This window comes from Engystomops pustulosus, chromosome 1 (genome assembly GCF_040894005.1).
Source record: "Engystomops pustulosus chromosome 1, aEngPut4.maternal, whole genome shotgun sequence".
In the NCBI taxonomy this organism is placed as follows: Eukaryota; Metazoa; Chordata; class Amphibia; order Anura; family Leptodactylidae; genus Engystomops; species Engystomops pustulosus.
In genome coordinates, this window is record NC_092411.1 from 121795233 (window position 1) to 121856180 (window position 60948).

Consider the following 60948-nt stretch of genomic DNA (forward strand, 5'->3'; position numbering starts at 1 on the left):
AAATCCTGCAGGCGGTGGTCCCTCCCAAATAATGGGGTAATCTGGTAAGTCTCCAGGTGGGGGCCGTCATGGAACGTGGTGGAAATATGGAATTAGACTTACCGGTAATTCGGTTTCCACTAGTGACCATGACGGCCCCCCATTATTTCCCTCCCTTTCTTCCTTCTTGGAGATGGTTCTATGTGAAATTCCTTGCACTTGCATCCTTCCGGGTGGTACTTTGGTAGACACTGGTGTTGGGTGCTAGGGAGGAGCTTTTAATCTCTTGCGCTTCCTGTCCCTACAGGATATAGGAGCATCCTCCAGGTGGGGGCCGTCATGGTCACTAGTGGAAACCGAATTACCGGTAAGTCTAATTCCATATTTTTGTGAGGTGTGTGTTTGTTTTTTTTTTTTTTTTCCCATGGCAAATTGTCTAGTTTTTTTTTTTTTGTATTCAGATTTTCTGCATGTTGCCCCCCCCTTCCCTTTAGACTGAGGGATTTCTGCACAAAAAGGCACTTTTATGCAGTTTTGAATCAGATTTTTCTTCTCCCATAGACTTCAATGTAAGAGAAAAAAATACATGCACAAGAAAAGTAACCTGATGCTCTGTGTAGTAAATAAATCAGCAATTTCAGTGCAGAAAAAACATGCATAGTCTACTATTACTTTTTTCCAAATCACATTCTCTTTGATGCTAGTGTATTGTGATGTAGATTTTCTGCTCCAAAAATGTGCAACTTGTGTAAATTTTTTTTTTTTTTTTTTTTAGCCATTATGCTATAACACACCTACAGACACAACCACCTTTGCCTCACTAACTACATACCCCCCCCCTGTAGTGTATATACAGCAGCTGAGATTTTGTATGATAAGGTTGTGAGCAGCTGATGTGCATCAGAAGGTTCTGCAGCATGGCAGAGCGGCCATAGACTCGGGGGAGATATATCGGAAGTGTCTTGAGCAAAATGTTCTGAAGCTGAAGATATCAGGGAAAGCTAGAAAGAATAGTTTATACCCTATCTGATGGGGCTGGTAATTTAGTGGTGTAACAGCTGGTGACTGAATAATTTTAAATTGTACTATAGAGGCATACTGTGTGTACGGTTTAGCATCTTCTGAAAGTCAAACTAAAGGGAACCTGTCACCAAGGACCTAATTTTCACTAAAGACAGGTTGCAGAAGCCCATTGCAAATATGCTTCTGATTTCTGAGCATTTGGATTACAATATAATTGTGTGTTATAACTTGCCTTGCACCCTGACAGAATACTCTGTGTAGTCCTAGGGGTTGGGCTATGGTTTGGCTGCATTTAAAAAAAAATGTGACTTGTCTGTGCTCTTGGCCCTCACCTTTGTGCTCCTGTACAGCTCCTCCCTTCTGCTCCTTCACAGATCACACAGCCTGGTGAGCTGAGTGTGAGAGAGGAGCTATAAAAGAGCACAAAGGTGGGGACCGAGAGCAGAGGTGTCTGCAGCACAGACAAGTCACGTGTTGTTTTTTTAACCCCTTAAGGACGCAGCCATTTTACAGCTTAAGGCTCAGCCCGATTTTTTTGGATTCTGACTTGCTTCGCTTTATATGGTTATAACTTTTGAACACTGTTACTTATCAAAACGATTCTGAGATTGTTTTTTCCCCACATGTTGTACTTCATTTTAGTGGTAAATTTTGGCAGATAAGTTTTGCGTTTATTTACAAAAAAAAGAAAATATGATAAATTTTTTGAAAAATTTGCCATTTTCGAAATTCTAAATCATTGCGTTTCCAGGCAGATAGATGTACCACCTAAATAAGTTGCTGAATAAGATTTCCCATTTGTCTACTTTACATTTTCATAATTTCTGAAATGTCTGGATAATTTATTTTGATGTCACGCGGCTTACAAATAGAATAGCGCTTTTCCGGATTTTCAGAATTGACTATTTTGGGGATAAATACAGTTTTGAATGAAATTTTACACATTTAGCATCAAAACCTCCTATATAATCTACCCATTTTCAAATCTGCACCCCTCAAGCTATCAGAAACAGCTTTTACGAAGATTGTTAACCCCTTGAGATCTTCATAGTAATTGAATCAAAATGGAGGTGAAATTTAGAATGGTCATACTGTTCCCTTATACGTTCATTTAGCACTAAAATTTACACATTTCCAAAATATAAAAAGAGAAAACCCACCATACAATTTGTTCTGCAATTTCTCCTGAGTACAAAGACCCCCCACATGTGGCTGTGACTTGTTTTATGGGCGCACAGCGAGACGCAGAAGGGAAGGAGAGCCCTGCAGCTGCCAGGATTTTAGTTTCCTCATTGGCCCCTTTTGAAGGCTATAAAATTTTCGCTTTTTCGTTATTGGGGCCATGTGACGGCATTTTTTTTGCGGGATGAGATGCTTTTTCCATTGTTACCATTTTGGGGTTGGTATCACCTATTGTTGAAAATTTAGGAACTTTTTTTGAGGGCAGGAGTAGAAAAGCATCAATTCTGTACTGGATTTTTGACTTTTTTTTTTTTGGTGTTCACCGTATAGACTAATAATCCTGTTATCTTTATTCTATGGGTTGATACGATTACGGGGATACCAGACATGAATATATTTTCTTACGTTTTACTAAATTTGTCAAACAAAACCCTAATGTGGGGAAAAATCTATAATTTTTGTATTGCCATCTTCCAAGTGGCATAACTTTGTTACGTTTTTGGCTACGGAGCTGGTTGATGGCTTGTTTTTTGCGGAACATGTTGTACTTTGCCCCAGTATCATGTCTAAGTACATATGGTTTTTTGGTCGCATTTTATAGCATTTTTTGTGGGATTGAAAAGGTAAAAATCATAATTTTTGGAGGGTTTATAACAGTTTTTTTTTACGGCGTTTATCGTGGGGGTTCAATAATGATTTACTTTTATTCTACGGGTTGTTACGAACGCGGTGATACTATATATGTGGGGTTTGTGTTATGATTTAGACTTTTTTTTTGAGTTATATGTCTCTTTATATGTTTTGGGGGTTTGGGGCATTTTTAGTGATTTATGACTTTATTTTTTTATTGAATAACTTTTTTTTTTACTTTTTTACTTTTATACCATGGGACATGAAGAAGCAATCATCTGATTGCTTCTTCATGATAATATTCTGCAATACTCATGTATTGCAGAGTATTATCAGTGTCAGCCTATACACTTGCATAGGCTGGCACTGTGCCAGTAAGATGACGTCACAGACGCCATCTTACTGGCAATTCTTGCAGGTAACTCTGGGGTCCAGATCGGACCCCAGAGTTACTATAGCAACGATCGGCGCCCCCCGAAAACGGTTCGGGGGGGCCGATCGTGGGGGAAAGACACCCCAGATGCTTGTTAGATGCCGCGGTCGCGCTGACCGCGGCATCTAAAGGGTTAAGCACCCGCGATCGGAGACAACTCCGATCGCGGGTGTTACACTGGGGTGCCGGCTATTAGTTACAGCCGGCACCCCGTGTTTCCCGATGCCGGTTCGGCTCTGATCCAGAGCCGAGCCGGCATAAGCGCCGTGGCGGATATATCCGCCACTGAGCGCTAAGTCACTGCGCTCCGTGGCGGATATATCCGCCGCGGAGCGTGAAGGGGTTAAATGCATCCAAAACAAAGCCCAACCCCTGGGACTACACATAGTATTCTATCTGGGTGCAAGGTAAGTTATAACACACTTATATTGTAATGAAAATGCTTGGAGAAAGCAGAAAGGCATATGTGCAATGCAGGTGTAATAGGCTTTTGCATCCTGTCTTCAGTGAAAATGAGGTCCCTGGTGACCAGTTCCCTTTTAAATGCAGACCATACTTATCATGGAATGAAATGGTGACTAAAGAGTTATGGTATAGAGGATACTAATCTAATTTCCCCTTCTTTTGATGACAGGTACCTGGCGCGCCTCCTTCGTATGAGAAGGTTGCTGGAGATACTCAGCCACCACCTTACACTCCATGAGAACCCAAACTTTCTCATCACTTTGAGTGGACACAGATTAAACTGTATTGATAAAATGTGTACACAAAAAATCTTGCTAAATTTTGCGTCACTTGACTATAAAAGGAGACCATAAGCTTGGCTCTGGGTGTATTGGTTTAATCATCAACTATGGAACAGTTTGTAAAATGACTTTATATTCTGAAATTTGCACACAGATACACTTTCAAATAAATATATAAATGAAAAGCATGGCGCATACAATTATTGCTGGAAATTGTTGCAAACTTTTATCAAACTTCTTTGTGTCCTTTTTAGTCTAATTGTGGCAAATTTTGTGACTTTTACATCTGTTTTGCATTGTTGCGCCTGATTCATCTTAAAAATCCAGATGTGAACGTCTGGAAAAAGTCAAAAATTTTAGTGAAATTTGCACAAATAAACTCCAGTCCACAGCAGGCGTATTTATAATAAAGTAGATGCTCGGCCCACCTTCCAGATTGCAAGGCCCAAAGGAGATCCACTTTTTCACCTATTGTGAACTGTTAGAAGCAATAAAATGGTCTGCGCTGCCACCCTTTTGTGAAACTGATAATCCTTTATTTCTTAATCAGTGAAAACCATAAAATCAGCATGAGTTGGAAGCAGTTCAAACAGATCTTAGCTGGATCTTTAGTCATAGACCTAAGCTTGTGGCTGACATCATGGTGCCTGCGAAGGACCGCGCGGGGACACTGAGCTGATTCAAGGGCCCCGATGGATAGAAGAGGCCCACCTGGGGGAGGGGGGGGGGATGGTGCGTCAGAAGGTGAATACACTTTTTTTTTCTTTTTTTTTTCTCCTTGAGTATAAGCCCTATGAGTTAGGGTTTATCAGCACATTTTTGTGCTGATAAACTCTGCTTATAATCGAGTATATACCGTAACCCTCCCCTCACATGGCTTGTGTTCACTTTTGTCCATGTGGATTTGGACATTTGAAACAAAGTCTCAAAAAGAGGCCAAAAGTTGCACCTGCCAGGACAGGAAAATCTAAATATGTATCACAAGAAAAAAGACAGGATCATACATAGGGTGCAGAAAAGACATTCCTAATGTCTCAATTATACACCAAAGAAAAGAAACTGATGCATGTCCCCCACTAAGTTCAATCCCTAGCATAGTGATCAGTCACAAAATGGAGCTTAAGTAGTTTGATTTTATGATTCACTTAATTTTATAGCCTCTCAAGTATGTGGAGTTATCACCAAGATGGCTGCCACTGGAAACTACAAGTCTCAAGATCCTTTAGTTCTCAGTAACTCCTCCTACCTCTTGTGCTCTGACCCCAGTGATAATCTAACCGGTTTTCTTCCTCTGTTACCATAGTAATGAGCTGTAACTTCCATCACCACAACACTGACCATACTGGATGCACTGCAACCAACCGACTACAGCCAAACGTAGTGATGATCACATGACCTGCCCAGGCATATGCAGAACATGCGATGTGGACATGTGACCAGCGACCATCTTCTGCCCCGTGTCTTCTCCGCGCCGAGGATATTAACGGATTGATTAAATGGCTTAAGGCTCAGCCCTATTTATTTATTTTTTTTCCCCACATGTTGTACTTCATATTAGTGGTAAATTTTGGCAGATAAGTTTTGAGTTTATTTACAACAAAAATAAAAAATGGTGAATTTTTTGAAAAATTTGCCATTTTCGAAATCATTGCGTTTTCAGGCAGATTTACCACCTAAATTGCTGAATAACATTTCCCATATGTCTTCTTTACATTTTCATAATTTTTGAAATGTCTGGATAATTTATTTTGATGGCACACGGCTTACAAATCGAATATCGCTTTTCCGGATTTTCAGAATTGACTATTTTGGGGATAAATACATTTTACATATTTGGCATCAAAACCCATCAATCAGCCCATTTTCAAATCTGCACCCCTCAAGCTATCAGAAACCGTTTTTACGAAGATTGTTAACCCCTTGAGATCTTCATAGTGATTGAATTAAATTGGAGGTGAAATTTAGACTGGTCAAATTGTGCCCTTATACGTTCATTTAGAACTAAAATTTACACATTTCCAAAATTTAAAAAGAGAAAACCCACCATACAATTTGTTCTATAATTCCTCCCAAGTACAGAAACCCCCCATATGTGGCCATTACTTATGTTATGGAGGCGCAGAGGGGAAGGAGCGCCCTGCAGCTGCCAGGATTTTCATTATCTCCTTTTGTAGGCTATAAAATTTTCGTTTTTTTCGTTATTGGGGCCATGAGATGCTTTTTCCAGTGTTACCATTTTGCGGTTGTTGTTGTATTTTTATTGTTGTATTTTTTGTGTTCACCGTATAGCCTAATAATCATGTTATCTTTATTCTATGGGTCGATAAGATTACGGGGATACCAGACATGAATATTTTTTCTTACGTTTTACTAAATTTGTCAAATAAAACCCTAATGTGGGGTTTTGTATTGCCGTCTTCCAAGAGGCATAACATTGATACTTTTTTGGCTACAGAGCTGGTTGATGGCTTGTTTTTTGCGGGACGTGTTTTTCACTTTTTATAGCATTTTTTGTGGGATTAAATGGGTAAAAATCATAATTTTTGGAGGGTTTATAACAGGTTTTTTTTACGGCGTTTATCGTACGGGTTCAATAATTATTTACTGTTATTCTACGAGTTGTTACGGACGCGGTGATACTATATATGTGGGGTTTGTGTTATGATTTAGACTTTTTTTTTTTTTTTAGTTATACGTCTCTTTATGTTTTGGGATTTTTGGGCATATTGCTTTATTTTTTTATTGAATAACTTTTTTTTTACTTTTTCACTTTTTTTTTACCATGGGACATGAACAAGCAATCATCTGATTGATTGTTCATGATAATATTCTGCAATACAGAAGTATTGCAGGGTATTAGCAGTGTCAGCCTATGCACTTGCATAGGCTGGCACTCTGCTAATAAGATGACGTCACAGACCCCAGAGTTGCTATAGCAAAGATCGGCGCCCCCTAAAAACGGTTCGGGGGGAGATCGTGGGGGGGGGGAGACCCCCCCCAAAGCCAAGTTAAATGCCGCGGTCGTGCATTTAACGGGTTGAGCACCCGTGTAACACTGGGGTGCCGACTATCAGTCACAGCCGGCACCCCGTGTTTCCTGATGCCGGTGCGGCTCAGATCTTGAGGCACTGAGCTCAGCGTCCGATATATCGGATGCTGAGCGTTAAGCGGTTAAAGGACTCAATTGTATATGAATTATGCCGTTTCCTCGAATATCCCTTTAAGTTCCAGGCTGCAATGAAGTCTGTAATTAAGCTAATCCTTTGTTTCTACAGCACAAAATGTAGAAAATTCAATTGTCACAGGGACAAAAGTAAGTTTGTCTTGAGCTACGAGTATAAAATATACCAGTTCCGAATTACGTATAAATTCAACTTCAGTACAGCCTCTACTTCTCTTTACAAATCATAACAACCAAAAACATCCAACTAACCCTGATCAAAAGTTTATATACCCCAGTTTTTAATAGAGTTAATTGCCCCCTCTAATATCAATGACAGATTAACGTCTTTTGTGGTAGTTGTGGATGGTGCGCTTTATTTTCTCAGACGGTAAAGCTGCCATTCTTCTTGGTAAAAAGCCTCCAGTTCCTGTAAATTCCTGGGTTGTCTTGTATTAAATGCGTGCTTGAGATTTCCGCAGAGTGGCTCAATGATATTGGGGTCAGGAGACTGAAAGGGGCACTCCAGAACCTTAACTTCTTTCTGCTGTAGCCAATGACAGGTCGATTTGGCCTTGTGTTTTGGATCGTTGTCATGTTGGAATGTCCAAGTACAAATCTGACTCCAGTATTTGCTGATGAGGTGCCGAAACGGAAGCGGGTTTCTTGGTGGTAGGAGACACAGGTGATATCTGTACTAACCGAACTGTGGTCAATCTTACTAACGTTTCTCTGGACACTGATGTATTGTCGTTGTTGTCGAAAGGTTTGAATTATGCCATGTCTAGACAGTTTGATTTCACAACTTTTGAAATAGATTTGTTTAAAGCATCACGCAAATTTAATCTACATAGGTTCTTTTATGATAGAGCGGGACCCGATAGAGAACGAAGATCGGGTGAGGTCCCAAGCATCATTGGTCCTCTAGGTTTCAGCCCCCTAGATAGAACAGATGGAGTTGAGCTGACAGACATTTAATTATTACACGACTTACGCCTGCCACAAGACATAGAGACGCCTGACATTGGTCCCTCTTCCATCCAGATTGAGGACTTTAGGGGAGTTCAATCCACTTTCTGCCCACCCTTGCTGGCCGGTCATCCTATTGAAGTTTTTGTCTCGCGCGTCACTGAGGATGTGACTGAGGAACTTCCTCAGGGCACACGATGACTTAATTATAAAACCGTCCGACAAGGGTGGGAATGTGGTGATCATGACGCGTGACTACTACGCACTGGAGGCCGGACGACAACTTGGGGATAGGGACACCTACCTACTTTTGGATCATAATCCCACCAAGAAATATTTATCGCGTTTGCAGACTTTACTAAGACGCAGTGTAGAAAATGGGATTTTATCTAAAAAAACAGCCGAACGCCTTTACCCAAAAAACCCCACGTACCCGGTATGGTATTTTCTTCGGAAGATACACAAGACCCTCCATGATCCACCAGGCCGCCCGATTGTGGCTGGCATCGGGTGAGTTACTGAGCCCATATCCCAATATGTGGATTGGCTGTTACGCCCCCTCCTACCCGATATCCCGTCTTATTTGAAAGACATAACTTCATTCTTAACTGCGATAAAAGATGTGACATGGCAGGACACTTTTAGCCTTACCTCCATAGATGTGGAGAGCCTGTATACCCGCATCCCCCAGGACCTTGGAGTGGACGATGTCCACCGGGTCCTGGAGGGTGCGGATAATGATGCAGGCTATATCTCATTTGTCTGTGAAGCTCTGGAATTTATCCTCTCCCATAACGCCTTTATGTTTGGGCGATAGGTGGTTTATACAGAGAGTGGGCACGGCGATGGCCACTCCCGTCGCCTGTACATTGGCCAACATCTTTTTGGCAGTTTTTGAATCTCGTTTTGTCCACTCTCTTCACAACCCCTTCGCCAAACATATCCGTTTATTTTTGCGTTATGTGGATGATGTTTTTATTATATGGGATGGCTCCGAAGAGGAATTTTCTCAGTTTGTCCATTACTTAAATACTTCCAATGATATGAATATGAAATTTACAGCTAATTTTGGGGGTAAGTCCCTGGATTTCCTAGATGTACAGGGTACAGAAAACCCACAGCGACAAATTCGCTTTTACATTATAAAAGCTTCCACCCAGCACACGTAAAATCCAGTGTCCCGTACAGCCAGTTTCTCCGTCTAAGGAGGCTAAACAGCGAGATCTCAAATTTCTACAGTTAGGCAGATGAACTGGCTACACTGTTTATCGAACATGGGTACCCAAAAGATATCATACAGGGTGCTTTGGAGAGAGCCGCAAGGGTTTCCCAGACGCAACCTTCTCTCGAGCGTCAAATCTAAGAAACAGAGCAATGATAGAAGATTTGCCTTTTCATTTGACTTTAGCTCCAACGAAAATGTTATTCGTTGGGCCATTAATAGACATTGGAACATATTACGTCAGGAATCAAAATTAGCGGAGCTTGTGTCCTGTAGACCCCTGGTTACATTCAGACGCTGTCCCACTCTAAAAACTGAGCTTGTCCGGAGTAGGTACTCTGTTCCACAATTGGCTCAGCACAGGGATTCCGAAAGGAAATTTTAAGTGTGGGCACTTTATTAGGTACAACTGCTCGTTAACACTTAATTTCTAATCAGCCAATCACATGGCGGCAACTCAGTGCATTTAGGCATGTAGACATGGTCAAGACAATCTCCTGCAGTTCAAACCGAGCATCAGTATGGGGAAGAAAGGTGATTTGAGTGCCTTTGAACATGGCATGGTTGTTGGTGCCAGAAGGGCTGGTCTGAGTATTTCAGAAACTGCTGATCTCTAGGGTTTACAGAGAATGGTCCGAAAAAGAAAAAACCTCCAGTGAGCAGCAGTTCTGTGGGCGGAAATGCCTTGTTGATGCCAGAGGTCAGAGGAGAATGGGTAGACTGGTTCGAGCTGATAGAAAGGCAACAGTGACTCAAATCGCCACCCGTTACAACCAAGATAGGCAGAAGAGCATCTCTGAACGCACAGTACATCAAACTTTGAGGGAGATGGGCTACAGCAGCAGAAGACCACACCGGGTGCCACTCCTTTCAGCTAAGAACAGGAAATTGAGGCTACAATTTGCACAAGCTCATCAAAATTGGACAGTAGAAGATTGGAAAAACGTTGCCTGGTCTGATGAGTCTCGATTTCTGCTGCGACATTCGGATGGTAGGGTCAGAATTTGGCGTCAACAACATGAAAGCATGGATCCATCTTGCCTTGTATCAACGGTTCAGGCTGGTGGTGGTGGTGTCATGGTGTGGGGAATATTTTCTTGGCACTCTTTGGGCCCCTTGGTACCAATTGAGCATCGTTGCAACGCCACAGCCTACCTGAGTATTGTTGCTGACCATGTCCATCCCTTTATGACCACAATGTACCCAACATCTGATGGCTACTTTCAGCAGGATAATGCGCCATGTCATAAAGCTGGAATCATCTCAGACTGGTTTCTTTAACATGACAATGAGTTCACTGTACTCAAATGGCCTCCACAGTGACCAGATCTCAATCCAATAGAGCATCTTTGGGATGTGGTGGAACGGGAGATCCGCATCATGGATGTGCAGCCGACAAATCTGCGGCAACTGTGTGATGCCATTATGTCAATATGGACCAAAATCTCTGAGGAATGGTTCCAGCACCTTGTTGAATCTATGCCACGAAGAATTGAGGCAGTTCTGAAGGCAAAAGGGGGTCCAACCCATTACTAGCATGGTGTACCTAATAAAGTGGCCGGTGAGCGTATTTGTTGGTGATCAAAAGTAAATTTCAAATTGTAGGCATTTGTGTTGAGAAACTGTATAAAATCGACAACTGCTTCCTCACCACCTGACCAGATGAGGAGGCAGTCGTCGATGTACCTTCCGTACCAGGAGATGCATGTGGTGAAGGGGTTGTTCTCAGAGAAGAGAAAATCCTCTTCCCACATGGCCATGTAAAGATTGGCCAACGTGGGTGAGAAACAAGCACCCATAGGGCAACCCATCTTCTGTAAAATATAAAGTGGTTATTGAAGATGAAAAAAATTGTTACTTAATAGGAAACGCAATACATCAGTGATATAACATTGTAAAGCAATAGAAAAGGTACTAAATTTGTGTAAGTGTGATGCGACGGCCCTGCAGGCCCCATCATGAGGGATGGAGGTGTACAGGGCCGCCACATCACAAGTTAACCAGCTGTTTTGTTTTAACCAGGGAACATCTTTTAATGCATCAAGGACCGTTTTACTGTCCCGGATATAACCTGGCAGTCTTATCACAAAAGGTTGCAGTAGATGATCAAGCCATGATCCCATCTTCTCAAAAGGCGATCCTATTCCGGACACAATGGGTCGAAATTTTGGTGGGAAGGTTCCTTTGTGCGTCTTCGGTAGAAGATAAAAATTAGGGCAAACAGGGTTAGTGGGTACAAGAAAGTCAGCAGTCGGTTGATCGAAAATGCCCAAAGAAACTCCTTCATTTACCAGTTTCTTGAGTTCATTGGTGATGTGGTCAGTAGGATCCCCTTTCAATTTCATATACGTTGATTGGTCGTTCAGCATCTTCATGGCTTCAGCGAGGTAAAGATCCTTGTCTAGGATTACCACTGATCCCCCTTATCTGAAGGATGTACTTCAATGAATGGATTTCATTTTAGAGCTATCATAGCTTGTTTTTCTAGAGAAGTGAGGTTGGAGGGGGATTGGGAGCCGTGGTTATGTTTCTCCGATAAGGCTTTAAGATCTCTTTCTATCAGTTGTTGGTATTTCTGTCCATTTCTGACGTTCTAGATTCCATGGGATAGAAGGGAGGGTTTCTTTTGTGGACATATGCAGTTGTATTATGTATTTTTGGAGTAGATTCAGAATCTGTATGAGATATGCTTTGTAAATTGATTAGTTGACATATATTCTGTTGTACTTTGAAGTCCATTTTGAGATTAAAAATGTTATTACCCAATTCATTGAAAAAATTGTCTTGATGATCAATGTCAGCGGTATTACAATCCGTATTCTCTTTGTTTTTTAGAAAGTGTCTTTTTACGGTCAAAAGTCTTACAAATTTATTCACATCACAAAGGGGTTTGAATAAATCGAAATTTTTAATGGGCGCGTATCCCAATCCTTTGGCTAGGACCTTAATTTGATGGTTGGTTAGGATGCAAGCTGAGAGATTTATGACATCACAATTTGTGTCTTCAGAAGCTTTAGTTACTTTCTGTTTGTTTGTCTGGTCGTGTATGATGTGGTTTCGTTTACGATGTTTTTTCCCCGCCCTCCTTGTTTTTTTGTGGTGTTTTTTAGGATGGTCGGGGGCTGGTCGTTTTTTGAAGTAGATGGAGTAGATTGAGTGATGTCTTCTGAGACGGTATTAGTAGAATCTGTGTTGTTGTCTGATTCATAGTCTGACGATGAAAAGGTTACATGGCTTGTGGTATTGTGTCTGCGTCTCCGGGTTCCAGATGCGGACCTATAATTTCTTTTGTTGCCTCTGGTTTGACTGTAAACAGTATTAGTGGAGTAATCATAGGCATCACGACTAAATTTAGATTTTTTTGTGTTCATAATTTCTGTTTCCAGTTTATCCAGGTTATCTTGTATTTTAGCAGTGATTTCCTGAAATGTATCCAGGGGTACCGTTTCCATGAGTATAGTTTTAGTTTTTTCAATGTTAATCTCTGCCTCCTTTAAGAGATTTTTTTCTTGATTTACTACGAGTGCCATTAGTTTAAGCGAGCATTCAGACAGTATGTCATTCCAAGCATTCATGAAAGTTGGTCCATAGTCTGCTGTGGGAAATTTTTTAATACGGAGTCCTCTAGGGATCATAGACTTTTCAAGATAATTCTGTAAAGTGGTGGAATCCCACCATAGTTTTAGTCCTTTCATTAGTCCCGAACATTGTTCAGAGTGTGTTGTCCATTGCCTTCTAGACAGAAGATTTGTGAAACTTTATGCATTCTGGTAGGATTATATAAAAAAAATCATCCGCCTCTTCTGTGTTCGATTGGTTTATCGGTGGATTCTCCATTTTGCAAAAATATATGTGTGTATGATCAGGTTTAACTGTAAAAATATGCTGATATATATGCCCAGCTAGAGGAAGCGCAACTTAAAATAGAGGACCTAGAGAATAGAGCCAGAAGAGGCATTTTCACATACAGGGAGTCCCTGAATCTTATACAGACGCGAACAAGGTGGTTCAAGATCTGTTCCAGCGGCTTATTCCGGACATGCCTGAATCCTCCTATGATATTCATAGTATCATAGTATATAAGGCTGGAAAAAGACGCAAGTCCATCAAGTCCAACCTTTAAAAATTAAATAAATGTTTTATCCCCATAACCCGTGATATTTTTCCTCTCCAGAAGGCATCCAGGCCTTTCTTGAACATGTACATAGAGTCCGCCATAACAACCTCCTGCGGCAGAGAGTTCCATAGTCTCACTGCTCTTACAGTAAAGAACCTTTGTCTATGTTGATGGTAAAATCGCCTCTCCTCTAGGCGTAGAGGATGTCCCCTTGTCCTGGTCACAGGCCTAGGTATAAAAAGATCTTTGGAGAGATCCTTGTACTGTCCGTTCAGGTATTTGTACATTGTAATGAGGTCTCCCCTCAGTCGTCTTTTTTCTAAACTGAATAATCCCAAATTTTGTAATCTGTCATTGTATTCTAATCCCCCCATTCCCCTAATAATCCTGGTTGCTCTCCTCTGCACCCGTTCCAGCTCTACTATATCCTTTTTATACACTGGTGCCCAAAATTGTACACAATATTCCATGTGTGGTCTGACCAACGATTTGTATAAGGGCAAAACTATGTCTTTATCATGAGAATCTATTCCTCTCTTGATACATCCCATAATTTTATTTGCTTTAGCAGCAGCTGCCTGGCTCTGGTCGCTAAAATTAAGTTTACCATCCACCAATGCCCCCAAGTCCTTTTCAGTTCCAGTTTTACCAAGTAATTGACCGTTTAGAACATAATTATACTTTTTGTTTCCATGGCCCAAGTGCATAACTTTACATTTATCTACATTAAATCTCATTAACCATTTCTCTGCCCACTCCTCAAGCTTCCACAAATCCCTCTGTAATGCTAAACTATCGACCTCAGTATTTATTACTTTACACAGCTTAGTATCATCTGCAAATATTGAAACTTGACTGTGTAAACCCACTACAAGGTCATTAATAAAAATATTAAAAAGAAGTGGCCCCAGTACAGACCCCTGTGACACTCCACTAGTAACCTCAACCCAATCTGAGAATGTGCCATTAATGACGACCCTCGCTATTTGATCCTTTTTTGTATATTGGTACCCCGTTTGCTATGCGCCAGTCCTGTGGAACATAACCCGTCCTCAGTGAATCTTCAAATATTAAAAAAAAAAAAAAATTGACAGAGCGCACTGGGCTCTAACTGCTCTAAGAACAGATGGTCTCCTAAGGGACATTGTAGAGAAACTCCACTATTTCACAATAAAGGAAAAGGCGATGCAACCCTCCGGTGATCTAGAATCCCTAGAAATTCATGGCTTGGACATACAAGTCTTCTCAGACCTTGCCTAGCGGACTATCCAGAGGCGCAGGTCACTCAGACCATTACTGCAAGTGTTACAACAGCAAAACCTTAAATATCGCTGGGCATTCCCTTTCGCCCAATTTTTCAACACCAAAACCGAACCTATGGCTTTGCCACCTTTCCAGAACAGGAATCCCTACTATTGAAACTAGGCCTAATCTTGCATGACCATCAGAAGTCGTTGTCCTCCTCGATCTCAACTGCTGCTGACCCGGATCCTCCAGTCCAACCCTTATGTTACACTAGCACTAGGAAGAAGAAATGACTTTGTTTGATGGCTGGAGGTTTAAGTGCTAGGTATTCAGCTTAAACCAATGGCTACATCCATAGCTCCCTATTTCTAAGTATATTGAGAAGTGTTGCATGCGTTATATAAAAATAGATTTAGGACCATCTCAGATAGGGTAGATGGTATTAAATATTTTAGTTACAGAATTTTATGTTCTATATGGAGTACCTGTTCGGCCCAGGTGTGAGAGACCTGCCGCCGGGCCCTCAGGGGGTTGCATGCCCTCTCCTAAGATGTCAGTAGGTATTCAGGGCTTTGAGCTGGTTCTGGGCCATGATTTCCCTGACCGCAATGACTTCTGGAGTTGTGTCCAGAATGTAATTACTAGCCCACTTGGGCAGAGCATATGAGTGATATTGCGGTATAGTTGTTTTTCCCCCACCCTTCTACCCTCCATTTCTGACCCTACCCCCCACTAGAGGCTTCCTGAGGGATAATATGCTGTCATACCTGCTGTCACTCCCGGCAAAAGAGACAAATGGCCTTCAAATCTTTTAATGCGCTGAAGGCAGACGTCCTGTTTTTGCAGGAGTTACATTTCTCTAGATCATCATGTCCTAAATATATGTCAGCTAGTTCTTGTGTTCCTAGCTCTGACCAAGGAGAAGAAGATAGCGGATTCAGAGAGTCGCTTTATACTGGTTGCAGGTACCATTCATGAACAGGCGGTCTCCTTCCTTAACTACTCGTGTAGATGGTGGCAAGATTTAAAAAAAGAAAAGACGCCTTACTAAGAGATAAAGAAAAAGCTTATGTAGAACTAATACAAAGGCATAAAGGCAATCCCAATATCGATCTGACTAGGGAATTAGAAGTAGTGAGAACTGATCTAAACCTCTGCCTCACCGCTTCAGCGTAAAAGAGCATACAATGGTCCCAATATAGTTTCTTCTCTCAGGGGGTCAAACCAGGGACACTATTAGTCTGAAATCTTAATTCAGTACCACAAACATATACAGTACCTAGGCTGCGCCTCTCGTCGGGGGCAATATCTCAACATCCAAAAGAAGTAACGTCAGAATTTTCTAGATTTTATTCCAAACTGTATTGTAATAATAGACAATTTGATGTTTCCAAATCTGAAGCTATCAGAAGCCAAGATGCAACAGATTGATAGCGGATCACGCTACAAAAAGTAGAAGAGGCTATTAAAGCCCTCAAACCTTCTAAAGCCCTGGGCCCAGATCGGGTCACAGGTTTAGATTTTAAAAAGCACAATCCTGGGAACCCATTTGGTTAGATAATATAACCAGCTATTTGAGGGACGCCTTCCTTTACCTGAATCCGTACAGGCAATGATCTTGTTTATACTCAAGCCCGATAGACACCACTCTTTATGTCCGAATTTCAGGCCCATATCCCTGATCAATGTAGACGTTAAGATACTCACAAAAATTATGGCCTCTAGAATTAATTCATTCATAGCGCAGTATATACTTCCTGATCAGGTGGGCTTTATACCAGGTCGCCAAGCTGGGGACCAAACTCACAGATTGGCGAAAGTCTGGGTGGGGGAAAGGGCTCATTAAAAATATCATGTGCCTCTCGCTTGACCTACATAAAGCTTTTGACTCAATAAATTGGGACTATTTGTTGTATGCACTAGGTAGGTGTTGATTTGGTAATAAGTTCCTGGACCTACTTAAAGTCCTATACTCCTCCCCATTCGCCAGGGTTAATGTGGCAGGTTATCTATCTACGCCCTTTCCAATATTGAGAGGTACATGCCAGGACTGCCCTCTTTCTCCTATACTTTTTATATTGGCTATTAAACCCTTGGCCCACCTGATCAGGATAAATGAGAATATTAAGGGGTTGGAGGTGGGAGAGAGGTCACACAAGTGCGCTTTTCGTAGATGACATTTTAATAATGTTATCCTCCCCACTTGTCTCACTCCCTAACCTTTTCCAGACTCTGGATGAGGTTTCAGCTCTATCTGGCTTGAAGGTGAAAAATGATAAATCTCTTGCCTTAAATTTCCATACCTCCCCCAAAGGCTATACTATTTCAATTAAATTTTAATTTTCAATGGAGAGATGACAAAATTCCATACCAGGGCGTTTCTGATCTTTTCAATTAATACCTTATTCACTGCTAACTATAAAACATTTTTTCACAAGCTGAGAGGGTCATGATTAAGTGGGCTAACTTAAAGGGGTATTCCAGGAATCAGCATAATTTGTATACAAATGAGTCAGTACAATATAAGCTATTGTGTAATTAGTTGTTATTTAAAATTTTGTTCCCCTTAGCAGAAAATGCTGATGACATACACTGTAATGAAGAATGAAAATGCTACTGGCCCTTTAATCAGTCCGTTAATTTCCTCCGCGCGGTCCGTTGCAGAGCATACACAGGACAGAAGATGGCCGCTGGTCACATGTCCACATCACATGTCCTGCACCTGTCTGGACAGGTCATGTGATCACCACTATGTTTGTCTGTAGTCGGTTGGTTGCAGTGCATCCAGTATGGCCAGTGTTGTGGTGATGGCAGTTACACATCATTACTATGGTAACAGAGCAAGAAAGTCTGTTATATCATCACTGGGAGCAGAGCATTAGAGGGAGGAGGAGTTACTGAGAACTAAAGGATCATGGGACTTGTATTTTCCAGTGGCGGCCATCTTAGTGATAACTCCACCTACTTTAGAGAGGCCATAAATTTTGTAAATCATAAAATCAAACTATTTAAGCTCCGTTTTGTGACTAATGACATTGAGTATTGTTGTACTCATTTATTTATAGCATTATGGATTTTTGTGTCAGAAGTTCATATTTCCGGAATACCCCTTTAAGTCTGTCATGGATGGGCGGTATTTCGGCTGTAAAGATGACCCTGCTGCCGATGCTGTTGTACAGTTTTCACATGGTCTCAATTGATGTACCTATTACTAGCTTAAGATCCATGCAAAAAGATGTAAATAAATTCATATGGACCCATGAGAAGCAGGGTCTTGGCGAACACGTTATATACGTCAAAGCTACAGGAAGATCTAGGGTTGGTGAACATTGTTAAATATTACTATGCATCTAGACTGGTACCGCTAGTGGTCTCGCATAAAAAGGAGGTCTTACCTCACTGGATGCAGATTGAACAGTTTGCATGCCCGCAGATACCAATAGATGTCCTACCCTGGCTGAGACCCAGGAAAAGACTGATCATGTGCCCACTCCTCTCTTCCATGCTCTCAACTTGGGACAGGGTCAAACATAGCTATGGGCTACAATCCATTTATACCCCGGTAGCTAGAATACTAAATAACCCTACATTTATTTCAGGCCTTCAGCCCCGCTAATTTAAATGGTGGACAGACTAAGAGCTATATTGTATAGGGGACTTTTATGATAGATTAGGTCTTAGATCAGGAGAATATTGTAAATATAAATATGATATACTGGACGTAGAAATGTTTGGAATTCACCAGATACATAATTTCAACATACATTACAATAAATACATCATTTGAAGGCCTATACCTGCATAAGGCAGGTCTCCCTCCCACTTTAACATTATCAGATTCTCAATGATCATGGTGGAAATCTGGGATACATGCTTGCATGGGAAAGAGACTTAAGTAAGTCCTTTTCCTTGCGAGAATGGCAGGACATGGCAGAAAATACTGACATTTTTTTTAATTAAAATGGTAAAAGCAAACTATAAAGTGTTACTTCGTTGGTATTTAGTCCCTACCCGTATTGCACAAGCAGTCCCCACTTACTCTTCTATGTGCTTCAGAGGCTGTGGAAATAGAGGTACCCACTTATATATTTGGTGGGAATGCCCTAAGAACCAGAGATATTGGAGGTGAATATATAATATGTTGTACCCTATAACTACGATTAATCGAACATTATCCCATAGTCAAGCCCTTCTGAATGAGAACATTCCCAACATTTCAGCTCCTGCCAGGAGATTTGTCATTCTTCTCAGCGGCTAAAATAGCTATTGCGACTTCATGGAAGAAAGCCATTGTCCCCATAGATCTAATTAAGCTCAAACTAATGTAGATAATGGTAAATGACAAAGAATATTGTCTAGTACAAGATAAGATGGCGTTATTCAAGGATACACGGCAGATGGGGATTTACGTACCAGTTTACGTACCCTTTAGGGCTCCCTTACGTTTCCCTGTGTCCCTTTCCCTTCTGTCGTATATATATATATATATATATATATATATATATATATATATATAATAGATTAAGGTAAAGCTATAACGTATCCAGTAGGTCTTTATGAAGTTGCTGTCCTGCTAGACCAGTTGATTGTTGTTCTTTAAACAGCTTTTATATGTTCCCCATATCCCTTCTTTCTTTTCTGTACCCTACCTGAAAATTTTTCAAAAAATGTTATAAAAACATTGTGAAACAAAACCATTTGTGTCAACTTCTGTGCATGTCAGATCAAACTTTGTGAACTTTTGATCAGGGTCATTTGGATGGTTTTGGCTGTCATTATGAGAAAACACATTATGTAGTTTGACAATAAATGGCTTCACCCAACCACTAAAACTATACACATTCGTAATTATTACCATTACAAAATGCAAACCTGTCCTGCAAAAGCAATCCCTCATATAGCCATGCCAACAAAAGAAAAAGTTAAAGGGCTTGTACACTTTATTTCATGATATTTGTAACATGTTGGTGGCAGGATATTAGGTACCATATATACGCGGGTATAAGTCAAGTTTTTCAGCACAAAAATTGTCCTCCGGCTCCTCTTCGGGTCCCTACGCGATGCCGGCGGCCCGCACAATGATGTCGGCAAGTGTATGCAGAGTTATCACCAAGATGCCTGTCACTTTAAGTCCCATGATCATTTAGTTTCCAGTAACTTCTCTAACCTCTTATGCTATGCTCCCAGTGAACAGACTTTCTTGCTCTGTTACCATAGTAATGATGTGTAACTGCCATCCCTGCACATCACCACAACACTGGCCATACTGGTTGCAGTGCAACCAACCGACTACAGCCAAACGTAGTGGTGATCACATGACCTGTCCAGGCAGATGAAGGACATGTGATGTGGACATGTGACCATCTTGTGTCTGCTCCACACAGAGGAAATCAACGGACTGATTAAAGGGCCAGTAGCATTTTAATTCTTCATTACAGTCCACAGGATTTTTCTGCTTTGGGGAGCAAAATTTTAAATAACAACTAATTACATATTAGCTTATATTTTAAGGACCCATTCGTATATGAATTATGCTGATTCCTGAAACGTAAAGTCCCCTGGTTCAGAAGTTTCTTTTACTTCAACCAGTCATGCCTGGAGATGAAAGGTCATGTGATCTCTAACTTGGTCATGGACAGTTAGAGATCACTGGACCCACCGTCTCTGAGCTATTTTATGGACAGCAATGGCAACTGAAGAGGTAAAAAAAATTCTAAACCAAAGGGCTTAACTTTAAATATCAAGAAAGCGGTGAAGAACTATTAATAGTCGTATATTGGTAACTTACCTAACATCCTGTCCCCATACTTTACAAATACCATGAAGTAAAGTAAATGTTAAGATGGCAGAGATGGAAAAAAATGCTTTGTCCAAAAGGGGAAAAACAGGCTTATGAGAAAGAAAGACAGAAGAAATCATTGCTTGACTTTTATTATCCACATGCAGAATAGTCTGCATTAATGCTAAACAGTACACTTCTGAAAAATACTAAAATACTTAAAAAACTATACATCATGTAAACAAAACATAAATAAGACAATGTTCTTTATACAGAATATTTAGTAAAGAATGTTAAGGGTAAAGAATATGTACAATTTTACATTTTAGCCTAAAACCTTTTGAATACATAAATATCAATGTCCCCCCCCCCCCCAAAAGAAAACTTTTTTTAAGCAAATGTAGAAAGACAAATACTGCTCTAGATAAACTGCTAAATTTTAACTAGAAGTGCAAATAGCTAGACTATCAATAGCAAATTATACTGGCTGATCAAAGTGATTTCACACTCTTCTTGACTGATGAGAACCTAAACGAAGGAAAAACAATAAACAGTAATATGACTTAATTACGTAAGCCATACTCAATAAAGAACATGTGGAACATCGAACAAAGTGTTGTCACTTCAAATAACAAATAAGTCCCTGGTATTTCATCATATATTCTCATTTAGGATGCTACAGTGTGCCGCTTTTCTGGTGCTGAAGACTGAAAAATGAGAAGGGCAGGATCTGCAATGCTGTTTTCAGAAACAACTGCAGCAGGTACTGGATTGATAGAGGAGTTGCCCATACTTAAAAAAGCTTGTTCCTTGACTGCCATAGTTTTAGTAAATTGCATGACTTTACTTGGCTGTGGATTGGTGCCCTGTGGCATGCAAGGAACCATTTGAGGTTGTGGTACAGTGGTTAATGTAGGACACAGAGACCCAACATTAGATACATACTGAGTTGTATTCTGCAAAGAAGGTAACATTTTAGAAGTGGCAACAGAATACATATTCTTGAAGGATTGTCCTGAACTCTGTATTGGTGCCATGTTCTGTTTTACGTTAGGCTGTTGTATTGTGGTGTTATTCAGAAAAGGATTACTGTTTGTATGCATTCTACTGCGATCTAATGAAAGTCCTTGTTTAGTATTTGTTGAAAGCAGCAAAACATGACTTCCTGCCCCAAGTCCTTGAGGAGGGACAATTAATCGTGTTCCATTAATAGTGATCTGAGTTCCAGGTGCCAAAGGTGTGCTAGTATTGATAACCAGTTTCTGATGGGTAAAGGAGTCACTTAACTGGGGCTTTAACTGGGTAACTGTAGTGGGTGAAAATGGTGGTAGAGCTTGGTAAGAAGAGTCCACAGAACTGGACTTACATACACTAGGTGTTAAAGGAGAGTTGATCATCACCTGTGTATTGGTGGTATTTGTTGAGAGCATTTTAGGAAACTTTTCAGAGACATAAAGAGTTTTTTCCAATGGATCCCTGGTTCCTGGCTGATATGCAGGTGCCACAGTATTCTGTAAGTGTAAACTTTCTCCAATACAAGTGGTTGTTGTTGGAATTTTCAAAGAGGATAATGAATCCTTTGGATGTCCAGTAGTCTGTGTAGTTGACAGTAAAACCGATGATGAAAGATGTCCAGTTTTTACAGTTGATAAAGCTACAGTATTCCCTCCATTTGAAGGGCACAAACTGTTTGAAAAAGGTGGCAATGTATTCAAAGGGTCATTTCCACTAGACTGAGTTGAGACTGGCTTTGCTGCTGCCACCACAGTACATGCAGTAGATGCCTTTGTTATAGGCACCGTACGTATAAGGTTTGAACTTGTAATCTGTCCATTTTGTCCTTTCATGTTGAAATTCTCAACACTGGTGACTGCAAAGGTTTTTTGCGCATTTTCATCTTTTTTGCCTAATGTATTTTGTAAAATATTAATAGGTAGAACATTTTTTAGACCACTGGTGGAATTGACAATTGTCTGCCCGATTGTTAAACCAATTTTTACATCCTTTACTTGCGACACAACAGGTCCAGTACTTGTTTTAACTGGTGAAGTCATAGTGGAAGGTATTAAGATAATCTGAGGCGTCTCCGTGGGCTTGACATAAGTTTTGCCGATTATAGTGGGGGTAGCCAGTTTTGGGGTTTGTAGTGCAACATTAGCGCTGGATGAACTAGTTGGAACTTGAGTGTTGAGAAATACTAATTTTTGTGGTGCTGCTGAAGATGTTGGTGTTGTTAACACACTCATTTTTTGCACATTTGAAGATGGGACAACAGAAGGGGGTGTAAGAAGTACCACTTTATGGAGTGAGGATCCACTTAGTAAATCACTATTTGAAGGGGTGGTAGTGTCAGGCGGAACAGAAATACAAGTTTCTGTTTGTTTTAGGTTTATATTTTTGTGTACAGTACTAGTACCTTGTCCATTACTATTGTAAGAAGCAATATTTGTTATACCCTGGGAAACTGTAGGCCAATGACCTGAATAAACAGTGGTGTCAACATTAGAAGAGTGCAAGGACTTCTCTATAGTTTTACACATCCCTGAACTAGGATACTGGACTTCTTTATTGTGTATTTGCGTCTGATGGTTTTTGCCACTAGGAACTGACAAAGCCTGCAGGCCAGGAGATGGAATTAATGGAGAAAAATTGGGAGAAGCAGAGGTTTTAGTTCTTGAGATTAAGTATGACTGAAGCTGTGGGGTAAAAGTAAATATAGAGTTTGATACAGGTGTAACTTGTTCTTGGCTTGGTTGTACTTTCACAAGTCCCGTATTTCCACCCCTAGTCCTCACAAGAATCGACTGGGAGTCTCTAATGCATACAGTTTTTAATTCCTGTTTTGCGTCAGATAAATCTGATTGTGCAGCACCGGATACATTAACTACATGGCTTGCGGCAACAGTTTTGCCAGTACTTGATGTGACACCTCCCATTGCACAGAAAGAAGGTGTTGATATCACAGATGGCACAACTGACGTTGGCAAATTATCTGGCAGGATGTGAGTACTGCTTTTACTTGTTTCACACTGTGGCACCACGGTACGACAGGCATTTATTGTAACTGGTGATGGGAAAACACCAAGAGTTGAAGACGTTGTGGAATGTACTGTACTCTTGTTAGGCAAGACAAGTTGTGCTGTTCTTTCTGAATTATATGAAACCTTGGGCATATGCTGTTTTCCAGGTACTTCTATCTGTGTGAGGTGATTATCATCTCTTAATAGTTTTTCATCTTTCTGTTGGATGAGTACGTTTTTAGGCAGAAGCAAAACCTGTTGCATTAGTTTGTCTCCTGTGTTGGCATCCAATACAGGTTGTACCTGAATCTTTACAGAGGAATTGTGTATCACAGGGACACAGTGTCCATCTGGTAACTTGTAAATCATCTGTACTGGAGCTTGTAAGGAAGTCTTAAAAGGTATTGCAGGCTGCACAGGAACTACATCTTCAACATTTTGAGAAACTGATTCGCTAACTGACTGTACCAGTTGGCTTGTTAAGGTCACTTTGTTCCCAAGATTTTTTGCTAGTAAAGCCTGTATTGGCTTGGTCCCTTTCAGAGCATCAAGTGGTGAAGTACGCATGATGTCGGCCCCTATTTCTATTATACCTGGATCAATTCGTTTGTGGTCTTCTAAGGATTTTTCATGACGATTGCATGCCAAGGAAGTGCTACAGACTTCATGAGTGCTTACTTTCATTTTCTTTTGTGGAAAAGGGTCATTTTCTTCATTATCTGTAGAACTGGATGGTCTGTTAAAGCGCTTACAGCTTCTTCCAGGCAATTCTTTCAAAAATAAATCTTGCCTAGGTATCTTGCTTTTTTCACACATACCAACCTCTTCTAACAGCTTTCCTGAAAAAGAAATTATATATAGAAGAAAATCAAATATATGCTAGTCTAACCCATGCAGTTTTCAAGAAAAGAGATAACAATTTAGCACTAGAGCCGATTATTTGATGAGAGCTGCAGAAGCCTTGCCCCTTTAGACTTAGCAGCAATCATGGATGTTAGTGGTGGGTGTCTGCCATATAATACAGCAGTCATCCGCCCTGTATGGGGAGGTTTAACCTGTAATATTAGGGCCTGTTTTGTAATACAAGTGCATGGGTGGCCCTTACTGGTAAACTTTATGCACAAGTGCAGATTAATTACAAAAAGTTGTAAGGTAAAGTAAAAGTAACTGGGCAACTCAGGCTTAGTAATTTGAGAAGATTTACCATATGAGAAAATATCGGCTCTCACATACAGAAGACTGTAAGTTGCTTTTAATGTAAATGGAGGCAATGCAAGATGTAAAAAAATTAGTCACATGGTAGAAATATACATAGGAAAAATCCAGTTTGTACAGTTACCTTGGAGCCGGAGGTAGAAATCAGGGCCTTAGAGTATACTCACACAGAATATTTGAAGCAACCAACTTCAACTATGCCTCCCAAAAAACTGTTTTGAATAAGGCTTTTGCAATGGTTACAAATTGTTTTATACAGTGCATTATTAGGCCAACTAATAATCTCACAAGCTACTTGTTTTCAGTAAAAAAAAGAAATTAAAGAAAAAAGCATGTATATAAATCAGCACACAATGGAAGACTTCTTGCTAGAGTCTTCCACATGGACTTTTGTAAGAACATGCTCCAAAAATCCTTGTGAAAAATACTGTGTGAACATACCCTTAGGTTTCCACCGCAGTTCTATTCTGGTAAATTTAAAAGCAAATGTTTAACACCAAAACATTAAAACACTCTGAATTCATACCAGAAGAATCTTTCCCTTCTTGAAGAGTAACAAATGTTTTACAAAAAGTATTTGTAGATTTGTTATCCTCACATTCTTCACGATAACAAGTTTCCCTGGTAACATTTTCTGAATTTGTCAGTTTTAGAAAGTCTTCATAATCCCGTCTGAGGCGTGCTCTGTGTAAAGACGGAAGGAACAGTTATTAATTCTTTTTCCAATTATTTTATTGTACATATAGCCATTATGTCACACTGTCCAGCCACACATATACACATTACAATGATGATAAATAGTAAAGCTCATTAACCCTTTCAAGGAGATGCCTGAATGACCACAGCAAAATTTCACATTTTGGTGTGACATGCTGTAAGCTTATTATTGAGTTTTGGTTTTTTACTTAAAGCCTAACTCCGAAGTTACCTGGCCAAAAATAGTTTTAGCACAACTGGAGACAGCATTTGACAACAATTTCAATGATATTTTGCACTCTGAATCCATCCAGGTATATCTATCAGCCCTACTACTAAAATTATCTTCAGCTTCTCCTGAAGTAGGCGGCACTTTCTGGTTGTGACATCAGAGGAGGGCACTGAGGCCAGGGGATATTCCCTCACTTCCCACAAGTGAGCTCTCTTCAGGGCACAAGCAGCCCAGACAATCAGGACACAAAATCCCAGGCTGAATCATCTCTATAGTGTTACTACTGTACAACACAGAGGTGAACCTAACCCTGACAGATAAAATCAATGTCAATTTTACATCCTCACAGTTACAGTGAGCTATACAGTTTACATATAAATCTATGCATCTATTACAACCTTATTATTACAATACACTCTAACTGCTAATATGGATTTGTCAGCCAGGCTGTTCAGCAGATGCTATCACTCTCCTCTCATCCCAGGACAGTGGGGGATGAGGAGTACAGAGAACAGAGGAGACATACAGCACACATTTACTTTTAACTGATGTGCTGATCCTCCCCTCAATGACCTGTTTTTAGCCTTGTTCTGTGCACTAGATTATTAAACCAATCTGTAGGGGGAAGCCTAGACAGAGCAGACATGACGGAGCGGCTTCCTATAATCACTGAGCAGAGAGAAAGGAGAACACTGCATAGTCCCACCAACTAACCTCTATGGACTGTTCCGGCCAATTAAGCAATAATTACCATTATAAATAGCCAATTATTGCAATTTTAAACTTCTATGGAGTATTTATGTTACTGAAAATATCATACTCCTCCTCGGCTAAATATACTACTCAAAAACTCAGCCTTCCATTAGTTGGGGATTTATGGCAGAGTGTGCCGACAGAAGCCTCACCTCAGTGAGAGACTTATGAAAACCTGCATACAGTTAGCAAAAAAACACATGAAGAACTCCCAGACTATGAGAAATAAGATTCTCTGGTCTGATGAGAAGAAGACTGAACTTTTTGGTGTTAATTTTTAGTGCTATATGTGGAGAAAACCAGGCACTGCTCATCACCTGCCGAATAACAGTGAAACATGGTGGTGGCAGCATCATGCTATGGGTGCAAGGACAGAATCAGTGGTTGCAACTGGAGGAGAGATGAATGTGGCCAAGTACAGAGATATTCTAGATGAAAACCTCTTCCAGAGTGCTCTTGACCTCAAACAGGGCCGAAAGTTCACCTTTTAACAAAACACTTACCCTAAGCACACAACTAAAATATCAAACTTTCAAACAACTCTGTGACCATTTTCAAATGGTCCAGACAGAGACCTGACCTAAACCCAATTGTCTCTGAAGAGACTTGAAAATGGCTGTCAACCAACATTCACCATCAAACCTGAGGGAACTGGAGAGGATCTGCAAAGTAGAAAGGCAGAGAATCCCCAAATCCAGGTGTCATAAACTTGTTGCATGATTCCCTAGAAGACTCATGCCTGTATTAGCTCAAAAGACGCTTCTGCTCAAAATTGAGCAAAGGGTCTGTATACTTATGACCATGTGATATTTCAGTTCTTCTTGTTTAATGAATTAGTAAAAATATCCACACTTCTGGTTTTTTTTGTATCAAGATGGGGTTCAGAGTGTACATTGATGAGCAAAAAAACCCTTTTTTGATATTACCAATTGGCTGCAATGAAACAAAGAGGGAAAAATACACACTGTGTGTGTGTGATATATATATTATACAAATACATAGACACAAACACCTGGACATCCCCCTTAATTTGGTATCCAAAGAAAGCTACTATATTTTTACTTGTTTAGGGTTTTTATGAGAGGAAACAGCAAAAATATGAAATAATGTACACATTCTAAAGTTCTCCTTTTATCATTTAAATTACTTTTAAACTTAAAACTTTATAGAACAGTTATAACCCCATCACTCTTAAAGGTCATTTACCACCAGAATCAAGAATTTAATGCCAAGCACACTGACATACTGGGGCGTGCCCCTTCTGACAGGATCTGCTCTTCTTTTAGCTTCTTATGGCCTTGTTTTTAAGAAAAAAAGGCTTTAAAATTAAGCAAACAAGACTGAGAAGTTCCATTAATTTGCATAATTGTAAAAACCCTTTTTTGTAAAAACCAAAAGCATAAGAAGGTAAACCAGATCCTGCCAGAGGGGGCACACACCAGCATGCTAGTGTGATTGGTTCATAATCCTTGATCCTGGTGGTAGATGTTCTTTAAAGGGAACCCATCATCACATTTTTCAGAAATACAGGTAGTGACAGGTTCCCATAGAGCCCTAGTAACTACCGTATATACCGGCGTATAAGACGACTTTTGAAGACAGAAAAATCTTCTGTCTTCTCTGGGGTCGTCTTATACGCTGGTAATCGTCTTATACGGCAGCTGTCGGGTCCCGGTGCATGGAGAGGGCTCACGGGCTGGTAAGTCTTGCAGCAAAGGCTTACCGGTAACCGGTGCTAGCACCGATCGCGGGTGTTTGCACAGCGATGGCTGCCGGCAGCCTCAAAAAGACATCGGGGCGCATACTAACCCTCCGTTGGCCTCGATGTCCGCGCGGCTCGTCTTCCGCACCGTCTTCTTTCTTCTGCTGGGCGCCGCCATGCTTTTCCCCGGGGCGCCTGCCGGGGAAGATCAATGGCGGCGCCCGGCAGAAGAAAGAAGACGGCGCGGACATCGGGGGAGCAGCGCAGCACATCGGGGCCACCGGAGGGTGAGTATATAAGTTTTTTTTTTTTTTAAATGCTGGGCTGTGCTGTATACTACTGGGGGCAGTGCTGTATACTACTGGGGGCAGTGCTGTATACTACTGGGGGCAGTGCTGTATACTACTGGGGGCAGTGCTGTATACTACTGGGGGCAGTGCTGTATACTACTGGGGGCTGTGCTGTATACTACTGGGGGCAGTGCTGTATACTACTGGGGGCAGTGCTGTATACTACTGGGGGCAGTGCTGTATACTACTGGGGGCTGTGCTGTAATGGTAATGTTGTTGTTGTATGCCTTATGTTTATGAGCGACAGTTTTCCTGCTATATACCTGCATGTCATAAGAATTTACATTAAAAAAGGACCATGTTAAATTCAAATCTGTTTTTTTTTTTAATTTTTACCGGTGTTTTGTATGCGTTGGAAAAGGGGTAGTCTTATACGGCGAATATATCTTAAACTCTATATTTTAAACAGGAAAGTAGGGGGGTCGTCTTATACACCAGGTCGTCTTATACGCCGGAATATACGGTAACTGACACCTTTCTTTTAGCTAAAAATTGTTCCCCTATCAGTAGAGTTACTAAGGGAAAAGCTGTTACAAATTAATATAGGCTAATAGGCGTGCTAAAGGGATTCCTTAACCCCTTAAGGACGGAGGGTTTTTCGGCTAATTTCTCGCTCTCCAACTTCAAAAATCCATAACTTTTTCATTTTTACGTGTACAGACCTGTGTGAGGGCTTATTTTGTGCGTAACAAATTTTACTTTCCCGTAATGTTATTTATTTTAACATGCCGTGTACTGCGAAGCTGAAAAAAAATTCCAAATGTGGAAAAATTGAAAAAAAAACGCACGTGCGTCACGTTCTTGTGGGCTCAGTTTTTACGACTTTCACTCTTCGCTCCAAATAACATGCCTACTTTATTCTTTGGTTCGGTGCGATCGCGGTGATACCAAATTTATACAGGTTTTATTGTGTTTTAATACATTTTCAAAAATTAAACGAATGTGTACAAAAAAGAAAAAAAAATTTTTGCCATCTTCTGACGCTAATAACTTTTTCATACTTTGGCGCACGGAAATGTGTGAGGGGTCATTTTTTGCGAAATGAGGCGACGTTTTCATTGCTACCATTCTGAGGTCTGTGCGACATTTTGATCATTTTTTATTTCATTTTTTATGTTATGTAAAAAGGTGTAAAAGTCGCATTTCGGACATTTGGGCGCCATTTCCCACCTCGGAGGTCACCGCCGGCCGTAACCGTTTTTATATTTTGATAGATCGGGCATTTTGGGACGCGGCGATACCTAATATGTCTGTGATTTTTACTGTTTGTTATGTTTTATATCCGTTCTAGGGAAAGGGGGGTGATTTGAACTTTTAATATTTTATTAATTTTTTTTATTTTTTAAACTTTTTTTTTTCACTATTTTTTTAGACCATCTAGGGTACATTAACCCTAGATGATCAGATCGCTCCTACCATATACTGCAATACTACAGTATTGCAATATATGGCGTTTTTGCAGGTCTTACATTACAATGAGCCACTGGCTCATTGTAACGAACCTGCATAAACCATGTAGCCTCGTGTCAAGAGAAGACCCGAGGCTACCATGGTAACCGATCGCCGCCCCCCGATGACGTTCGGGGGCGTGGCGATCGAAAAAAAGATGGCGGCGCCCGCGCGCCGCCGTCTTTTAAACGCCGCCCGCGACTTTGCGGGCGGCGTTTAGAGGGTTAATAGCCGCGATCGGTGCAAGCACCGACCGCGGTTATTAGCGGTGGGGGTTTTGTGCAAAATGCAAAAACCCCCACCTCTGTATGAAGAGGACTCAGCCCGTGAGCCCTCTTCATACATCCCTTATACCTCTGCGCCGTAGAGCTACGGCGCAGAGCGTTAAGGGGTTAAATGCTTATTTCACATATGTATTATTGTACAGTATGCAGCATATCTTATTTATGAGCTAATCCTTTTATAGCCCTGCGTGGCGACCTAAGAGTATAAGGGATGTATGCTGAATATGCCATAAATAATGTATAGCCCTGGCTGGGATGGGGGGACTGTTTTTTCAATTTTATTGTTGAAAATTGAAAACAAATAAAGAAATATTTGATTTAAAAAAAAAAATTAAAAAACTGTTCCCCTGAGATTCTCATATAAACAACTTTATAGTTTTACCTGGTCTCTAATACAATCAATACACTATATTGGGGCACTTTCGTCGGGTTTCCCAAATATTTCCGTTCTGCGCCAAATTGCCACAAGTTTTTGGCGCACGCGATCGGATTGTGGTGCATCGGCTCCGGCTTTCACGCGACAGAAATCAGGGCGCTTGGCCTGACAACCCGACGGATTCGGAATAACACAGAATTTAAAAGATGATTTGGGTCACAAGATCAAGCACTCACATGCACCGGGAAGGAGAAGGTGAACTCCGGCGGACCTTGGCGCAGCAGCGACACCTGCTGGATATCGGGCGCACGACCTTAGTGAATCCCGGCAGACCCGAATCCTCGTCGGACAACGCGCTGCGGGATCGCGACTGGACCGGGTAAGTAAATGTGCCCCATTGTATCACATGAAATCACAGCAGCATGCATGGAGAGGAGTAGAAGTCCACGGAGGCTGCTGTGATTGTTTTATGTGGTCAGATATGTACATGGGGTACAGTTTGCTAATGTTATGTAGCTTAAGGAACTTTTATGATGTCACCCTGGTCTCATGACATTAGGCCACGCCCCTCGACTTGCCCCAAATTTGCATAGATACCAGGCAAGATTATAACTTTGATTTTATGATGATATGAAGGAAACTATTTTTGGCTAAAAGCAGGGTGTCAGAGAGTTACTAGGGCTCTATAGGAATCTGCCACTACCTGTATTTGTGAAAAATGTGGTGACAGGTTCCCTTTAAAGAGAGGCCTGCAGATTTGCACCGTTTCACAGTTAATTAGGACATTGATCTATAGGAGGATGGAGAGTGTTAAAAGGGACCTGTCACCACTTTGGGGTGCTTAAACAACATCATGTCCACATAAAGTTGGTGAGTAGGACAGAGCTGAATATCCCTTTAAGGTATCTAATTGACTGGATACCTATTATGAAGAATGTTGCTTTGCTTGATGGATCAAGTAAAGACATTATTTTCTCTCACATTCCTACGGTTAGGAAACCAGAATAAATTTTTTAAAGGAAGCCTACCACTTGAAGTGGTAGGTGTAAGAAGGAAATACCGAGCACCGACCGCGTACCTCCGTGCGCCGAAGCAGCTTCGGCTATAAAGTTTAAAAAGTGTTTTAAACCGCGATCCAGCAGTTTAAAGCACTAACAAAATTAAGCTCCGGCACCAGCTCACCCTGAGCTGGTGCTCGGTATTTCCATCTTACACCTACCACTTCAAGTGGTAGGTTTCCTTTAAACTTTTAAACAAAAATAACATTAGGTATAATTCATTGATGCAAGTTTTTACCGGTTTTTCTGAAAAGCTTTTTGTAGCTTTGGTTCCCATGGCAACAGTTCCTTTAGCAGACGAGTTAAGGTGCTGTGTAGCTCTTTCACACTTTGTCTTCTGAAGTGCCACTTTCCCTAAAACATCATACCATCATTACACAATTTTATGTTTCCATCTTAGTTATCTCTCAAATGATTATATCAATAAATCATTAAAGGGCTTGTCCAATTTCAGCAAATAATTGATATTGTTTGTGTGTTTTAGGATATCGGGCGCACGATCTTAGTAAATCGTGCCGGACTTCATCCTCGTCAGAACACCGCACCTCAGTGATCGCGTCAAAACGCTCCATTCTGTTTTGAAATGCGATACAACAACTTGTGAGCAGAGGAGATTTGCCTAATTACATTGCTTCTAAAATTTTACAAAATGTGATTGAGTTTTGTAAGTGCAAATGTAAGCAGCAATGTAATTAGGCAAATGTCCTCTTGGTTTTAAAACACAATGTAAACGTCACGTGTCAGGAATAGTTACAGAGAGTATATTGGAAATTATTATTAATTATATCATTTTCCTTACAAAAACCATATCAATTATTTGCTTAAAGTGGTCAACCCATGTAAGGCAACACACCAACAATTTAAGGCCCCAAGCTGTCAATAGTAAATAGGACTTCTTGGATCGGCTCATTATTTAAAGTATCCTAAAAGTCACTGAGAAATCAATGGCACACAGGAAGATAATGGACAAATATATACGGTATTTTTTTAACGTTCTAAACATTTATCTTTATCCACAGGAAAGGGGATAAATGTCTTATCATGGCGGCTTCTTATAATCAGCGGTTCAGGACTTCTGCCAAGCTATCACTATACAGCAGAATGGGGGCCATAGCAATGTCACAAAGTCACTACACATCTCTCCATCCACTGTACAGTGATGGTCTGGCAGCAGACATGAGCAGCTGATTGTTGTGGGGGCCAGGTATATACTTTGTACCGATTAGATATTAATGGGTTTCCAAAGGGCTCGATTATAAAAACCCATGAAAACAATCTTTCATGAGAGTTAATCTGAAGGTAAAACCTGTCTTTTTTCCTCAGTGTGTGGCTGATGGCTCCGTTTTAGGTATCAATACTCTAGGTTTGGCTGCATTATACAAAAGTAAACCATATTAAACCAATATTCAGTAGACTAAAAGTACAAGCAAATAGACTATCAGTGTTCAGATCAAGCCAAAAATTTGGGGGAGGGGATTTAAATCTCCATTTACCATTAATGGGGTATTACTGGACATTGACATATACATTAATTTTTTCAATTGGATTTTATTAAAACAAAATGTATCTGAAGATTAATTTGCCATAAATGTAGTCATATGCTCCCTCAGAAATAAAGCTGTCCTTGGATATGACCACCACCGCTCAAGTGATTGAAAAAGAAACTTATTGCTTTTGCATATTAAATGACTGGGAGTGTTCCATGGAACGCTGCACCCAGGTGGTCTGGCACCTCAATGGCACATGAATGACCACCGTTGCTAGAGTGCAGATGACTGTATCCGAGGATAGCATTCTTGTTTCTAAGGGACTACAAGGCTACATTTATGTGAAATTATCTTTTTACAGGTACAATTATTTTAATAACATCCAATTGAAGATAAATAATGTCTGAAGAAAAATTTTATCAGGAAGTTGTAACTAAGGAATCCTAAATTATATTAAAAGACAACCTTACCGATTTCTTTTTATAGTTTTCCATACATTTTAGCTCTCCATCTATCTTCTTAATCAGTTCCCTGAGTTCATCAAGATTGGTGCACACAAGCTGAAAAAAGAAAAAAAATTAATTAAAAAAATAAAAAAGATTTTCCCATAATATTAGAACCTCATTGGAACTGCATAGATTTTTATAGTGATTTCCAAAAAAGAAGGAGTATACTTCTCAGATTACCAGTATGGACCTTGTGTTTGCTGCTCTAACATCTAGTGACTAGTAGCAAAACTACAAAATCTCAAATGATATAGAAACAATAATAGTTGTAACATGTAAAAACAACAGCATTGGAATATAAAATGTGTTATTTCCTGTTGGGGGCAATGACTTCTATTCTTCTAGCCAGATTGAGCTCAATAGTGAATACCATACTATGTTGACCTTATTATGTTTAAATAAGAACTCTGCTGCCAATGCCTCTATTTTAATGGAAATCAATGGAACTACTATTTTTCTTTATCAGACATTCCTTCAAAAAAAGAAAAAATATAGTAAATCAGCTCACCCTTCTGTGGCCATACATCAGGTGCCGGTGCACGGATATGCTGAGCCGGAACAGTGCATCTTGGACAAAAAGGAACGTTTATCCAGCAACCAGGCTTGATTGTCTTGCAATAAAACTTCTATTTATTTCATCATAATAGTAAAAAAGTTAAAAAAGGTACCATGTTACAGACATCTGACGCGTTTCGAACTCCCAAGAGTTCCCTTAATTATATCCTGTCTTTTCCCTTTCTCCTCCTCTTCACCTTCTGGTTCTATGACGTGACTAATTACTTGCTCGCCACTTACTTCCGCTACAAATGCCTTTATAATGAATGTACTCATTTGTTAGAACCTCGTCTATGACTAAGAACTCTTGGGAGTTCGAAACGCGTCAGATGTCTGTAACATGGTACCTTTTTTAACTTTTTTACTATTATGATGAAATAAATAGAAGTTTTATTGCAAGACAATCAAGCCTGGTTGCTGGATAAACGTTCCTTTTTGTCCAAGATGCACTGATTCCTTCAAAAACATTTTAGATTTAATACAAAAACATTTAAAAACAACCCCCATTTCCTCTTCTGTCTTCAGCTCCGTCTTCGCCTCCCCAGGTGGTCCCGTTGCCTACACCATGACGTGAGCCAATTGCTGACATCATGAGTGTGCCAATGGCGCCGCACACACTATGATGTCAGCTAGCGGCTGATGTCATGGTGTGTGCAACGCAGCCACAGGGACCTGAAGATGGCACCGGAGCTGGAGACAGAAGAGGACATGCAGGGGGCTTTTTTATGTCGCAAGTAATGTATGTTATAAGTGTTTAGTAAAAGTATAATAAAATAATTGAAACAAAAGTCTTTCATTCCAGGTCCTAGTGATATTCCATTTCTGTTCATTGCACCAGTACAACCAGTTGCTGGCCATTTGTTGCCCTGTACACAAACGCCACAAGAATGGCTAGCCTTGAATGTGCTGTTTGTGATCGGTTTGCTGTTGATGAGCTGAAGCAGTGACCTGAACATATCAAAAATAAATGTTATCTAGGGCCCCCAATAGCATCAACCAGGATTCCAGTGCTGCAATGGAAAAACTGGACATTTCCACCCAAGGACAGGTTCAAAAATGCATTTTAATAAAGATTACAATAATATAGCCCTCACTCCCTATTCCAGTAACTTATAAAACTTTACCTAGCTTCCTGCAAGCAAGCTTCAGTGAGTATCGGCTACAATAGACCAAATCCCTGTGTCATTGAATCATCCTACCTCACCCTAACTCATCCTCCCCGCCCCCTCCATGCCTAAATGACCAGCGGTCAGCTCAGGTACAAATGGGGGAAGAATTTACTTTTTAAATTTAGAATATTTGCAGCCTAAAAGGAAAATTCTTAAGCCAGAGCACATCTTTAAAATGTATAAAGAGCCTATGATTTTGCAAAAAAACAAAGCAAAAAAGCATTTTAAAAATTTTCATCAAGACAATTGGTTACCTGGAATTCAGGAGAAGCCGGTAAAACTGCAGACTTTTTGCTCTTTTTGATCACCATTTTCTTAGATACAGATTTATTTCCTTCCAAAAGTCAAAAATAGCTTTATAAGAAATCATGGAGACACAACAAAGGCATACAAAAAGTCATTTATTTTTTGCTGCCTCTTCTCATTTTAAAAACACTCAAATTGAATTTTTACATCCACCTTTCTGCTCTGATTTGTCATAAGTTCCATGATACTTCATCATGCTAGAATTGAAGATTGACTCTCAACATGCTAAAGTTGGATATTTAATACTATTGGCAATTGCAACCCTGTGGAGAAAAAGATGCTCTTGGCCCTAAAAGTGCATCAGGAATGTATGCAGAATTCTATATTGGTACCTATATTATAAAGTACTTACCAGACTTGTGCTTTTTGTGCTTGGCTTGCTTTCTGTTTAGATACAATTTACTATGGATTTCAGACTTGAATGTGTGCTTTTGTAGATTTTCACATTTACCCTGTAAGTTCTCATTTAGTAGATCCTTTATTTTTTTCTTTTTCTTCTTCTTTGGTCGCATTTTATTGATCCTCAATTTTTTATTGTTTAGTAGAGGATGGTCCAAGATGATGTCCATTACTCTATGGCACATTATATCAGAACTATCATTCTGACTGCCATTTATATGGACTTGATAAGATTTAAGTGCATTTTCTTTCAAAGGGCTAGAGTCAGATTTAGGTAATGTTGCTTCAGCATACCTATCCACATTTTCAAGGATTCTAATCTCCCCTGGACTCAGAGGATCTCCATATCCTACAAGCTCTCCAGGACTTATAGGTTTTTCAACATTTTCTTTGCAAGAAACAGTCATATTACAATCATTACAACTATGGTCATCTTGCTCAATGTTTATCTTCATATCATTGTCAGAAACGCATTTGCAGTTATCAATTTGACAATTTACTGAATCTTCCTCTTTAATATCACAGAATGTCTCTGGATTAGTAAAATCAGACGAAGATGCCATGTTCACTTTTCTAAAAACTCCGTTCCGTCTTTTAGAATATTTGCATTTGGACCTCCTAATTTTTACTCGGGGATTCCTTTTAATTTTAATTGATGGTAAAGGAAATTCCGGAGCTTTAAGAGGTCTTTGCTTGTACACACGCACGTCTGCACCACAAAACTGTGGAAAGTGAATGTATGCATTTTCCTGGGAATCATATCCTAGAATTACTTCTCTACATTCATGAATTGGTTGTCCAAGCACAGCATCCTGTACTTCACTTTGTGTTTCATAGACAAAGTCACAAAGACCTTTCAACAACCAAACTTTTTGGTTAAAAGTTAACTCATGAAATGTTTTTTGTTCAAGGGGGTTGACTTCACCTAAAACTTTAAAAAACTGAGAGCAGAGGCCAAGCTTCTCAGCACATCGGTCAGGGTTCTCAGCTTGACTTATAACAGTGTACCACTGCTGAACTTTCTGTCTAAGTGCTGCTTCCCAGGATCTGTATGGGAGGTTAGGACGCCTATGCAATGTTGGTCTGCGGTGCGGAGGGCTCAATAATGAAGTCATTATCTTTGCCAAAAATACATTACACTGAGGCATCAATAAACACCGCTCCAGTTCGTAAAACACAATTTCAGGCAAGTTCAAAATTTGCTGAGCTAAGCAGAGAAAATGGCCTATGGCTGGTATTTCCCACATTGTCTCCATTGATGAGGGTGCTGCAAGAGCTAGGAGACCCCGATCCCACTCCTCCATTTCCTTCTGGTTGGCTTCCTCTGCTTCTTTCTTCTCTTGCTCCTTAATTCTAATGACAAAAATAACAAAACTATGTAAAAATTTTTGTTTTCAACTAAAAACATGCAAAAATCAAATTATGCTACCTATACTAAAAGGGAACAACAGTACATTAAAATACTAGGTTTCCTGAGGCAAAATATCAGGTGAAATATCCTGAGCGCCCCAGGGCAACTTGCATAACTTTTATAACTCTATATTTCTGCAACTGTGGGATATATTGTTATAACAAGAGAAGTCCATGGGTAACAATGTTCCTCAGGAACTTCTTACTAGGAGACATCTACCATCACTAAACATCACAAATGGTAGATGTCCTTTAAAGGAAACCTACCACTTAAAAGTGGTAGTTCTAACCCACAGATACATGGCACCAGCTCAGGGTGAGCTGGTGCCGAGCATATTTTCATTAATGCAAGAAACTCCCGATTGCCGTTTTATACCTTATATTAAAAGCTGTTTCGGCGCGCCAGATGACCGCACGGCACACCATGCGCACGACCGTGCGTGCTGTTGATTCTGAAGTGCCGGAGAGCCGGTGACGTCAAGCTCTCGGGCACACTCACACCTGCGCAACTTGGCACAGGGAAACCCCTTAGCGCACTGCACCCGGTATATTGGACCCACTGGTTGTAGTGGGCTCTGATCACAGGTGTTTTAACCTGCCTTTGGGGGGGGGTTTCCCCCCCACGATGCCCCCCACCGCGCCGATCGTTGCTATGGCAGCCCTGGGGTCCGGTCAGGACTCCAGAGATGCCTGTAGGCACCGCCTGAAAGATGGTGTCTGTGACATAATCTTAAAGGCACAGTGTCAGCCTATGCATGTGCATCAGTATTGCAGAGTATTATCATGAGCACGCAATCAGATGATTGCTTGTTCATGTCCTATGGTGAATAAAGTGAAAAAGGTAAAAAAAAATGTTATTCAATAAAAAAAATCAAGTAATAAATCAATAAAAATGCCCATAAGCCCCCTAGCGTACAAAGAGACATATAACCCAAAAAAAGTCTAAATCATAACAAAACCCCACATATATAGTATCACCACGTCCGTAATAACCCGTAGAATAAAAGTAAATAATTATTGAACCCGCAAGATGAACGCTGTTAAAAAAGAAACCCGCCAAAAATTATGATTATAACCTATACAATCCCACGAAAAAATGCAATAAAAAGTGATAAGAAAACATATGTACTCCAGAATGATGTTGTTGCAAAGTACAACATGCCCCACAAAAAACAAGGCATCAACCAGCTCAATAGCCAAAAAATTAAAATGCTATGCCACTTGGAAGACGGCAATGCAAAAATGATAGATTTTTCCAACATTAGGGTTTTATTTGACAAATTTAGTAAAACGTAAAAAAAAATATTAATGTATGGTATCCCCGTAATCGTATTGAACCATAGAATAAAGATAACATGATTATTAGGCTATATGGTGAACACAAAAAAGTAAGAAATCCAGTACAGAATTGATGCTTTTCTACTCCTGCCCTCAAAAAACAAAGTTCCTAATAGGGAATAACAACCCCAAAATGGTAACACTGGAAAAAGCATCTGATCCTGCAAAAAAGTCACATGGCCCAATAACGAAAAAGCAAAAATTTTATAGCCTACAAAAGGGACCAATTGGAAAACTAAAATCCTGGCAGCTGCGGGGCGCTCCTTCCCTTCTGCGCCTCGCTGTGCGCCCATAAAACAAGCAACAGCCACATGTGTGTGTGTGTGTGGGGGGGGGGGGGGTTTAAATCTAGGCGGTAAATCTATGTGCCTGGAAACGCAATGATTTTGAATTTCGAAAATGGCAAATTTTTCAAAAAATTCAGCATTTTTTTTTTTTGTAAATATAGGCAAAACTTTTAAAATTTACCACTAAAATGAACTACAACGTGAGGAAATCGCTTTGATAACTAACAGTGTTCAAAAGTTATAACCATATAAAGTGACGCAAGTCAGAATACAAAAAATAGGGCTGAGCCTCAAGCTATAAAATGGCTGCGTCCTTAAGGGGTTAATATCACTTATATTGAAAAAAAATTTGTTTTAACGTCAACATAATATGAGAGCCATTTCATGGCTAGTTTTTTAATTTTTGTTAGAAGAGAAGTAGCTTCCACTGGCATCATTTAGGTTTGAGGTTACTTTATAAAAAAGAATACCACCTTAAATATTTTATTAAAAGTTTAAATTAAAACATAATTTAGCAACATTAATCTATTTGATCAATAAAGGGTTTGTCCATCAAAAAAGTTCTCAAATTTTAATCCTCTAGTGATGTTTATACAATAAAGATTATTTCAACCCCCTTACTTTACAGTTTTATTGCTATTTTAGCTCCTATAACTCAGTGATGGTCATTGTAAAATTCCAGAGTGTGGACGGGGACTCTAAGCAGACACTTCATGATTCCTCTGTGCTATGAGATGCTGTGTGCTGACAATGTGCTTAGATTATCAGGGTTGCTAGGTAAAAGGTTTATCTACACTTTCATTTAGCTTCTGAACATTCTACTACTATCTGACACCTAGAAAAACAGAAATGAGAATAATCAGAGATGAGAGATGATGGGATCCATGAGATGGTTATAAAACACAATGACACTCTCAGCTCTGCTAACTCACCTATAACACACAATGTCAGCCCTGCTATATGGCTCCCTCCCGGATAAAGACCTTACCTGTCTCTAGTGTCTGCGCACTGCTGCAGGCCGGAAGGAAGTGCCTGTGTCTAAGCTGGTCTTGTAATGCATAAGGAGGGGTAGGAGGCAGAGATCATTGCAGAGCATTACAGTTTGGCCCCTCAGGCTCTCATTAGCATACTTTTATGTTTTTTTTAATCAACAATAAACTTTACTGAAGGGTATTTGGAGATACAATGCAAATGGTAGATACATCCCATAAACGGTGGTCTCGCAAGACCCCGCATAAAAGGGAAAGATACAAAGAACAGCATACGGTTATATAGTATGCATAATTGGTCTGCAACCATGGCCGGATCATCTCCACGGCAAAGAGGGAAAAGGAAAAAAAAAAGGAAGAACATGTAGAAATGACCAGCATGTTTATAATCATACATGTGCAGAGTTAACGGAAAACAATTAGTTTGAGTAAAATTTAGCACATGTAGCTACAAACAATATGCAACATAAACAGCACAAAGCACCTAACCACGTACCTGCACCCTATTCCCATCCCAGGGGTGAGAAAAACCCATTCATATCAGAAAGAGTGCGACTAGGAGGGGATGTGGGGAACCGCAGTAGAGGGAGAGTCAAGCCATTTGTCTCAGACGGCATGAAACCTATCCTTCTTCCTGTGAATAAATAGCCACTTTTTAAGTGGGTGGGTGTTATTCACTGCCTTGTTCTAGCCGTAGAGAGAGGGGGGATGATCCAGAATGTAGCTACTGTCATCTGAGAAAGTTTGTTCTGAAGTAAATTGGAACAGTTCAGGATGCACCAGAAGGAGACAAAGCTTAGGGTCATCAGGGACAGCCACTCCCATTTTATCAAACAAAAATTTGCAAACCTACTCCCAGATACCTCTAACCAAGGGGCAGGACCATATTAAGTGATAGTGATTAAGAAATAGTCAAAGGGTCAGGAAGCACAGATTGGAGAGTTAACTGTGGACTAGCAGTGGACTAGAATACAACTCAAAGGTAGAGTTTCAAAATGGTTTCTGAGTGTGAAATTCCCACCAAATATGTAACATAGTTCCAATGTCTCTGCCACATAGCCAGCAAAGCTGTAAGACTGGGTAGAAACAATGAAGAAGTGCTGGACACTGGTACCACCTTATGAGGACTTAGAGTTCTTTTCCTTGGCCAGACATACCGTCAGGAATTTGTGAAAAAGCAGGAATGCCAGCTCCCCTTCCCATCTAAAGAAAGGTGTTTTTAAATCTCAGAGAGTGGTTGGGTCAAGGGGGAGGGTTGGCAAAGAAGGGACTCCAAATGTGTCAAATCCCGAACAAATTGATGTCCCAAAGAGTTAACGAAGTAGGACAGCTGAAAGTAGGTCATCCAAAACATGGGAATGCCTCAATGATATGCCTTCAGAATGAACCAAGATGGCTGAGTGTAGTTATAAAGAACTTTATGCACTTTATACACAAGAAGCTGTTTGCCGACTGATCAGGAGGGAAAGCGGTGTTCTGAAAGATGGGAGTGAGAGGACCCTTTTTAAATATTTAAAGAAAAAAACATTTATTGAAGCAAACTACTTTAGGAAGAGTCTCTAGGAACTCTGGACCAAGCTTAAAGTGCCCTGGGAGTTTGTTTCTCAACGTGGATTTTCTATTATGAAAAGAACTGAAAAAATAAAGAATGTAAGCGAGACAATAACATGTGGAGTTAAATGTCAGATAGCTGACCGCTTCCCGGTAGGTGTGGATGGAAGTAACTGTGGGCCAGTCTTATACTGAGGCCGAAGGTAGGTTCAGGGCTGCTATAAATTCTGGAAGGTCCTCAGGTGCGTGAAGAGACAAATTAATAACTATGTCAGATCACCAATCAGAAAGGAAAAGTCGCTACTGCAGAATATTGGGGGAAAGGACAGGTAGGATTATAGTATAGTTTCACCTGGGAACGTCGCCTGTGTTCCTCCCTGCAATCTGAAGCGATGGACCCTGAATGACATCACAGGGTTTGTCATCAGCAGCGGTCTTGCCACTATGGAACAATGGGCCCTCTCTAATTCGAATGGAGAATTATCCTCAGCACCAATTATCTCATTAAATATTTGATGCAGCAACAAAGGGAAGTTTTGGGACTCTTGGACTCTCATATCATCCAAAAGGTCAAACAGGTGGTGAACTTAACCAGCACGAGTGTCCAACAGGCTTTGATGGTTATCAACTCTGACTATTGTGCTTAATCTCGATTCAGTGTCATTTGCTCTGTCAGAAACAGATCGTAAATTAGATAGTTATGTGTTTAGTTCTGACCTTTAAGCTGACGCCAATCTGGCAATGAATCCATCCATATCTTCTCAGGTGGATATAGCTCTGAGATGAGATCTGAGCTTCTGCAGAGGAGTATTGAGAGGAGTGAGAACATCAGATGCCTGGATTAGGGATGATGAGGGTAGCAGACCAGACTGATTAATGGTCACAGCAATGGAAGGAAGATTATTGGTGCAGGCTTGTACCACTTGCTCTTGGGAACCTCGTACATGGGAATGTGGGGGGTGACATCAGGGGCGGTGGAAGAAGAGCAGAACATGGAGGACCGTGAGCTGTCCTGGAAGAAGATGGACGACGCAATCTCACTCTCACTTCTTTGAAGCTGAGCTTCTTCATGGTAGGTGGAAAGTGAGGAAAACAATGGAGCCTGCAAGTCAAAGCTCCTGGGTGCAGTTGTGGTTGGAGCCTAGTCCAGTGAGGTGTTCAATTTAGTGCGAATCTGGAAGCAGGGAGTGAGGATACCTCAGGTGCAGGATGCTTTCTCTGGTGGGAGACTCTGCAGGCAGGAAGGCTTCAGAGAGAAAATGGCTGATGTTACCGCGGTAACATGTCCCATGGAGTTAAAGAAGAACATCTGAAAGTAGGCCATCCAAAACATGGGAATGTCTCAATGATATGCCTTCTGACCGATCAGTGATTATGTGGCTGGAGGACGAAGGTCTCCTGCCATCCATATGAGGATGAGCAAGTGTGCCAGTACAGTTATAAGCAGCATATTACTGTGCTGGGGAGGTCTTAGGATACTTTGCAGTCCTGGAGAGGTCTAAAGATGCATCCTCACACTGACATTGCCAGGCCACGGCCCATTAGCAAAATTTTAAAGGGCACCTACCACCACAAATCTACCTATAAAGGTAGATTGGGTGGTAGGTGCATCAATGGGACGTGAGGATAGCCCTTTTAAGGGCTAATCCTCACGTCCCCTCACTTTTTTGGTAACTTTTATTCCACATATATTTAAATTTACTTATGCGGCTACCGGGGCGTGGAGTAGCCGCATATGAGATTACATGAGGCGGCTACTCCACGCCCCGGTACCCACTTTACCCCTCTTACTCACCCATCTTCGGCGCGCAGCTCCGCATAGCTGCGCGCCCTCGTCCGGCGACCCTGCCGTCTGCGCATGCGCAGAAGAGCAGGCCCGCGCCTGCGCGGTCACTGCTCCGAAACAGGCGCGGGCCTGCTCTTCTGCGCATGCGCAGACGGCAGGGTCGCCGGACGAGGGCGCGCAGCTATGCGGAGCTGCGCGCCGAAGATGGGTGAGTAGGAGGGGTAAAGTGGGTACCGGGGCGTGGAGTAGCCGCCTCATGTAATCTCATATGCGGCTACTCCACGCCCCGGTAGCCGCATAAGTAAATTTAAATATATGTGGAATAAAAGTTACCAAAAAAGTGAGGGGACGTGAGGATTAGCCCTTAAAAGGGCTATCCTCACGTCCCATTGATGCACCTACCACCCAATCTACCTTTATAGGTAGATTTGTGGTGGTAGGTTTCCTTTAAAAGTTGATTTTAGAAGGAAGCAGGCTGTGGATAAACAATATAAAAGATTACCAGTCACTGTTCCTGGATCTCTAAGTACATATTCCTGCTTTATCTATGTTTGATTTTGATTGTAGTTTTCCTATTTTATTGCATTTTACTATTAAGCCTGGTATAGGCCTGGTGCATGATATAATAATTTTAATTTTACTTATACTGATCAAGCCATATATACTGCAGCTTACACTTTCCACCATATGTTACTGACCACGTTATTAAATGTAAAAATATACAAAAAAAAAAATTGGTTAAAAAAAAAATCATCTTTTCTCATAACACTATGTTGCACTGTTCCCTTTGTTATGCTTCCTAGAACTTAAACCCCTTCAAGATGCAGACAGTTTGTATGTTAAGGCTCGGCCTCGTTTTTTGTAATCTGGCATATGTCGCTTTATATGGTTAGAACTTTTGAACATTTTAACCTACCATAATGATTTCGAGATTGTTTCTTTTTGTGATACATTGGGGCACATTTACTTAGGAAGCTGAAAAATGCACTAAAAGTGCTATTTCCGTGTATAATGCTCGGTCCGGCGATTCACTAAGGTTCTGCACTAGAAATCATGAATCTGTTGCGGAAAAAACCCTTAGTAAATGTGCCCCATTGTACTTCATGTTAGTAGTAAATTTTGGTTGGTATGTTTTGCATTTATTTATGAAAAAAAAATCCAATTTGCAAATTTTTGGAGAAATTAGTAATTTTCAAAATTTGAAATGATCTTCTTTTGAGACAGGGAGTTTTACCACCCAAGTATAATCCAACCCGAGTATAAGCCGAGACCCCTAATTTTACCACCAAAAACTGGGAAAACCTATTGACGAGTATAAGCCAAGAACGGGAAATGCATTGGTCACAGCCTCCCAGTATATAGCCAGCCAGCCCCCATGTAGTATGTAGCCAGCCAGCCCCCATGTAGTATGTAGCCAGCCAGCCCCCATGTAGTACGTAGCCAGCCAGCCCCCATGTAGTACACAGCCAGCCAGTCCCCATGTAGTACACAGCCAGCCAGTCCCCATGTAGTACACAGCCAGCCAGTCCCCATGTAGTACACAGCCAGCCAGTCCCCATGTAGTACACAGCCAGCCAGTCCCCATGTAATATACAGCCAGCCCAATGTAGTAAACAGCCAGCCAGCCCCATGTAGTACACAGCCAGCCAGTCACCAGTAGTATACAGCCAGCCCCATGAAGTATACAGCCATCCTGCCGCCAGTAGTATACAGCTAGCCCCCAGTAGTATACAGCCAGCCAGCCCCCAGTAGTATACAGCAAGCCAGCCCCCAGTAGTATACAGCCAGCTCCCAGTAGTATACAGCCAGCCAGCCCCCAGTAGTATACAGCCAGCCAGCCCCCAGTAGTATACAGCCAGCCAGCCCCCAGTAGTATACAGCCAGCCCCCAGTAGTATACAGCCAGCCAGCCCCCAGTAGTATACAGCCAGCCCCCAGTAGTATACAGCCAGCCAGCCCCCAGTAGTATACAGCCAGCCACCAGTAGTATACAACCAGCCAGACACCAGTAGCATACAGCCAGCCAGCCACCAGTAGTATACAGCCAGCCACCACCAGTAGTATACAGCCAGCCCCATGTAATACACAGCCAGCCAGCCCGAAGTTTGCCAAGCACATAAAAAAACAAACTTACATACTCACCTTCTGGCGGTCCCGATACCCGGCGCAGCTTCCCGATGCTCAGCAGCGGTGACACCACCGCATCATAGTGTGCTCTTGCCGGCAGATCACATGGATGCGTCTCTGCTGGCTAATACAGCATAGAGAAGTAATAAGAGGAGCCGTGCCGAGCATTGGGGCGCCGGAGGGTGAGTATGCAAGTTTTTGTTGACTCGTGTATAAGCCGAGGTGAGGTTTTTCAGCACATTTTTTTTGTGGTGAAAAACTCGGCTTATACATGGGTATATTCTTACTTACATTTAATTTCATTTCCCAAAATTTCTACATTGAAATTTTTGTGATTTATTGTGAGTTTGAAATATAAAATTACTAAAAACCCCCTATGAATCCCCCCCATTTTCTTTGAGCGCTGCATAGTAATTAAGACAAAATGGAGATGAAATTTATCATATATAATCATTCTGGAGTAGATATATATTTTTTTGATCACTTTTTTGCATTTTTTGTGGGTTGAAATAGGTAAAAAAAAAATCACTTTTTGGTATTTTACTTTGGTGGGTATTTTATGGCCTTCATCGCGCAGGTTCAATAACGATTTATTGTTATTCTACAGGTCGTTACAGACAAGGTGATACTATATTTCTGGGGATTGTGTTATGATTTTAACCTTTTTCACATTGTATTACATTTTGTGTGTTAATGGCACAATTGTGTGCCTGATATATCACTGACCCCTGAGGAAGTCGCATGACTGCGACGCAACGCGTGGGGTGCCTCCGGCAGCAAGTCATAGACCTAACCTTCCCCCCTACTAAGCATTTTTCACTGTACAGCTTTTTTACATTGATTTGGTCCTGGATTTTTACTCAGAGGTGCTCCACAACCCGTACTGATTTATCTTTTTTCATTTGTTTACTTACTTTGTACTGTCACATAGAAGCTAATTGATTTATAATAGTATATGTCATCCACTGTGTTTATGGTTTCCAGGACTGCATTGTACTACCAGTTACTGATGTTTACATGGTGTAGGGGTTGTCTCTAACTGTTTTTTGACTTGTGGCCCTTTGTGGATCTCTGGGATAGGCTTTGATCCACATGGTTAACTTTGATGTGTTTGTTTACACTTTTTAAATGTTTTTATGAATTCTGATGCATGGCATCTCTGGTGTGTGTTCACATGCTTTACAACAATAACATTTTTTTTCACTGTTTAGCCTATACACACTGGCTTATTCCTTTGTTTTCAGTCATATGTTATATATAGTGTGTTGGCTCCATATATATTTTTTATGACACTTAGGACAAATTTCCACTAATTCTTTGTATGTGCCTGATATATTGGACGCTGAGCATTAAAGCCCAGCATCCAATATATTCGGTGCAGAGCACCAAGGTGTTAGAAATGTATTGATAGAGGGATGTTTACAATATTCCATTTTTCACCTCCTGTCTTTAAAAATCCACAACTTTTTTATTTTTTCATTTACAAGGCTGTAGGAGGATTTGCTTTCTGCCTAATATATTGTACTTCCTAGTGACAGAATTTCATATTCCAATTACAGGGAATCTGGGGGAAAAAAATTACAAATGAGATGAAATTGTAGAAAAAAAGGCATATGCGCCTATTCTTTGTGGTACTACCAAATTTATATCGGTTTTATTATGTTTAAATAGATTGTAAAAGATTGATTTTTTTTTAATTCGTTTTTTTATACCTATTTTAAGCCCCCCGGGATTAAATTAACCCTTGGGGTTTGGTCGTTACAATCATATACTGCAATACTAAAGTTGTAATACATGGAGAATTTGCTATGAACATATATGCTGTTATTGATCCTCCCAAATGACAGCTGTCACTGGAACAGATTGTTGCTTCCTCATGACGTCATGGGGAGCAACACTCCCTGACAAGTTGGAGGTACTAAATTGTGTCGGCAGCAGGTAAATGGTTAACTATCGCAATCGATGCCAGCACTGATTGCGGGTGTGAATAGTGGGTGTTAGCTGCATAATGCAGCCAACACCCACTATGTATGAAGAGGACTCGATGAGCCCTCTTCATACACACAAAAGTTGTGGGCACGTATATGGTGACCCTGCGGGGGTATGTGCGGCACCATACCCTGCACGGATAAAAGATAGAGTGTGCTCTGTTTTTTGCCTGTGTTTGCGGCATGGCTTCCTATGGAGAGGGGAGAGGTGAGCAGCGCTCATCCCCCTTCCTCTTCAACATGCCAACGTGTGCATTTAGCCTTAATGGCATTATGCATGTCATAATGCATTTAGGGATATGGTCCTTTAACCCCTTAAAAGTTCGTCATATAACTTGTTTTTCCCATTGTTATAGGCCAGTATTAACATTTAAAAGGCATTTAATTTTTAGGAAAATAATAATGATGGCCACTGTATTGGAACAGTAACGCTAATTTCCAGACAAATTGTAGTCTGACATTTTACTGTACCTCTTTTCTTCCTTTACTCTCAAAAATTCAGCTTGTTTTAAAACTTGCACCATTATAGATTCCATGGCCCCTCGGTTAACATTAGCCATGTTTCTTGCTGATGATCTCCTTCTAGTTGAAGTGCATCCTATATATTCCTCAGTTTTTTCACAACCACTTGATGTTAATGCTGCATGCGGTTTATCTTGTAGGTTCCTAAAATACAGACAAGCAAACACAGTATAATTGCAAAGGTTATTTATATTATTTCTAGTAACTGCAAAAAAAACCAACACTAGTCTAAAGAAGGCTGTTATTGCAATGCAACATTTCAGATGGATGTCATGTGAAGGCAAGTTTGCTTTTACAATTAATAATAATGTTTCCTCAAAAGGAAACCTTGTCATTAGGTTTTGAGCACCCAAGTCATCAACAGCTTGTTTTACCTGCATTCTAAATAATCTGGAGGGGAAAGCCAATAGGGGCATGGTAACTTGACTCCATTGGGATCTTCTGTGCCCAAAGTTAAAAGCATACACAGTGAGGCAAGGTGTATATACTTTGGCAGTACATGGGGATTTTCCTCATCATTCATTACAATGTGCAAATCGCACATTGTAATGAGTGGGTTAAAAACAGAGAGCCTCAGGTCTTCATAGGACCCGAGGCTGTCATGGCAAGCAATCACCACCCCCCACCCTCACAAGAAGGCAGCACCAACGTGCAAGCACCGACCACGGTAACCGTCCATGGGTGTTACCGGTGGGTGTTTTCTGCAATATGCAGCAATCTCCCACCTTGTATGGAGAGTGCTCTGCCCATGAGCCCTCTCCATACACCCGCAGCCAGTGTAATACGACGTCACATGTCAGTAAGGGGTTAAAGGAAATCTACTAGTTAAAAAGAAGTATAAAACAGTTGAGACTAACTCAACTGCACTCCTCTTCATCGCAATCCCGGCAGTGGTCTTCTTATTATATATAGAATTGTTTCCCATGAATCTCTCCCATCCAATCCCTTTCCTTCCCTGGTTGAACTTGATGGACGTGTCTTTTTTCCACCGTATAAACCAGTGTTCCCCAAACTACGGCCCACGGGTGTAAAACAGTCTCAGATTGGAAGTCCTGTTGCAGTCCAGCAATGACTGGGAAATTTTGAGTGTAAATGGTGGGTGATAATGCTCATGTAATAATAGTACATTGGAAGGGCAGATTCCCATGTAGCGTTTTTGTCACGTTTTTAAAATGGGAGAGGGCTTGGCAAAATGCAAATGCGTTTTTCATGGAGTGCAAGAGTTTCAGTGGAAATGCACATGCTTTTTGGGCAGACCTCTTCCACTTGCGTTGTCGATGCATTTAAGAAAGGGGCATATCGCAGCAAAGACTTACCGGTAACACCCTTGATAGGTGCTAGTACCAATCACGGGTGTCAACCCGCACATCGCCGCCGGCCTCAAGAAGATAGCGGGAAATGGGCGCCGCCTTCTTGCCGAGTATCGTCGCTCCCTATGACGTCATCGGGGAGCGGTGATCTGTCACCATGGCAGCCTTGGGTCTTCCGAAGACCCGAGGCAGTCCCGTTTTAACCCTTTCATTACAATGTGCTATCATACTGTAGTATGGCAGTATATGGTAGGATCAATTGGACAACCTAGGGTTAAAGTACCTTAGGGAGTCTGAAAAATAGTAAAAGTAAAAATTAAAAAAAGTTAAATATATAATAAAAACCCATAAAAATTCTAATCACCCCCCTTTCCTCAGAACTGATATAAATATAAATAAACAGTGAAAATCACAAAGCACATCAGGTATTGCCGCATCTGAAAATGCTCAATCAAAATATAATAACGGTTCTTCACAGAATTTAATCCCGTAACGGAAAATAGTGCCCAAAGTCAAAAATGGCACTTTGCCATTTTGAAAAATATTGAAAAAAAAAAAAAATCAATAAAAAAAGAGATCGAAGGTTGTACAGTCCTAAGAATGGTAGCATTGAAAACTTCATCAGAAGCTGCAAAAAATGACACCACCCACAGCTTTGTACACCAAAGTGCAAAAAAGTTATTAGCGCTAGAAGATGGCAAATGGGCGAGGTCCTTAACCCCTTAAGGACGCATTTTCGCTCATTTCTCGCTCTCCATCTTCAAAAATCCATAACTTTTTCATTTTTCCATGTACAGAGCTGTGTGATGGCTTAGTTTGTGCGTAACAAATTTTACTTTCTTGTGATGTTATTTATTATTGCCTGCCATGTAGTGGGAAGCCGGAAAAAAATTCCAAATGTGGAAACGCGTGTGCGTCAAGTTCTTGTGGGCTCAGTTTTTACGACTTTCACTCTGCGCTCCAAATAACACCTCTATTTTATTCTTTGATTCGGTACGATCGCGATGATACCAAATGTATACAGGTTTTATTGCGTTTTAATACATTTTCAAAAATTAAACAAATGTTTTTTTGCCATCTTCTGACGCTAATAACTTTTTCATACTTTGGGGTACAGAGCTATTTGATATGTCATTCTTTTGCGAAATGAGCCGATGTTTTCATTGCTACCATTTTGAGGACTGTGCGACATTTTGATAAGTTTTTGCCATTTGCCGTTCCGGAGGTCACCGCTGCCCGTAACTGGTTTTATATTTTGATAGATCGGGCATTTTGGGACGCGGCAATACCTAATGTGTCTGTGATTTTTACTGTTTATTATATTTTATATCAGTTCTAGGGAAAGGGGGGGTGATTTCAACTTTTAATACTTTATTATTTTTTTTTTTACATTTTTTAAACTTTTTTTCTTTTTTTTTTCACTATTTCTTAGACCATCTAGGGCAGTGATTTTCAACCTTTTTTGAGCCGCGGCACACTTTTTATACTTAGAAAATCCTGGGGCACACCACCAACCAAAATAGCACAAAATGACACTAAAACAGTCATATTATACATATAGTTAATAATATAGATTCTAAATTTATTTTACTCATTGTGAAACCTGGGCCTGTTTCGATAAACACAAAAGGGATATCTTGGCAGGAATGGAGGAAAGACACACACGAAGCTCTTCCTCAACAGTTCTCAGTTTCTCCCTGTTTTTAGTATATGGTGCTGATTATTATGTGGCTCATATACTGCAAAATAAAGCGGTACAATGAGAAGTACTATGGCCATGAGGCCAGAGTACAAGTGCCAGCTCATATACTCAGCATATGGGCTGGTACTTGTAGTACTCCAGCCTCATGACTATAGTATTTCTCATTGTTATATGCAGTATACAGCTGGAGTACTAAAAGTACCAGCTCATATGCTGAGTATTCTGCCAACAGTTCATATACTCAGGCAAAAGCTCATATAGTCAGCATTATTGGTGGGCATTACCTTGGCGGTGGGCAAATGCGAGAGTCTCTCCGCTCTCAGGATGATGTGCCGGCCTCGGTGACGTCATTTCGTCGCGTAAGGTTCAAAGCTTGCGCATGTGTTATTGTACACGTCTCCTACATTGTAAGAAGCCGTGACTGCGCATCGCTGCGCATTGCCGGGAAACAAAACACAGGGGGCACCATAGTTTGGGGAACTTTCCCCGCGGCACACCCGACCATGTGTCGCGGCACACTAGTGTGCCACGGCACACTGGTTGAAAATCACTGATCTAGGGTACATTAACCTACCATATCCTGTAATACAACTGTATCGCAGTATATAGCATTTCTGCACACTATACATTACAATGAGCCACAGGTTCATTGTTAATGGATAGGCAGAAGCCATTCAGCCTCAGGTCAGACAAAGATCCGAGGCTACCATGGTACCTCTGGGGTGAACTTTATTTACAACAATATATGATTAAAATGGACATTTTGTGAATTGGATGAGCCCACGGATTTAAGAACATTTAACTAAATTATTGATGTTCACATTGTGTAATGGATTAGACCAAATTATAATCTGTAGTACAGGATAAAGACAACCGTATGCAACTCCAGCTTGACTGCCCCTTACTTTGAGTGGCCCCTCAATGTTATGGAAATTGGCAGAGGACATTGTCTTCATTAGAATGGGTCTCCCTGTGGTGCTGGAGTCCACGACTCTAGTGGTTGGGGATTACACCAGAACTTATGGTCGAAGTGGACGCGGTGAAAAAGCACTTCAGGGGCAAACTATATTTACAACAATATCTAAATAAAATGTTAATTTTGTTAAAGGGAACCTGTCACCAGGAGACCCATTTTTACCACTCCCCTAGTCCCCACAGAGCATAGTACATACACTGCCAAAGTGTTTTTGTATTAAAAATAGGTTTTACAGAAAAAAATATATGTTATATTGTACATTTCATTAGCATCTGCTGTGTGACTAGGCAGTTGCCTAATGGGAGGGGCTGGAAAGGAGCAGTTCCCCCCACCCTTTGGAAACATGTGACCTTTTCAAATATATGAATAACTCCCCACACTCGAGATTGGCTGTAGAGGAGCAGGGGGCGTCGCTAAGCCAAGTGATGGGTGTTTTCATATATTTGAAAAGGTCACATGTTCCCCAAAGGTGGGGGGGGAACTGCTCCTTTCCACTGCTTCCCTCCCATTTGGCAACTGCCTAGTCACACAGCAGATGCTAATGAAAGGTACAATATAACATATCTTTTTTTCTGTAAAACCAATTTTTAATACAAAAACACTTTGGCAGTGTATGTACTATGATCTGTGGGGACTGGGGGAGGGCTAAAAATGGGTCTCCTGGTGACAGGTTCCCTTTAATTGTATATATGGAGAAAGCAACTAAACCACCAGACTGATAGATGACATTTAAACCACAAGTCTTAGTGTGAACAGGGTCTGATTTGAGGGATGGTAATCTCTATACAATGCTGTGGAATATGTTGTTATCCTATAAATGAAGGATTTAAATTATAATCAACATATTTTTATAGACATTGGTCCTTAATTGTTATTGGCTTGTAAAGTTGCAATTGTTAAAAATAATGAAATAAATTATGAAATAAAACTCAATTTTCACTTAATTTCTTTTGTATCTGATATCATTTTTGTAGATGCTTAATACTTGAAATACTACTGCACTCATTTCATTTGTTGAATGCAGGATTTGCTGGAGTCTACAAGGTCACTATCTCTTGGAATAATGTTGGTTAAGTGAAGCAGAACATAGTTAGTAGACAAGACAATGTCAGGGCAGGACATTATCAATATACCAATCCATAGGGTACATAGAGTAAATACAATATCAACAAACACTTTTCCTCAAAAAAAAGTACCGTATATACTTGAGTATAAGCCGACCCAAGTATGAGCCAAGACCCCTAATTTTACCACCAAAAACTGGGAAAACCTATTGACTCGGGTATAAGCCAAGGGTGGGAAATGCATTGGTCACAGCCTCCCCAGTCTATAGCCAGCCCGCCCCCTGGAGTATATAGCCTGCCCGCCCCTGACAGTGCGGGGTCAGGGAGCGGATGCATCGCTGTACAGAAGAGGACCTGCCTGGGGACCGTCAGAAGGTGATTACACAGTTTGTTCTTGACTCGAGTATAAGCCGAGGTGAGGTTTTTCAGTGCATTTTTTGTGCTGAAAAACTCGGCTTATACTCAAGTATTCACATAAAAAAGAGTGTTTCCAAACTTCACCATTACCAAACCACATTTCTTCTACAACAATTAAAAAACTGGTGTACATATTCCTCAGCATCCAGCTGGTTGGATATAGAACAAGATCTAATCAAAAATCCTCCTCTTACCCTGCTTCTAATATCTTCCTTTTTGTATTATAATGTACTTATGGACTTCAACCCCTTGCCGCCAAATTCACTTTTCACCTTCCTGACACGGCCCATTTTTATGACTTTCGAACGTTTTAACATATCCAAGTGATTTTGAAATTTTTCTCTTTAGGTGTGATTTTTAACATTTTCATTAAAAAAAAAAAACCCGCAAAACCAGACTTTTGAGGGACCTGCTCAGACACTGTGAGATGTCTAAATAAAAGTGATACCCCATAAATTTCCCCATTATAGAAACTACACCCCTCAACGTATGTAAAACAACTTTTATGAAGTTTGTTAACTCTTAAATTTTTTTTTTTTTTTTTTTAATAGGTGTTAAAACAAAATCAGCAATTTTAAAATTTTATTTTTTGGGGGCTATATTAAGGTTTTTTTAAAAAAATTATTTGCACATTCTCAGTCAGAGTTCGCACTAACATATTTCTAGAAGGGTAATAATACTCCTCTTACTATTTTTGAGGAGTATTTTTAGCCAGGAAGGAGTATGACATTTTCAGTAATACAAGTATATAACTTATAGCTGTATATAATGTTGATAGACGCTAATTATATAAGAAAATCATGTGTCAAAGTCATGTATTTAAATAGCAAATTGAGGCAGTTATAGTAATGTTACATCATGCATTGCCCAGACTGGAGACAATGTATCCCTCTCCCCATGTGACCAGACTGTGGCAGCCGCCACCGAGCCCCAGTGGCCAGACTGCAGCTCACACTGCAAATCCATGATAGTTGTTTTGTAAAATGCTTTTTTTAAAAAGAAATTTTGGTTTATTTTTTTCGGTGTCTGTGTTGGGGGGAGGCTTTAAGGTTTTTTATTAATTGAATTTGCGTCTTTGTCATTTTTTACGTGTTTTTACTGTTTATGCAGTCCTGTTTCACATACACCTCATGGAACCTCAGCACTCGCCAGACACGCAGTCCCACGTAACATATACCTCATGCCACCTCAGCACCCGACATGCAGTCCCACGTAACACACACCTGCCACCTGAGCACCCGACATGCAGTCCCACGTAACACACACCTGCCACCTCAGCACCCGCCAGACACGCAGTCCTACGTAACATAAACCTAATGCCACCTCAGCACCTGACAGACATGCAGTCCTATGTAAAATACACCTCATGCCAACTCAGCACCTGCAAGACATGCAGTCCCATGTAACATACAGGTCTTCCCTGACCTTAACACATCCACTCCTGTTAAGCCACCTCACCTCCATACACATGTATGCACACAGTACCTGTACATGTTCTACTTGCAGGCAGCCATTACAGCTCTACTTCCTGTGAGGAGATAGTGTCGTAAGCCACGCCCCTTTTCCAGAGGCTCCGCCCATCCCATGACATCACAGCTACCCGGAGCAGCTCCATTCTAGAGGCTACCAACACTGTAGTGTGTGCTGAGCAGTGCCGGCCCACGCGCTGCCATTGTAATGTCCTGCACACCAATGCTGTGCGCTCCGGACCGCTCAGCACACACACTATAGCCAGGGATAATTGCCAAGCGTACTGGGGAGTAATAGCTTAATGGGATCTCTGTTCTCAGTGGATCCCCCAATTCCCCATATGTGGTGGTAAACTGCTGTATGAGCACACACCAGGGCATTGAAAGGAAGCTGCGCCATTCAGAGCAGATTTGCTTTGTCACATTTTAAAGGCTATTCAATCTTTATTTTTTTTTGGCAATTTGGTCATATAAAGGCTTATTTTCTGTGACATGAGATGCACTTTACAAATACTTCATTTTGGTGGGTCTTTAGCTCTAAACTCTGATCGTTTGTTCACACTCTTCTTCACCTTACACAGTGTAATACAGATGTATCAAACTGTGTTATGTAATACAGTGAGCATGCTGCACATGCTCAGTGTGTTACAGCCGGGTCCTGCCGGGGTCAGCCATCTGAACCACGGACCACACCACTCGCAAACGTCGGGGGGTTTAGTGTATGCGGCACATTGCGGCAAGTCTCCAATTCACTGAACTTTCCAGAAAATATTGAAATTTCCATCTTGGGCATCCATTGCACATCATAGTTGGAAACCACCTGTATGTTCAAAAAGCTAATTTCACCACTTGTATTACTCTAGACGTTGAAAAATTAGGGTCACTTTTTGGGTTCTCCTCCGTTTTATACCACTAGGGCTCTCCAAATGCATGTAAAAGATTTCTGTCAAATTTGGCTTCTAAAAGGCAAACATTCCTCTTTCCCTCTACTGTACCATACAACATTTTATATGCACATGTGGGGTACTTCTACACTCCAGAGAAATAGTTTTACACATTTTTTGAGGTTATTACATTTTTCTTTTTTAGGGCATAACTGAATCAAACTCCTGTAGGGGCAAATGCACATATTACACCTTTGCGTCATTAGAATAAATGGCTTCTCAGTATGCATTCATATTTTGGTCCATTCTTCTCCGCAGCATAGCTCTAGCTCAGTCACATTGGTCACTATTGTGCACTGAAACTTAAGCCCCCGCTCAAAGGCCTGATCAGAAGTGATCAGACCTTGGAATCCTGCCTCTCTTCCACTCCGGTCATAAGATTAGAACTGGAGCTACACTTGTGTAGAGGAGAATGGTATAATGTATCCCCATGAGCTATAAGTGGGCATAACTGAGTGGCATAGGTTGATCAATGCCACACAGTTGTACTCTACCATTTATAAATTCAGTTATCAATAAAGGTTATGTTTTAGTAAATACACTCACAACTTTCCCTGTTGTTTTCTCCCTCCATCTTGTCCCTTGCTCTGTATATCATTTAAGATTAAAGAACAACAACACCGGGATTGCAATGAAGAGGAGTACGTGTATCCATTTTTTTACTTTTTATAACTGGTAGATTTCCTTTAAAGAGAACCCGTCATGCAAAATAACTCCTCTTAACTAAATATATTTTCATAAACTGCCATTAGAGAGCATTGCCTCTATCACTTCATTGTCCCTCTACATGCTTGTAAACCCAAGCAATGAGGTCCTAAAGCTGTATGCAAATGACCTGTGAAATGTCCAATGAGTCATTAGCATATTCAAGCTGTCCAGCTTATTCATGAGTGGGGGGCACAGCCACACCCCCCAGTGCTTGACTGACAGCCTGTGTAATGATGTGAGGCTGTATAATAATGTGATGGCTGCTACATGTGCTTGCTGGTGGCCATGACCCCTGCAGCCTGTGTGTGTGTATGTAGGAGAGATAAAACAGCTCCAGGATGCAGCCATGTTAAAGCAGAACATGGCAGGTACTTGTGTAGCTGATGTCTGTGTATCACACATATGTATTAGGAGGATGGAACATGCCGGCATTTGCACTATGTTTTATTATACATTACACACAGACATGAGCAGGGGGAGGAGAGGAGAGGGGAGGGGGAACAGGGGTGACATCACTGCCTCTGACCATGTGACCATAAAGAAATTATGATTTTACAATAATTAATGTATGAAATGACTAGATAAAGGCTGTGATGGGATCCTTGTGAGCTGCTCCAACATGGTAGTAGTGACAGGACTAGTGGCAGAGACCTGAAGACAGGTGTCCTTCAAAGCTTCAAGTCTGTTGGGGTAGATGTTTTTCCAGCTTTGTACATTTACACACGGAAATTTTGGTCCATTCTTCTCTGCAGCATAGCTCTAGCTCAGTCACATTGGTCAGAAAACAACTGTGAACAGCAATTTTCATTCCAAGCCACAGATTCTCAATGTGATTTAGGACTGTAGCATTTAATACATGAATACACTTTGATGTACACCATTCTAGTATAGCTTTGGCTGTAAGGTCCATGCAACACATTTCTATCGGACTTTGCATGTGAAATCTGGCACACGGCCTGACTGAGCACCGGAACGCCCCCTTCAGTGCAGAAATTTGTGCCGCATGAAGAATAGTACAGCCGGGGCACTTCTTAAATATCTGTGCAAGCAGTGTGCACTGAAAAGAACGTGCAATGTATGACAGAAAACTGCCGCAAGGACCTTGATAAATGTGGGCCAATGTGCTGAAGGCACGGTGTCCATGCATAAAGCACATCTATGGCGACAATGAGCTACCTGCCGTCTTTGCGGCCAGCTCACAGCATTCACCCTTATACTTGTCATGTGTGACTGAGTCTCTTGGCTGCTTCTCAAATTCTTGCTCTCAATCCCCAAGCTGTCAGTTTGTGTCATACTCCATTTATGGATGATAAGTTGAAAATCGCTCTGGGAGATGTTCAGAGCTAGGACTATTTTCATTTAAAAAAAAAAAAAAAATCTCAAAGGCCTGCACAAAACTGCTGTATTTTTAGCAGTTTCACACCCAGTGTAATCATTCAACTGCAGCATCTGTGCTTCTTTTTAGCAGGGAAGACCCCGTTCCAGCGGAAAAGGAAAGAAAAAAAGGATTGTGCTCCAAGCATTGGTTTTGAGCTTTTTATGTATGTTTATATACCATTTTTCCAGTTTTTATTGCCTTCACTTTAGATAAAAAAACAAAAATACTAAATTTGATCTGTTGGTACAGCAATACTGAATTTATATTTTTGTTATGTTTAAATACTGTAAAAAAAATATCACCATATTCTTGTGCATCATATGGTTTTTCTTATTTTCTGCAGGTCAGATTTTTTTCAATTGAAAATATTTTAGGGAACGTAATAGAATTTGCAAATTGTCAGCACTCGCCATCATAGTAACATATTGGAAGAGAGTGTTAGTTGTTGATGACTGAAGTTGTCCCTGTGGTGGTAGAATCCTGATATGTGAAAGTAATGCTGGTAAACACACACAGCCGTTTTGACATTCCTGTGGATTACATTGTACACTAGGGAACCTCAGTTCTGGTAATCGCTGTCCATCTGATGACTGGGTACTTTTATAGGACACCCCTATAAATACACTCACCTGCATAAAGCCTTAAGAACTGTTTTTTTTTAACTTTTTTTAAACTATTTTTAGGGGAAACATAAGTCTAAGGGAGAAGACTACTCAGGTCACATACTGTACTCACCGGGACAGAAGTGACAGCTTCTGCTCCAGCATCAGCTCCAGTTTCTGGGCTTGCTTGGACAGCCAGTGGTCAGCGCCATGCAGCTGGTAGCATTCCTCTAGCACAGTCCTGAAGTCTGCCACAAAGTCCCCAATGGCGCGATACTGGCCCGAGGAAAACTTCTCCTCCATTTGCAGTAAGGAGATGGTTGGCGCAGGAGCTCTGCCGCCTGGTGTGTGTGCCCCGGACACCCCTCCTTTCCCATCTTGCCCCGTGGTGTAAGGCTCGGGAACATCTTCATTACAAACCACCTCAGACCCCTTTTCACATGTCACATCCCCAGCAGCTGTCACACTACTGGACACCTGCTCCTGTGACACAGGCGCCGTCCCCTCGTTCAGCGGTGACACACCGGCACACGGCACCTCCGCCATACCAGAGACCCTGACACGTCTGTCTCTGCCCGGCGCTCATTCATCCCTCCCGTGATCGGGAGCCGGTACAGCGCAGCCAAGCACAGGCACAGTGGTTTACGGTGTACCGGAAGCACTGAGGTGAGCAGCGAAACACTTCCCTGCTGCCTCTGTCCCGCCCACCTCAGTATATTAGCAGCTGGTTGGGAAAGTGTGTGCGCCTGCAGCCAATCACAGGCTGCTATAACGTGCACCGAATCCCACACGAGAGGAGGGTGCTGATTGGCTTGAAATACAACTGCGGCGCGGTGGTAATTTCTGTGGAGGGACATTGATTGGAATGTGACCTACCTGTTACTTTAGCCACTAAATACTATACTCCGTAGGGACCTGGTCCCTATTAGTGATAGGAAGTTCTACATTAGCCGGCTATTTCCTATCACCGGTAAGGACTTTTTTTGCCCCCTCCCGAGTGGTCAGGTCCTGCACACACAAAGGGGCTCATTTACTAAGGGACCGTCGGGTTTCGCGATTATTTCCATTTTGCGCCGAATTCCCCCTGGATTTTGGCACATGCGATCTGATTTTGGCGCATCAGCACCGGCTTGTAGGCGACACAAATCGGGGGGGCGGACCATTGGACAACCCGACGGAATCGGACAACGATCAGGATATAAGATTTAGAATTGTGTCGCAAGACAAGCACTTACAAACACCAGGAAGAAGCAGGTGAACGCCGGCGGACCTCGGCGCGAAGCGACGGATGCAGGAACTCGGATGCACAAGCTTAGTGAATCGCGGCAGACCCGGATCCTCATCGGACAACGCACCGCGAGATCGAGACAGGACCAGTTAAGTAAATCTGCCCCATAGTATTTAGCTAGTTCATCCTCCAAAAGGACCAGGTCCTTACTGATGGTAGTTAGATGGTGACGGTAACTTATGGCTCAGGTGGAGTTGGCTATTAGCAATTATCCAGTTGTTGGATTCAACTGGTTTGCCGAGTCGGGTGAGGCAGCTCGGAATTCCAGCTCTCACCCATTACTCACTGCAGAAGCTCCCGTGTTCTGTTGCTCTCCTGACATCACATGGTCTGACACATCATGCAGCTCGGGTGATGGCTGTTACATCACCTTATGATAGATCCGCCTGTGCCGGGTTAAAGTAGACCTAACGCAGTCGGACTTGTGATGTCATCATGTGCCCTCGCTCCGAAGCTCCAGAATCAATGCACTAGAATAGGAACAAAGGTAAGTAGCAGCAGAGCTGCAGCAGAGTCCTGGATGATGAACCTTTGCTTTGGACCTGGTCACCTGACAGACACCTCTTCTTCCTGCTGTCTTCCTCAGTTAGACTTTGAACTAAGACCTGTCATTTTCAACCCACAAGGGATTTTATAACCTCCCCTTGGGAGTTGGCAGCTCCCTTATCCAACCAGCTTGCTTTTCTCGTTATAATGAGACAGAGCATTCTACTGGTTAACAGTTCTTCATAGGCAGAGACTTACAGCCGCATTTCAATGATTCCACACTGGAGGCCCTCAGTTAGTTGATCATGTTCAAGGGTTAAAACACAGCCTCCAGATGGTCCAAGCATGCTGCACACCTGGAAGGGCAGAATAAAGTAAAGTGCACTTTGGTAAAGTGCTTATGCTACGATGGTACTATATACCTTGTGTTGTAGAAGACAAGCCACCCACGGTCCTGGTTACTAAGGCCGTTGTTGGTATGTTTAAGTACATTAGATAGGTGGCTTATTATCAAGGAGGAGTCTTTTTCCTGTAGTAAGTAATGACTATAGGATATATTAGAGTG

At 41.2% G+C, this 60948-nt stretch overlaps 3 protein-coding genes across 4 annotated transcripts in view; 2 read left to right on the plus strand and 1 right to left on the minus strand.

Moving 5' to 3' along the window:
• Positions 1–331, plus strand: part of LOC140132851 (uncharacterized) — a 3177-nt gene extending 2846 nt beyond the window's left edge. Inside the window, exon 2 of the mRNA XM_072152151.1 lies at positions 1–331. This exon is cut by the window's left edge and continues 1056 nt beyond it. Coding sequence (XP_072008252.1) covers positions 1–32 — 32 coding nt within the window. The 3' untranslated portion in view covers positions 33–331.
• MLANA (melan-A) overlaps positions 1–4462 on the plus strand; it is a 16440-nt gene extending 11978 nt beyond the window's left edge. For both annotated transcript variants that reach the window (XM_072126525.1, XM_072126524.1), the window contains one exon: positions 3882–4462. In XM_072126525.1, the coding sequence (XP_071982626.1) occupies positions 3882–3950 (69 nt within the window). In that variant the 3' untranslated portion in view covers positions 3951–4462. The remainder of the gene's footprint in view (positions 1–3881) is intronic.
• A 16153-nt stretch (positions 4463–20615) lies between these two features.
• Positions 20616–59318, minus strand: BRD10 (bromodomain containing 10). The gene is made up of 8 exons (XM_072152166.1): positions 58743–59318; positions 47989–48183; positions 35996–37395; positions 35592–35671; positions 33578–33667; positions 31859–31974; positions 25247–25404; positions 20616–24344 (listed from the first exon to the last, which is right to left on the minus strand). The coding sequence occupies exons 1-8, from the start codon at positions 59153–59155 to the stop codon at positions 21154–21156; spliced, it is 5643 nt and encodes a 1880-aa protein (XP_072008267.1). The 5' UTR covers positions 59156–59318; the 3' UTR covers positions 20616–21153.
• Between the last annotated feature and the right edge of the window lie 1630 nt (positions 59319–60948).

Bases quoted from the DNA above. Each gene is read 5' to 3' on its own strand.
- BRD10 (XM_072152166.1), bottom strand. From the start codon at position 59,155: ATGGCGGAGGTGCCGTGTGCCGGTGTGTCACCGCTGAACGAGGGGACG. The intron at 48,184-58,742 runs GTGAGTACAGTA...TCTGTATTTTAG, and splicing joins AAGCTGTCACTTCTGTCCCG to GAACCTACAAGATAAACCGC. The intron at 24,345-25,246 runs GTATGAATTCAG...TTTCTTTTTCAG, and splicing joins AGAAGGGAAAGATTCTTCTG to GAAAGCTGTTAGAAGAGGTT.